Source organism: Cynocephalus volans, chromosome X (assembly GCF_027409185.1).
Source record: "Cynocephalus volans isolate mCynVol1 chromosome X, mCynVol1.pri, whole genome shotgun sequence".
NCBI classification, from domain to species: domain Eukaryota; kingdom Metazoa; phylum Chordata; class Mammalia; order Dermoptera; family Cynocephalidae; genus Cynocephalus; species Cynocephalus volans.
Genome location: NC_084478.1, coordinates 118,203,453 through 118,275,541, shown reverse-complemented (window position 1 = coordinate 118,275,541; position 72,089 = coordinate 118,203,453). Strand labels below are relative to the sequence as shown.

The 72,089-nt window shown below is 40.1% G+C and overlaps 3 protein-coding genes across 4 annotated transcripts; 1 reads left to right on the top strand and 2 right to left on the bottom strand.

Annotated features, from left to right (window-relative positions):
* Window positions 1-38,506: 38,506 nt before the first annotated feature.
* LOC134368309 (ribonuclease inhibitor-like) lies at window positions 38,507-46,957 on the bottom strand (the record flags this gene model as incomplete). The annotated part of the gene is made up of 6 exons (XM_063084860.1): window positions 38,507-40,779; window positions 44,977-45,147; window positions 45,266-45,436; window positions 45,743-45,913; window positions 46,022-46,192; window positions 46,809-46,957. Coding segments are annotated over 6 exons (915 nt in total), but the record flags the coding sequence as incomplete, so codon positions are not given.
* Window positions 46,870-52,703, bottom strand: LOC134366873 (NACHT, LRR and PYD domains-containing protein 12-like). Of its 2 annotated transcripts, XM_063083377.1 has the most exons (4): window positions 51,889-52,703; window positions 50,088-50,258; window positions 49,427-49,973; window positions 46,870-46,988 (listed from the first exon to the last, which is right to left on the bottom strand). In XM_063083377.1, exons 1-3 carry the CDS (start codon window positions 52,191-52,193, stop codon window positions 49,799-49,801), a joined length of 651 nt encoding a protein of 216 aa, XP_062939447.1. In that variant the 5' UTR covers window positions 52,194-52,703; the 3' UTR covers window positions 46,870-46,988; window positions 49,427-49,798. The 2 variants fall into 2 exon arrangements, with proteins under 2 accessions (XP_062939447.1, XP_062939448.1); XM_063083378.1 differs by lacking the exon at window positions 49,427-49,973.
* TEX13B (testis expressed 13B) lies at window positions 52,314-59,329 on the top strand. Its single transcript, XM_063084858.1, has 3 exons — window positions 52,314-52,744; window positions 52,861-53,425; window positions 59,096-59,329. The coding sequence occupies exons 1-3, from the start codon at window positions 52,314-52,316 to the stop codon at window positions 59,327-59,329; spliced, it is 1,230 nt and encodes a 409-aa protein (XP_062940928.1).
* The last annotated feature ends 12,760 nt before the right edge of the window (window positions 59,330-72,089 follow it).

Sequence of the window (72,089 nt, the reverse complement as noted above, 5' to 3'; positions counted from 1 at the left end):
CTCAAGACTTGTTCTACATAACAGCATATCTGATGAATAACAGCTCTGGAGCCCTTTCCAACTGGGTGGAGGTGTGCGGCCTGGTCCCAGCCCCAACCAGCAGGAAAAAACTTTGGCCAATCTCCACTAGTTCATGACCCTCCCAAGGCAAACAGTACCTAGTCTCCTGTGGGACCTGCTTCTGAGAGCCTTGTGGGAAAGATTCTGGGTAAGGAGAGAGCTAAGGGAAGCATACATCTGTAGGGAAAGCTGTTTTGACCTATTCCGTGGAACTGCCACCACTCATCCTAGCAAAGCTGAAATTCCTTACCCCATTATTCAGCTGGGCTATGTGTTCAGTGGGTGGTTGGGTAGGTTGATGACAACAAGGTCTGGCCCTCCGTTGCCTCTCTGACCTAATCTCCCACCTCTCGCCCCCTTGCTCACTCCTCTGCAGCCTCTCTGGCCTTCTCGTTTTTCCTCAAACAGGCTCAACATGCTCTCAACTCAAGGCCTTTGCACTTGCTGTTCCTTCTGCCTGGTAGCTCTTCTCCAGATATCCGTATGGTTTGCTCCCTTCCTTGCCTCAAATCTTTGTTCAAATGTCACCTTCTCAGAGATCCCGTCCCCAACTACCCTATCTGAAAATGTACCTGTCACCCTCTAACCCTTTATCCGACTTTTATTTTCTCTTTAGCAAATTATCACCATCTTACATTACAGTACATATTGTGTTTAGTGTCTTCCTGCACTAAAACATGAGCTCTGTGAGGGCAGGGACTTTGTCTGACATGTTCATTTCTGCATCCCCATCACATAGAACAGTCTCTGGCACATAATGAGTGCTCAAGAAATATTTATTGAATAAATGGGTGGGTGGATAGAGAAGGAGACTTCTATGTCTTTGTTTCTTTGATGCATGTTTACATATAGCAAGTGACATTGTAAACATATATTCATTCCATTTATTCATTTCCAAACAAATATTTCTTGCATGCCCATATGTCCCAGGCTTTCCACTCAGTCTAGTGAAAAGAAAGATGAGTAGACAGGAAATGGCAATACAGTGCAGTTAAGTGCTACCCAGGGTTTCTGGAAGCAGAAAGAAGGAATTGGTGAAGGCTTCTCGAAGGAGATGGCCCTTGAAGAATAGATGTTAGTCAGGAGAAGAAAATTGAAGTGAGACTGTAGAAGCAGGCACTTCAAGCAGGAGGAACAACATGTGCAAGAATATAAAGGTTCTTTTAGGCAACAGCTTTACCTAATTGGGCCATAGAGTAGCAGGGAAGGAGAGATGTAAGTAGAAGCAAGGCTGAGACAAAGCAGGGGCCCTAGTTTGGAGAGCTGTTCCAAGTATCGAGTTAAGCCTTTAAATCAGAATGGCAAATTTGTGAAACCTAGAGAGATCCACCTTACAGATGAGTACAGTTTGACCTATAAAACTATTCCTTTAAATTTAGTGGCCAGTACTTTAAATATTAAAATATTTTGCATAAAAATCCAGAATTCTAGCATTTCTTGAAATACCAGAATATCACATCCTACCACGTCCACATTGCTATAGCTGCCAGCACCTGAGCAGGACTTGTCTCCATTAAACAGGGCTTTTGCGCTCCAGTTGCCAGAGTGTCCACCCAGCCTGTTTCACAGATTATATTATGGCTGATCCCCACCCCCTGGTATGCCCAGGCTTGGGATTTGAGACTTTTTCTTTAAAGCCCGTACTCTTACCCAGTACACGACTAATGGCTGGCAAAAAACAGGCACTCCATACCACTCTACTTGAAGAATGAACATACTCATACCACTGTCTCCTACTGGAAGGTCTTTCCCTCTATGTCTACTCCCACAAATCTTGCCCTATCTCTCCAGGGCCAGCTCAGATACAGCCTTCTCCATGAAGCCTTCCCTGATTACATGCTCCCCATCCCAACAGATGTGACCTGTGGCTATGGGGTGGAGAAAATGAGGACAACTAAACTGGGATGCAGAGGAGTATTGGGTGATGCAGGGAAAGCACTGGGATGGTTAGAGCTGGGCTGTAGGTGGAGAGGGAAATCTGAGGTTTGAACTTTGGAATTTGGGCATCTAAGTGGGGAATGCATAAATGGTGGGAGCTGAGAGACAACTGTAAAAGAATTAAAACAGACCCCAGCTTTTCCTTGCTTGGAACTTTGCCTCCTTTCTTTTTTCTCTTCTTTTATTTTTTCTTTTCTTTTCTTTCTTTCTTTTCTTTTCTTTTTCTTTTCTATTTCTCCATCCCCTGTACTGTAACTGGCATTAGACAGTTAACAGACAGCTCACAGGCTTACAAAGATAGCTTTTGAAAGAACTGTTCTGACAGCAGCCAAAGTGAGATTGCACCGATGATCTCAAGAAAGAGTCGTGATAAAGCAGAACAATCACCAGCCATTCCAACTGCAAACTTTGCGGCAATTACAAAAAGAAAACTACAACCTGAGACAAGACCACAGTCACATTGTATCTGATATTTTAGGCTTAAGGCCATTAATAAAGAATGTGCAGATTGTTGTTGAGGTGTTAGCATTACTGCCCAATCCTAAATATTCCTTAAATGTGGTTTAGGCAACGAGGAGTCTCTTCTCCTCATTGTGTAAAAACCCCAATCCTACTCTGGCTGAAGGAATTACCTAATGTTGAGTGCTTTCTCCCCGATGTACATCAACTGAATAAAGCCTATAACCTCTATTTGAGTAACCTTAACTATTTGGGTCCTTGACAGTTCTGGTGCTGTGACTCGCACTGGGTCTGAACAGGCCCTTGAGCCAACTTCTTGGAGGCCCCTATTGAGTCAAATGGTAAGTCCTGTTCCCACTCATGTTCTCTAACTTTCTGTTGTCACACAGAAGTTGCAGGTTCTGATTCTTTGAAAGGCTTAATCCATTGTCTGACTGAAGTCACTGCCTCTATTTTCCTTTCATCTTTTGGAGTTCTCTGTCCTTTCAGTTCTCTGGGAACAGAGAATTAGATGATGATAAGGTAGGACGAGGCCTTTCTTTCCTTCCTTGATGTTAGACCTTTTTTGTAATGAGCTAGCTGGTGTGACTTCAAGGAAGACAATTTTGAACTGCAATGATCCATTTGGGACTCTTGAGACATGTCAAGACTGATGCATTTGCATGGTGCCTTAGAACAAAAAGGAAATAAGATAGTTAATTTAAAATGGGCAGCTTTCTTTGGTAAGAAGAAGCTGAGAAAAACAATTCAGAGAGATTCCAATCTGTTGAATCCTCTCTTGCAATCTCAGGCTTCTCCCTCCCCAAAGACCTCCTTCTTTCTGTCTAACTCTATTTCTGCCCCTTATAACCTGTCTCCTTCCTGGCCTCCCTCCTCTCTTGCTCTCTGTTCTCTGTTCTGCTCTCTTTCTCTTCCTCTTTCTCTTTCTCAGCTTCTTCTCACCTTTTGAACAATACCTTCACCCTCTCTGGATATGCAAAAGGCAGAGTGATAGGAGAAAGTCTTTTAAAGGCAATCCATGAAGGTTTTCCCTCTTCTATTGACTGAGGAATAATCCAAACCTGTCAACAAGGGTGTGATAAATCTGTCTCTAATTTTAAGGGCCAATTAGAAACAACTTTTAAGGAATACTTTGGATTGGGCATTAATGCTGACATCCCAACAACAATCTGCGCATTCTTTATTAATGACCTTAAGCCTGAAATATCAGATACTATTTAGAAGCATAAAACAGTCTGGCAGACCACACCCATTCATGATTTACAGCACTTTGATTCAGCACTTTTTAGTCCAGCATTTTGTGGAGAGCATAATAAACAAAGAGAAAACCACACACTGCAAACTTATATCATTACAACTTAAACAGCTTGAGGGAAATAAAAGGCCTTCCACATATACAACACAGATATACATAGATGCTTGCAGATATTGCAGAGAAAAAGACACTGGACGTGCAATTGTCCTGCTTTGGTAAGTAAATAAGACACTCAACAAGGGTTGCCAGATTTGGCAAGTAAAAATAAAGGAAATTTGAATTTCAGATAAATGAGTAATATTTTAGCATACCATAAAACTTTTGGTACACACATATACTAATAAATGATTCATTGCTTATCTGACATTCAAATTTAACTGGACTTCAAATACAGAAGTCCAGGTTGCACAATCCGAAACAAACGGACTGCCCTCCTCCAAGGAGGGCACCCTCCAGTATCCCTAATTGCCTTTGGATCAGCAAGGAGAAATAACTATTTATTTGTAAATGGTCATCCAATTTCATTTTTAGTAGACAGTGGGGCCACACTCTTCACCATTAATTCCTTATAGTTTTCTACCATCCTTCCTCAGATTAATAAAAAATCTCAGTGGTGGGGCCTACCAATCGAACACATTTGCTCTCCCTCTCTCTAAAACTTCACCTGTCTCTTTAACTTCTCAACATATCTTTCTCTTCAGTCCTTGCACCCTCCCTAGCCTATTCAGACAGGACTTTTTGGCTCAATGTGGAGCTACTATTAGGCACATGCCCAAAGGACTTTTTCTTGATCTCTCAGCCTCTGATAACCCAGTGTACCATCCCATGGTGGCTTCCCTCAGCTACTGTGCCCTCTTGAGTCCTCTATTCACTCCATTCAATGAAGCCACCCCCTCATACTTCTCTCAGCTTCTCAATCATAACCTCCAAGACATAATTTCCCTGATCCTCTGCCTTGATCCAACAGTAGGTAATTCGCTCTTATGTTCACCTGTTCTAACCTCTTTTCCAGAGGATTCTTTCTCTTGGAAATTTTGGCTATAAAAGGACACAAAGTTTGTAAAGATAAATTACTATTTCCTCAGACCCAGGTTCACTACCTAAGCCATGATATATCCTGGGGAGGCAAATTCCTTCCAGCAGATAGAAGTACAGCCACTCAAAATTGTACTTGCCCTATTACCAAAAGACAATATAGATAATTTCTAGAATTTATAGGATATTGCAAATGATGGATTCCCAACTTTTCTAAATTAGCTCTACAATATGTCTGAAAATGGCATCCCTGAGCCTCTGCCTTGAGAGGTCACTACAAAGTTAGGCTTTGACCAACTTTAAGGCCTTTCATTTTGGGTTACCCCCAAATTATACTAAATTTTTTTTCTGTTAATATATGAAAGATGGTCAAGCTCTTGGAGTTTTATCTCAGAAACATTATGGAAATCAGAGATTCATTCAGTATTATAATCTTTCTCTCCAGCCAGTAGCTAATCGTACACCTCTTGCCTAAGTGTAGTAGCTGCAGCTGCATTTAATCTTAGGGTCACCTTTCCACCTAATGGTACCTAAAGAAGTTCAGACCCGTCTCCTCACCAAAAACATCCAACATTTCTATGCTTCTGGACTCATTTCCTGTGAACTGCTATTTCTGCCCTCAGCTAATATCACCATCTATAAACATCTATAGGAGTACTCTTTAAAATTTGATATAATTTATATACTATAAATTTTATCATTTTAAAGTGTACAATTCAGTGTTTTTCATATATTCACAAAATTGTGCAACCATCACCACCATCTAAGGCCAGAACATTTTCATTGCTCCCCCCAAAAACATGATACTCATTAAGCAGTCACTCTGCATTCTCCTCCTGGCAACCACTAATCTGCTTTCTGTCTCTATGAATTTGCCTAGTCTGGACAATTCATGTAAATGAAATAGTACATTATGTGGCTTTTTGTGTCTAGCTTCTTTCATTTAGCATAATGTTTTCAAGGGTCATCCGTGTTGTAGCATGTATCAGTACTTCATTCCTTTTTCCTGCTAAATAATAGTTCATTGTATGAGTTTACCACTCTTGTTGATCCAGTTACCAGTCAATGAACAATTGGGTTGTATCCACTTTTTGGCCATTGTAAATAATGCTGCTATGAACATTTGTGCACAGGATTTTATTTGAAGATAGGTTCTCAATTCTTTCAAATATATACCTAAGAGTGAGTAGAACCTATGGGTCTTTTGAGGAACTGCCAAACTTTCTGCAATGACTGTATCATTTTACATTCGCATGAGCAATGTATAGGGTTTCCATTTCCACATCTTTACACTTGTTATTGTCCATCTTTTTTGTATTATAGCCATTCCAGTAGGTGTGAAGTGGATTTGATTTGCATTTCCCTAATGACTAATACTGTTATGTTTTATGTGCTTATTGGACATTTGTATACCTTCTTTGGTAGTGACATACTCTTAAGTCAGCTAATTTATTCCCTCTTCCAAAGAGGGGAAGAACCTCATGATTGCTTAACTTTACCCTGAGAACTTTGCCTGCCTCTCTCTGATCTTGAAAATCCTCTACAAAACCCAAACTTAGAATTCTTTGTGCGGATGATGGAGTCAGAGGTGCTGAAGCTCTCTTTCCCATCCTTCCTCATCCTCTGACTCAAGGCTGCTGCTCTGTCTCCAGCTTCTCTCAATGGCTTCCAGGTGTGCATTGTTCAGTGGCTACCACAGCCTTGAATCTGGCCAAGGAGGTGATCAAACAGCTCAGCTTCTCTTACTGCCAAAAAAAAAAAAAAAAAAAAAAAATCTTTGTAAATAGGTCACATCTTGAGATTGAAAAAAAAGTTCATGGAAAAACAGAGTTGAAAGATAATATGAATCCTTCCAAGAAATTTTTGAAGCACCCTTATATTTCCCCAAAACTTATTTAATATAATTGCCTTCCTGAAGTCAAGTGAGAAAAACTAGCTGAACTTACAGGCTTAACAGCTGCTGGTGCTTCCAATAAGCAGTGTGAGCATGTTCAAGCTTTTCTATATGCTTTGCTACTCCCCCAAAGAAGTGGCTGTAATTAAAGTCAAACTTCATATTAGGAAACAAGCCCATAAGGAAAAAGAAAATGCTCTAGCTGACCAATATGTTAAGCAGGCTGCCCTCACCTGAGTTCAATTGGCTCGGTGAATTAAAAATGATCTGGTTACTCCAGATTACTTCTATAAAAGCTTGAGAAAACTAAAGTTAAAACATCAGACTCTGAAAAAGGACACTGGGGAAAATCTGGATATTTCCTCCAAAAGAATGGGCTCCTATGAAGACACCAAGACTACCATTTGGTCTCTCCAGTCTCTCTGAAATGGAGCTTGATGAAAAATTTGCAGACTATGAGCCATCGCAGTAAAAAAAAACTTGAAAACTATTCTCAGACAACATTGTTGGGGAAATTTTAAGACTCCAGTGCACGTTCAATCTATAAGACTCATCCCCGTGGAAAAACTGGTAGGGTGGGACATGGACAGGAACCGCAGCCTCACGGACCCTTTGAACATTACAAAGGAACATTGTACAACTCCCTTTATCACAAGGATTTGAATATGCACTTATTATTGTCTGTCTACACTTTAAATAGATAGAAGTTTTTCCTTGCCAAAAGGTAACTGTGCTTATTGTTCCTAAACAACTATTAGAGTTTGTCTTTTCTCTGGCAGGAATCCCTGTTTACCTTTCTGGTGACAGAGGTACTCAAGTTACCAGGATCATAATTAAGAAAATTTGTAAGATGTTGCCTGATAGCCAGAAATCACACTGTCTTTACCAACCTCAGCCATTCAAGAAATATGGAAAGAACAGCCAGAAATCACACTGTCTTTACCAACCTCAGCCATTCAAGAAATATGGAAAGAACTAATGGTATTTCTAAAAATATTTATTTTCTTCCAACTTTTATCAGTGAATATGTACATTATCGAAAAACGAACAACACAAGAAGCAAAGAACACAATATCATCAACAGTCACAATCAACTTACAGTTTGATGTGTCCACCTAAGTCCTTGTGTGTGTGTACACACAACTGAGCGTTTATTTATATGTGGTTGAGATCATACAGTACGAATCTTTACTAATTAAAATAATAACATGAATGTTTACCAATTCATTGTCCCAAAGCCATAAATATTTTTTCTAATAAAGAATACATGGCACCAACTTAATCAGGAAAGAAATGCAATCCTGCCTTTTATGGAGACAAAAATCTCATAAAAGAAAAAAAATGGCAACAGGTCTCTGGATAAAGATGTTGGCAGACTTACAATTAAAATACTTCATTTCATTCAGGGGCTATGGAGAGATTGGTTAATGGGTACAAAATTACAGTTAGATAGGAGGAATAAGTTCCAATGTTCTATAGCACAGTAGGATAACCAAAGTTAACAATAGTTTATTGTATATTTCAAATTAAGTAGAAGAAAAGATTTTGAATGTTTCCAACACAAAGAAATGATAAGCATTTGAGGTGATGGATATCCCAATTACTTTGATTTGATCATTACACATAGTATACATGTATCAAAATATCACATATACCCCATAAATATGTACAATTATTATGTACTAATTAAGAAGTTTGATTAAAGTTTCTTTAAAAAAACTCTTCATTCCCTTAATGCTCAGAAATGAGACAAAAACAATATAGAACAATAAGTATAATGCTTCTAAGGTAAGTCATTATCAGATATATATTATTAAAATGTTAGACAGAAGGTATGCTTCCATGGAATTATTTACCACTTTTTGTTTTATATAACAATTGTAAACATAAATTCCCCATCATAGAGCCCCAAAATATATGAAGCCAAAATTGACAGAATTGAAGTGAGAAATAGACAGTTCTACATAATATAATAAGACCTCAATAACCACTTTCAATAGTAAATAAAATAGACAGAAGACTGCCAAGGAAACAGAAGACCTGAGCAGCACCAGAAACCAATTAGACCTAAGAGACAGCTAGAGAGCACCGTGCCCAACAACAGCAGAATAAACGTTCTTCTCAAGTGCACATGGAACATGCTCCAAAATAAAGCATATATTAGGCCACAAAGCAAATTTTAATAAATTTTAAAAGACTGAAATAATAAAAGGTGTGTTCATAGGCCACAGTGAAATGAAATTAGAAATCAATAACAGAAGGAAATTGGGGAAATTCACAAGGAAATTAAACACTCCTAATCAGCCAGTGAGTTAAAGAAGAAATAACAAAGTAAATTAGAAAATACTTTAAGATGATGATGAAAATGACAACATAATATACCAAAACTTGTGGGATGCAGCAAAAGCAGTGCTCAGAGGGAAATTTATATCTGTAAATATTTACATTAAATATAGAAGAGAAAATAGCAGTAATTCCATAACCAGATATATACACCATTCTATCTTAGTATATTTTGCTCCAACTTTTTTTATACATACATAGTTAATAACTTGTATGCTTTTAAAAGCTGAACACTAAATTGGGGGCATTTTCCCATGTTTTTAAATCTTTGTAAACTTGATTTTTGTTGGCTACAACATAGAATGTTGTACAGGTGTATCAAAATTTAACCATTTCACATTTTTTTGCTTTTATAAATAGCATTGCAAAGAACACTCCTGGACACAAACCTCTTTTCTGTAAATATCTCAGTATTTCAACAAATTGTGTAAGTCTAATATAAGATCAAAGTATACACAAACATTTTCAAGACTCTTGATTCATGTATCAGGTTGTCCTCTGGAAAGGTCCTCAGCTGACACTTTTACCACCTGCAAAGAGAATGCCTTTTCCCCCACAGTCAGCAGCATTTAGCCAATTATCATCAACAGTTTAATAATGAATAAGGTATGCCATTGTTTTAAGAAACATTTATTCATTACAGCATTGAATGTTCTTTCATATGTATTTTTTCCATTTATATAATTCTGTGAATTTTCTTTTGCTTATCTTTCAAAGGGGATGTTGGTTTCTCAATGGGTTTTATTAACTATTTCTGTGGATAAAATAGTTTCAAATATTTTTTAGCTATGCTTTACTGCAGATATTTTCTTTTCCAATTGCCAATTATCTTTGAATTTTGTTTATGGTGAGTTTTGTTGAGCAGAAATTAATTCATCAAAACCATCCATCTTTTAACTTTTTATTTCTTCATTTGTATTATTACTAGACTGATGTAACCCATCCATAGAGCATTAAAATATCTATTTTTTTCTGATTATCTTTAACAATTTTATTTAAACATTTACCATTTCAATCTGTTTTGTTCTTTTGATGGTAAAAGTCAAGTTTTTAGCTGATAATTCCCCCATTGCCATTTATTGAGGAACTCATTTCTTATCCATTGATCTGTGATGATTCTCTTATTATATAGTCAACTACTAAGTGAGCCTTTTTTGGGGCTATTTGCATTGTTGCTCTAGTCTGTTAATTCTCATAAAAGTACCAGACCATTCTGTAATTGCTCTCATACTGGCTTGTTTCTAGATGTGAGGAGATACCTGGGTAAATAAATAAAATGAAAAAACATTAGAACCATGAGCTAGGAAGCAGAAGCTCAGCAGTCTAAATGACCGACTTGCTTAGTACCAATTATTACATCTCTTCAGGAGATCAATTCCTTCCAGTATATTAAATATTTAAAAGGCTATCCAATTACAGGCAGAGGATCACTATCAGCAGGATTCTTCATGGTAACTTATCAGGTTATCTCAACTATTGAACATTTTTCTTTTTGATAGTTATGAGGAACACTATTGTGATATGTAATAAGAAATATATATTTGGTTTTGGATTCACAGTACTCTGCTCCTAAAACCCTTGGAATCTGCAAAGTGACAAGTGTCTTTTTGTATGCTAATGAGGTCACTGATGGCCTGGGACTCTTGGATAGCCTCAGGATGGAAGTGTGATTAGAGAGTTGGAACTTAAGCCAACCCGCGGGAAGAGAGGGGCTGAGGTTGTGTTGACCACCAATGGCCAGCGATTTAATCAATCATGCCTACGTAATGCAGCCTCCATAAAAATCTGGAAAGACAGGGTTCAGAGAGCTTCTGGGTTACATCTGTGTGCTGGGATGGTGGAGCATCCTAGCTCCATGGGGACAGAAGCTCTTTGACTCAGGACCCCTCTGAATCTCGCCCTGTGTATCTCTTCACCTGTCTGTTCATTTGTATCCTTTAAAATATCCTTTGCAATAAATTGGCGAATAATAAAGTTTTGAGTTCTGTGAAAAACAAACAAAAATATTTACATTAAAAAAGAGAAAGAACTCAAATCAATAACCTAACTTTACACCTTAAGAAACTAGAGAAACAAGAAGAAACTAATCCTAAAGCAAGCAGAAGTAAGAGAATAATAGAGATTAGAGCATAAATACATGAAATAGAGAACAGCAAACAATAGAGAAAATCAATAAAACTAAAAATTGTTTTTTGAAAAGAACAGTAAAATTCACAAACATTTATCTACACTGACAAAGAAAAAAAAAAAAAAGACTCAAATTACTAAAAACAGGAATCAAACTCAGGAAATTATTGCTGACCTTACAGGAATTGTAAAAAAGGATTGTAAGAGAATACTATGAGCAAATGTATGCCAACAAATTAGACAATCTAGAAGAAATGTATAAATTTCCAGAAACACACAAACTATCAAAATGACACAAAAAGAAATAGAAAATCTGAATATATTTATAACATGTAAAGGGAATGAGTCAGTGTTCTGTGTTTTCACAGATTCTATATTTGTCTGTTTGGCATCCATGAATTACAGAGCCAAACTAATGGCCAAAGTTGTTTACATCTCCCCTGCAATCCAGAGATCATACTCTAAACCACGTCCTTATCTAACTGTTGCATATCAAGCCAGCATTTCCCCTGCCCTAAATCAACCCAGGGCTAGGTACCAGACAAATAGGGACAACCCCATGCCCCCAAATACACCAGAATTATTCAAAGTAGCCAACCCTAAGCTGTTCACTCTGCCCTGACTTGCCTTTCCCACAGAAACCCCAATAAAAGCTCTAGCCTAGGGCTTTCCCTCACTTCTTTCTGCCTCCTGACCAGCACTGGTGCTTCCCCATGTAGCCCTGTGTGGTGTGGTATGCCCCCTCCTCTTGGGAAATGTAAGTAACAAAAATCTTTCAATGGAATTAGCCTCTCTGTGTTGTCATTCAGTCAGCTCTACAAATTAAAATCCTGCAGGGGCAAAGATTGAGATGGTCGGTAATAAAGAAACTTCAAACAACAACAACAACAAGAAAATGCCCAGGACCAGATAGTTACACTGGTGAGTTCTACCAAACAATTAGAGAATTGAAACCAATCCTTCTCAAACTCTTCCAAAAAAGTACAAAAGGAAGGAACATGTTCCAACTCATTCTACGAGTCCAACATTACCTTGATACCACAGCCAGACAATGACATCACAGGAAAAGAAAACTACAAACCAAAATCCCTTGTGAAGATAGACACAAAATCCTCACTGAAATACTAACAAACCAAATATAGTGACATATGAAAGGATTATACAACATGACTAAGTGAGATTTATCCCAGGAATGCAAAATTGGTACCATGTATGAAAATAAATTGATGTAATGCACCATATTAATAGATTAAAGGGGAGGTACCCACATGATCATCTCGATAGACACAGAAAAAACGTTTGAAAAAATCTAACACCCCTTCATAATAAAAATACTCAAAAAACTAAAAATAGAAAAGAATTTCCCTCACATGATAAAATGCATCTATGAAAAACCCACAGCTAACATACCTAATGGCGAAAACATGGATTCTTTCCCCTAAGATCAGGAACAGGGCAGGGATGTCTGCTCTTGCCACTTTTATTTAACATTGTATGAGAGGTTCTAGCTAGGATAATTGGGCAGGAGAAGGAAATAAACAGCATCCACATAGAAAAGGAGGTAGGAAAAGTACCACTGATAGCAGATTACTTGATATCATATATAGAAAACCCTAAAGTATCAGCAAATAAACTATTAGAGCTAATAAATAAGTTCAGCAAAGTTGCAGGATACAAGATTAATATAAAAAAAATCAGTTGTATTATTTCTATTCACTAGCAGTGAAAATCAGAAAATAAAACTCAGTAAATAATTCTATTTCCAATAGCATCAAAAAGGATAAATTACTTAAGAATAAATTTAACTAAGAAATGTAAGACCTGTACACTAAAAACTACAAAACTTTTAAAAAATAATTAAAGAAGACCTAAATAAATGGAAAGGCATTCCATGTGCATGGGTTGAAAGACTTAATATTGTTGAGATGGCAATACCAAATTGATGTACAGGTTCAAAGCAATTCTTATTAAAACTTCAATTGCCTTTTTTAGAGAAATTGACAAGCTGATCATAAAATTCATATGGAAGTGCAAGAGACTCAGAATAGCCAAAACAATCTTGAAAAAGAAAAACAAAGCTGAGAGACTAACATTTCCCAATTTTAAAACTTACTACAAATCTAGAATAATCAAAACAGTGGGTACTGCCATAAGGGCAGACATAGATAAATGGAATAAAGTTGAGTCCAGAATTAAGCCCCTACATCTATGGTCAGTTGATTTTTGACAAGGGTGTCAAGACCACTCAATGAAGAAAGAATAGTCTTTTCAACAAGTGGTTCTGGGACAAATGAATATTCACCTACAGAAGAGAAGAAAAAGATGAAGTTGGACCCCTTTTTCACACTATATGCAAAAATTAACCTAGTGGATCAAAGACCTAAGTGTAAGAACTAATATTACAAAACTCTTAGAAGAAAACATAGGTGTAAATCTGTGTACTTTAGATTATACAGTGGTTTCTTTAATATGACACAAAAAGTATAAGCAATGTAAGAAAAATTAAATTTGACTTCATTAAAATTAAAATTTTGTGTGACAAAGGACACTTTCAAGAAAGTTAGAAGACAACTGAAAGAATAGGAGAAAATATTTGCAAATCATATATCTGATAATGGTCTGGTATCCAGAATATATAAGAACTATCACAGCTCAACAATAAAGATAACCCAATTTGAAAATGGGCAAAGGATTTGAGTAGACGTTTCTACAAAGAATATGTATGAATGGCCAATAAATCCAAGAAAAGATCATTTGTTATTTGGAAAGTGCAAATCAAAATTGTAATGAGCTACCTCAATGAGGTACACACACTAGAATGGCTGCAATTAAAGAAATGAAAAATAACATGTATTGGTGAGAATGGGGAGAAGTTGGAACCCTCATATACTGCTGTTGGGAATGCAAAATGGTGCATCTGCTGTGGAAAAAAGTTTGGCAGTTCTTCAGAAGTTAAGCATAGAGTTACCATATGACCCAGCAATCCCGCTCTTAGGTATATATCCAAAAGAATCGAAAACCTATCTTCAAACAAAATCCTGTGCACAAATGTTCATGGCAACATTATTCATAATAGCCAGAAAGTGGATACAACCCAATTGTCCATCAACTGATGAATGGATAAACAGAAGGGGTATATCCATACCATGAAATATTATTTAGTAAGAAAAAGGAGTGAAGTATTAATACATGCTGCATGAAAGAAGCCAGACACAAAAGGCCACATACTGTATGATTTCATTCATATGAAACTTCCAGAATAGGCAAATCACTAGAAACGAAAAGCAGATTAGTGGTTGCCATGGGGATAATGGGGAGTGGCTGCTTAATGGATATGGAGATTTACTTTGGTGCAACAAAAATGTCCTGGAATTAGGTGGTGGCGATGGTTGTATAACATTGTGAATATACCAAAAACCACATAATTGTACCCTTTAAATACTTTTCTTTTAAAAGACTGGGGCGGGGGGGAGGAAGTTGAAAGCAGCCTTTTCAAATTATATACACTAGGCCTTCTATAAAGGGACAGAAAATCTTCCCATAGTGCATCGGGCACTTTCTATTGGCCAAAAGTGGCACATTGTTTTACCCTTTCTGTCTTATGTTATCAAGGTCTAATTGGTTACTGACCCCTGCACTTGTCTTAGTCCAGGACTCCACACACATGACCTATCTGGCAAGGCATTTGTCCATTGTTGCCAGGACTAGGGGGCATCTTATCCAACTCAGATATGGCATTCATCCCAGGTCCCCAGACCTGTGCAGGTCCATGGTTTAAAGCTGAGGTGGCCCAGCTGGCATCCTTATTGACCCACTTTCTCGGGCCCCCAAGGCCTCTCAAAACTCTCCTAAGCATCTGGGCTGCCACCATTCTTCCTTCCCCAACTTGCCTGCTGCCCAAAGGCACCGCTTCCTTGGTGGCCTAACCAGGCTGGGCAAGGAAATGGGCAGCAGTAGGCACTGTCCAGGCCCAGGGAGGCTGCTGCAGCCATCAGATTAAGGGGGTGGGAGTGGGTGGGGTAGCCTCTGTCTCAGGGTCAGGACTGGGGCAGCTGTGGCAGTGAGGGTTCCAGGTCACCAAAGTCCCAAAGCCACTGGCCACCCCCGGGGCCTCCCGCTTACAGGCCAGCTTGGACAGGAGGTGTCTGGGTTTGAAGCTCTAATCCCACCTTGCTGTCTCCTGGAACTGACTTGAGCTAATAAAATTTTAAAATTAAAATTTCCTAAACTCTCTAAATACTGACAACTACCCTCACTTAAAGTAACAACATTGTGATTGGCCTAGGGCCATGTGAGGAAAATGGAGTTAGTTTAGTCAGGCCCTCTCACCTTATATCAGGCTGGGTATGATTCAGCACATCTGTTGTAAACAAGTTATTAAGACTGGCATAACTGCACATGCATGCCCATATACTCCTTGGCTCAGTGCCACTATTGTGTACTTTGGTATATAAGACAATGGCTTCAAACCGCTGGTGAAGGAGCTCACATCTGGAATAAAACACGTCCACTTTGCCAGTGGCTACTTGGTTTTTCTTTTGCTTATCTGACTCACAACCTGCACAGGACGGGGCAGAGGAGTCTGTGATTCAGCCCGACAATTGGCGTAGTTGTCATCAAGATTTTGAACAGGTAAGGGAGCCACTGGCCCCTTGGGAAGGGGAGGAAATGTGGCTACCCTCAAGTATGTGGTACCAGGCAGCCACTTTCCTGTTGGCCGGGGTCTGGCTGTTGCTCACTGTGCTACGAGTCAACATGGACCAGGCACTCCATGAAGCAGTGCAGCTTCGAGATTTGCAGCAGAAAGCAGACTTGTTGGAAGCACGTGTACTTGTTTTGGAGGCTGAAGTACAGCAACAGATCAGCTGCTGACACCAAGGACGATGACAATCCAATGGTGAATTGGGGGAGACTGTGCATATTCTGGCACGACCTGTTATGCATCAGAAACTGAAGCATAAACAGCCCATAGGACAAGGTGGGCAACCAGTAGCCAATTCACAAGTGACCAATTTACTACTTAGGTCCCCCACACTCAAGCTGAGTTGGTGGACTTGGGGAAACAGCATCAGCAGAAACATGGTGAACCCCTAGCTGCTTGTCTTTTGTGGCTATGGGACCTAGGGGTGGATGGTGTGATGTGCTCTGGTGAGGAGATGGAAAAGTTGGCTTCCATCACCACACATCTGTCTCTGGAGCAGCGGCTACAGAACAGCCGCAGTTACGCACCGGGACAGGATAACCACTCCTCGATGGAATGGGTGAATGCAGCCATCCAGACAGTGTGGAAGAACACTGGAGAACTGCCTGAAATTCTGAGTAGATGGCAAACGTATGCCGAGCTGGTTCAAATAATTCAGGAGCTGGGGATGTTACCGTCCATGTTTAACACGAACACCCGTGGCCCAGATGATGAACATTTTACTGGCAGCATGAGAGACGGTGTGCTGCAAAATGCCCCATCAAAATCCTTTGGGTCACTGATGGACATACTGGCCCCACACATTGGTTGTCCTATGCATGAAGTGAGGACCATGATGGCCAGTCTGGGTGAAGTAGAGGGGAGGAGAAAAGGGAGTCTGAAAGGTGGTGAAGACCAAGTCCCCCAAAATGCTCAGAGTGTTGCCCCGAAGGGACTGAGCAAAACCAGCCATATGCAGATGTAGTTTGACTTGCTTATGGCAAAAATTGACAGGGAAAAAACAGACCAGCAGCCAAATGTGGCCCTGTTTGCCCTGTGGCAATAATTGCGCCGTGAACAGCATAATACCACACTCCCCCAAGAGGCACATAACAAGGTACACCCAATGTATTTGAAAGATTTCATGGCTACTTCTGTGGAGGCGGATGGACTGTTCTCTTTTGGATAGAGAATGGGCCAAAGTGCTCGCCTTTTGGGGGCAGACAAGGACTGGAGGCCTCATGTTGAACTGGCAATGCACTGGTCTGAGGCAAATGTACAGTGTGTGTTAGTGTTGGTGGACACCGGTGCAGAATGTAGCCTGATACACAGCAACCCAGATGAGTTTCCAGGGGCCACAGTGAATGTTGATGGTTATGGAAGACAGACTATTACAGTCAAAGCTGTTTCTTTGCCACTGAGCATTAGATGATTGCCCCCTCGTGTATATACTGTGTATGTATCTCCTGTATCAGAATACATGTTGGGTAGAGATGTACTTTATGGTTTGCATCTGCAAATGACAGCTGGGGAGTTCTGCCTGCAGATCTGGACAGTAAAGCCTGTGCTGTGAGGACATGCCAAGCGTGAGCCACAGGTGTTACCCAAGCCAAGGCATGTGGTTAATGTGAAACAGTATCATCTACCAGGAGGACATATGGAGATAGGTGTCACTCTCTTGGAGTTATAAAAAGTTTGCATCGTCCCACACGCCATCCATTTAATGCCCCCATTAGAAAAAGTTGGCATCATTCATTCCACACTTCATCCTTTTAATGTCCTTGTATGGCCAGTGAAAAAACCTGATGGTACTTGGAGAATGACTGTGGACTATCGAGAACTGAACAAAGTAGTGCCTCCTTTGCATGCTGCTGTGCCTTCGGTTCACGATTTAATGGATCAGCTGACAACTCAGCTAGGAACTTATCATTATGTACTGGACCTTGCAAATGCTTTTTTCTCTATCCCAATCTTGGCTGATAGCCAAGGTCGATTTGCCTTCACCTGGGAAGGAAGGCACTGGACATTTCAAGTGTTGCCCCAAGGCTACCTGCATAATCCAACCATCTGTCATGGTTTAGTGGCTGCGGACCTAGCCAGGTGGACTAGGCCCAGCACGGTTACAATGTTTCATTATATAGATGATGTCTTACTAACCTCTGATTCTCTTGCAGATTTAACCAAGGTGGCTCCAATGCTGCTAGGCCATTTGGAATAATGTGAATGGGCCGTATATAAGGGTCTTACCTTTTGGATATTTACTTGGAAAGACCAACGGTGGATGGCAGGCCACCAACCTTTGTGGGAGCAAGCCATGTAGCATGAATTATAGGAATTATGACAGGAAAAGGAAGTAACTCTTTTCCATGTCACAGGATATTCCCCCTTCGCCAGTCCGAGCAATGATGAAGCCGATGCATTGGCTAAGGTAAGATGGCTGGAGACAGCTCCAGCAAGTGATGTAGTCCGGTGGTTACACAGACGAATGCAGCATGCTGGCAGCAAAACCATGTGGATGGCTGCTCGAAGGTGGGCCCTACCTATAAAATTGGAAGATGTAGTAAACTCGTGTTGCTTTTGTCTGGTATGTGCTCAAGAGAGTCCATACCCCCAATGGATGCCACATACCGATGGGCAAATAACCTGTGGAAGGGTGCCCTGACTCGATGGCAAGGGAATTTTGTGGGACCACTGCCAACATCAGAGAATTACAGGTATATATATTTACAGCTGTTGATAACGGCTACTGGTCTTCCGTTTGTATGGCCCTGCAAGGTCCCAGAGCAGGTAAGCACTATTAAGGGGTTGAATAGACTTATGGCCACATATGGTGGGACCCTGGTCATAGAGAGTGATAATGGAACCCACTTTACTGGACATGAAGTACAGAAGTGGGCTTCTCAGTTGTCCATCCAGTGGAAGTTACATGTGCCGTATCATCCCCAGGCAGTGGGAATGACTGAACGGTACAATAGTCTTCTGAAAAAGGGACTAAGAAGGGGCTGGCCCGTGGCTCACTCGGGAGAGTGCGGTGCTGAAAAAGGGACTAAGGCTATCCACCCAACCCCCATCCCTGAAGGGGTGGACATGGTGGTTATGGCTAACAGTCAGAATCTTGAATGAGAGACCTCACAAGGCAGGCCCTCTCCAGTGGAGACTTTGTTAAATAGAGCCATAGCACCTGTTCCTGCAACCATTCTTTCCAGGATGGTAAACTGGCATGTTTTCTGCCAGAGGGATGAGAACTTCTTCTACTGGTGCCAATAACCTTTTTGTCTTTTCGCCCATAGTATTGTGGCTGCAGGCACCAGAGTCGACTGGACACATACATACATACATGTGGCCAATGTGTCGGCTTGCTGAGTATGCACCGAGTTTCCTACCAGTGTGGCTGCAGGATTCCTGTGGAAAATCACCCCAATGACGACTACTAACCAGACATGTATATGGGTGGGGTTTTTGTGGCTAACAGTTGAAAGGATAGAGCTATGGGGACAAGCCTCAAGGTGTGTTAAACGTACAATAAGTACATTATATGGATGCAAAAGTCAGCCTTCCTCACTAAGGGAATATTGTGGAAGATCTCAGATGTGTAGATTGTACAGCAAGAGACCCCAGAGGGGTGGGATGTGAGGAAAGTGAAGTTAGTTTAGTCAGGCCCTCTCACCTCACATCCATCTGGGTATGATTCAGCACATCTGTTGTAAACAAGTTACGTAAGAGTGGCGTAACTGCGTATGTGCACCCATATACTCCTTGGCTTGGTACCACTATTGTGTACTTTGGTATATAAGACAATGGCTTCAAACCACTGGTGGCGGAGCTCGAGTCTGGAATAAAGCATGTACACTCTGCTGGTGGCTACTTGGTTTTTCTTTTGCTTACCTGACTCACAACCTGCACAGGACAGGGCAGAGGGTCTGTGATCCAGCCCGACAGGCCATCTAATCCTCTCCCTATAGCAAACATCAATTGTCACCTTATGAATGTATCACAGGTAGGCCAGTGAGATTCATCATCACACCCTGATTTTATACTCCACTTTGTTGCGAGCAAATAGGACCCAATACTGCAAAAGACTAATGCAATGTAGTATACTCAGACTTATCACCAAGAGGATCAAACTGCCTTTCTGAGCCAGGTACCCCTGATTCTGTGCCCTGGGGTGGAGACTCCTCAAGGATGTAAATAGGATGACTATACATTCACAGCTTGCCCCGGGGCAATCCGGTGACTTAATCCCTGTGGGGCAAGTCTTGATACATGTTCATTCTTGTCATGGTGTAATGATTAGTAGCACCACTTTTACAGCCTGGATTGGGAATAATAAACTATGTGATCACCATAGCTATAAACCTTTTCATACTAATTCTTCTGGGTTAGAGCAACTAACCTCACAAACACCCCATGTAGGGCCCTGGGGAGGAATCGTGGGCACCATGTGACCATGCACACACTTAGCAGAAAGAGAGACAACATGGCCTCCTCAGGCCTCTGTACATGTGCACTAAAGCTTGGGGGGAGGGGCATAGGGACGTGTGCAAACAGGCATTGAGGGCTTTTTTCCTCAGAGATTGGGGGTAGGTGACTGTGAGTTTTGCACCCGAGTTTGCATACTTTAGTTGAACTTGCTACAGGAAAATCTCCAAGACACCAAAGTGGGCCTTTGCTGTATCAGGGCAGGGGATTCAAGCTTCCTGGAAAATGTATCTGGGAAGCAGGAATTGGACGGGAAGTGAAGCAACATGACTGTTCCATTAAACAACTTCACTTGAGTAGTGAGGGTGGGAGTGGGAGCTGCCTCCACGAGCTGAAGAGAACAAGAGGTTGCCGTTGGCAGTGGGGAAGGGAGATGCATGCAAGTAAAAACAGGTATTTGGAGCCCGAGTCCCTCTAACTCTAAAGCACATGCCATTCTTCACCTTGCTGTTAAAACCTGCCACATAGTAGATACCTGTAAACATAATTTGAATAAATTAATTCACAGCATGGCCTCTTTTTGGAAATTTCTCTTCCTTTATCTCTGGGGAAGTCATGCTACATCCCTCAATGCCTAGCCCAAACGCAGTCTCCTCCATGCAGCCTTCCCTGCTTTCATGCCCCCTCTTAACCCCAACAGATGCGACCTCCCCATGGCTGTCAGGTGTGTAGGGGAGGGCTATGGGAAGGTATTAATGCTGGGAGTGCAGAGGAGTGTTGGGTTCTTGAGCATGGGACAGAGCAAGACTGGAGGACGACTGTGAGTTGCAAAGATGGAGATTTTTGCAATTGAGTTTGTTCTTTGGAGTTAAAGTTGATCCAGTGAATTTTAGCTAGTTAAATCCATGACATAATAACCCATACTGAATCCTACTCTGGAGAGGTGCCTGGAAATTTTAGTTTTCAACAAGCAACTCTGGTGATTGTTATAATCAGGCATGTTCTGGAAGCTATTTTAGTTTAACCCTCTCAATTTACAGAGAGAAAACTGAGGCCCAGAAAGTGGAACTGACTCACTCAAGGTCACAAAGCCAGTTAGTGATGGAACCAGGACAGAGATTGATCAATTATATCTCCTACAATAGCCTTTTATTAAATTCCTCACAAACAGTGCCATGTCTCAAACATACTAGGCTATTCAGCAAATACTTGTATGAATGAATTAATGAGATCAGCACTTGTCACCTGCCAGGATTCCAGAGAGTGGGATGCTAAATGGGTACATTTTGATAGAAAAAAATAAGTGAAAAATTGGTGTGGTACATGAGATGGTGGGCAGCTAAGTGAATAAAGCAGAGGGCACAAGGCAGAACATAGCATTGTACAGTCCTTCAAAATCCCTGAGTCTTGGATGTGAGAATAGAAATTATGTTCAGAAGGTATTCTGAATAGTGGTAAGCAGGTGGCTATATGGCTATATGAGTCTGGAGCTCAAGAGATCAAAATTTGGCTTGGAAATATAGACCTGGAAGTCATCAGCATACAGGTTGAAGTTAAAGCCATGGGACTAGGTGAGATCACTCAGGGAAAGTTGTTGAGGGGGTGAAGATGAGGACAGAAGACGGAAGGGACATCTGTTTAAGGGCTAGATACAGGAAGAAAAATCTATAGGAGGCAGCAGGAGAGCAGCAAGAAGGGGGTAGAAGGTACACAAAGGAGACAATTAACAATCACTCTGCCACTAAAACCCTTTGTGATCTTAATCATGTCACTTCCTTCTCTAGACCTCAGAGTCCATGTTCATCAGCATTTGGATGTCCCCAACAAGAATGTCAGAGCTGGGCCTTTAGAGATTATTTACACCAGGGTATCTCAACCTTGACACTATTGACTTTTGGGGAAGGGTAATTCCTTGCTGTGGGAGACTGTCCTGTGCATTGTAGGATGTTTAGAAACACCCCTAGCCTCTACCTACTGGGTGTCATCAGCAACGCCCCCCCACCAAGTCCTGAAAACCAAAAATTACACATTGCCAAATGTCTCCTGAGAAGATAAAATGGCTCCCAGTGGTAACCACTGATATATGCAATCCTCCCAGCTCTGAAATCCAAGTGGCGATGAACCTCAGGCAGATGGTTAGAAGGGTCTGGAACACAGAAGAGAGTTCTGGATGAGGGTACATATTTGACAGTTTATCAGTATATGGTGGTAGTTAAAGCCATGAGCATGGACGCAATCTCGCCAGGGACAGAAGAGAAGAGAACCCGAGACAGAACCCTAGAGAGCATTGACATTTAAGGGGAAGCTGAGAAGAGAATTCAGAGAAATTAGTAGTAATAATAATTATACTAATGCCTCTACTATCATTTACTACCACTTGCCTTGTGCCAATGACTATGCTAAGTGCTTTACAAGTATCATTTCATTTAATACTGAACAAAATGTATGAAGTAGGCATTATCATTCCCATTTTCCTGGGAAGGAAACTGAGGCTCAGAGTGGTGAAGATAACCTGCTCAAGTTTATGGTGCTAGTTATTGGCAGAGCAATGGTTCAAACTCAGATTTGCCTGCCTTTGCAGTTCACACGCTTGCTGCCAAGAAATCTAGAAAAGCGTGTGATCCTGGGACACAAAAGATGGAGTATAAGGAAGAACAGAGCAATCCATAGTATAGTATCAAATTCAGCCCAACAGCTTGGTCAGGTCAGATAAGTATAGCATAACACTCACTAGATTAGCAACAAGGATGTCATGGCTGACCTTGGTGAGGACAGTTTCAGTGGGTGGTGAGAGCTCAGGCCAGATTGCAAACAATTGCGGAGAAAGGGGAGGAAAGAAGCAGTAACAGTGAATAGAGACTATTCAGAAAGTTTCCATTTGAAGGGAAGGAGGCAGAAAAGGTAGTGGCTACAGGGAGAGAATAATCTAGTATTTAGGGAGGTTTTCTTTCTTTCTTTTTTTTTAAATTTTTCCTTATTACTAAAGTTACATGTTTAATGTAGAAAATTTAGAAGATATTGGTGAAAGAAAGTTATCCCATAAACCAGAAATAATCCTGGGTTACATTTTGGCATTTATCTTTCTGGCCCATCATTATCCTATACCACAATGTACACATTTTTACAAAAATGATATCAAACCATACACACTTGTTTTATAACTTGTATTTTTTAAATACATTGTAGACACTTTTCCATATTGATAAATGTGCTGTATAAGCATCATTCTGATAGTTGCTTGGTATTCCTAACAGGCCATATTGAAACATTTCTTTCACTGTCAGCATCCATTCTTTTCTTTCTCCCCTCCCCTCTCCTCCCCTCCCCTTCCTCCCCACACACTATTATACAGTGGGAGTGTAATTAATTTAGTCAAAATAGACTTAATAACATATGAAGAAAATATCAGAGAAACACTTGTTTAGAAAGATAATTTTTTTATAGTTGAATGGTACTTGGGCACACAAGGAAATTAAACATGTTACTGCACCTCTAACTTTTTCAGGGAAGATTTCCTGGAGTTGGAAAAGCAAGAAAGAGACAAGTACTCTCTTTTTAAAGCCCTCCAAACCATGCCCTTGACCACCATTTTCAATCCATTCACTACTGCATGGCCCTACAATCCAATCACCTCTTCAAGGCTCCACCTTTCAATTACCATAATAGGATTTCCCACCCTCTTAACACTGTCACAGTAGGGACCAAGTTTTGAGGAGACACTCAATCCAAGGCAACCAGTGAGCAAGAAAAACTGAATCAACCATAAATAAAACTGGGAACTGGGTGACATTTGTGGTGTTCTCCCAGGTCATTAATTTTCTCTCCAATTTAGGCACTTACTGATGTGCCCAGACCAGGCCCACCAAGTTGTCTAACCAATGCTACAGAATCTTCTCTTCCCTTCTCCTTTTTCTCACCACCAAAACTTACTTGCTTTGTATGAAGCCAGTTTGCTAACCTAATCAGAGACCAGGTGTTAATGGTCTGCTGTAGCTTTTTGTTTCCTCACTACATGTGCTTTAGGGCACCTTAACTCATGAGACAGACTGACTAGTGGTGAAAATTGAAGGCCTGGGAGAGGGGCAAGAGGCAGGTCTTTGGGCGGGTAGAGCTTTCCCATGCTGCATAGGCAACTGCTTACTGAGCCCTTGGGTAGAGTAAGCCTTGAAAGGAAAAAAAAGAAAAATGAAGCAAAATGGGCAGATCCTTCCCAGTAAACTTCTTTGGTGTTCGCAAAATGTTAACAACCGCAATGAACACCTCAAAGTTGCAGCCATCACCTTTATTATTCATACATCATTCTCACTGGCAGTATCTTTTTTTTAATCCTTTCTCTCTTGAGGTTTTCCTAATCCCAGCCTGTATCAGATCTAGAGTCATTGCCATGTGCAGTTGACACCATCTGGTAGACTGGACTCTGCACTTTTCCTCCATCTTTGAGTCTTCATTCCCATTGTAGGGCTGCCTCTCTCCAGCCATCTACCATCAATGGACATTTCTTGAACACTTACCATGTGTAAGGTTCTGTCTTTCCCTCCTGGCTACTACTGAGACTATATGATGTGTGTGGGGTTTTATGCATAAATATGCCCCTAGTTATCTCGGAGACATATTTGGGCTATTTTTCCAAGAAAAAATATAGCTTTCAATGCATTTACCCATCTGATTGCTTTTTTTCAAAAAGTGTGCAAACACTACAGTGAACAACCATTCTAGCTTTCCCAGAACTGAGAGGTTCCTGGGATGTTCAGTGTTAAAATCAGGAGAGTCCTGGGCAAACTGGGATTGTTGGTTACCCTAGAACACTTATTAACTGTCCACTGTTTACCTAGTATAACTTTAGGCACTGATGGATTGCTTTCCAGGCAACCCTTAAATGAATGCCAGGAAAAGTGATGCTTTAAAGCAGAAATGTGCTGGTAAATGTTTAAAAAGCAGTTCTCTCTGAGGGGGAGGTGGATCCCTGATTGTGGCATTTGCCGATGTCTGTGGTGTAAACAGTCTCACCATGGCCAATTTTCAAGCTACCAATGTGATGACAGTGAATGTGGAATAGAAAAGAGATGCAGAGTAGAACACCATTATTTATTATTTCCATCACACAGATAGAATACATATGAATAACCTTAACAGCATAGATGATAGTTAGGAAGTGATGAATTTTGAATATTTATTACCTGGATTTTAATATAACACATTTAATCACAAGATTCTATAATTTAATTTTTTGTGGGTTCATTCACTTATTCAGCAAATATTTGTTGACTGTCAATTTTATTCAAGGTCTGATGAGAAACAAAAATAAGATGTATTATTTACTACAAAACAGAAAAATATAAATAAAAGATGAAGAAATTATCATTTTATCATTTAAATTATTAACACAATCTGAGTCTAGATAAATTGCCACTGCACTTGCATTGTTTACCATCACCAATGGATTATTAGAGAAGGGAATTTATGATGGCATTTAACCAAGCCAGAATTCCCAAGGTGACACTTTAATCTTACTAACGAATTTTTTTATTGAGATAAAAATGTGTAACATAAGGATTGTCATTTTAAGCATTTTTAAACATACAATTGTGTGGAATTAATCACATTCACAATGCTGTGTAACCAATACCTCCATTTATTTCCAAAACGTTTTCGTCATCCTAAACATAAACTCTGTACCCATTAAGCAATAACTTTTCATTATTCCTTCCCTCCAGTTTCTGATAACTTCTAGTCTACTTCTATCTGAATTTTTTTTAATTTATTTTTTCTTAATCGACCCATAGTAATTGTATATATTTATGGACTACAATGTAGTATTTGGGTACATTTAGACAGTGTGTAATGATCACTTCAGAGTTTTAGTATATCCAACACCTCAAATATTTGTCCTCTTTGTGGTGGGAATATTCAAAATTCTTTTGACTAGCTACTTGAAGTTATGTAGTGATTTGCTGTTGACTGCAGTCTCCCTATATTGCTATAGACCCTAGATCTTATTATTTCTATCTCTCTACAATTTTGTATCCATTGGCCACCCTCTCCCCATATCCCCTCCCTCCTCTCCTTTCCAGTCTTAGTAACTCCTATTCTACTCTCTAATTCTCTGAGATCAACTTCTTTTTAGCTTCCACATATGAGTGAGAACATGTGGTGTTTCTCTTTCTGTGCCTGGCTTATTCCATTTGACATGATTTTCTCCAAGCTCATCCATGTTTCTGTAAATGGAAGAATTTCATTCTTTTTATGGCTGAGTAGTATTCCATTGTGTGTATATATCACATTTTCTTTATCCGGTCATCCGTTGATGGACATTTAGGTTGGGTCCAAATCTTAGCTAATGTGAGGAGCTGCAGTAAACGTGAGATTGCAGATAGTCCTCCAACATGATGGTTTCCATTCCACTGGATATATAACCAGTAGTGGGATTGCTGGAACTTATGGTAGTTCTAGCTGTAGTTGTTTGAGAAATACGCATACTGTTTTCCATAGTTGCTGTGCTAATTTACATTCCCACTAAAAGCATTTATTTTCTGTCTTTTTGATAATAGCTAGCCTAACTGGGGTTAGATGATATGTCAATGTGGTTTTGATTTGTATTTCCCTGATGATGAATGATGTTGAGCATTTTTTCATATATCTGTTGGCCATTTGTATGTCTCCTTTTGAGAAATATCTACTCAGCTCCTTTGCCCATTTTTTAATTGGACTATTTGGTTTTTTACTATTGAGTTGTTTGAGTTCCTTGTATATTCTGTATACGAATCCCCTTTTGGATGTATAGTTTGCAAATATTTTCTCCCATTCTGAAGGTTGTCTCTTCCCTCTGTTGATTGTTTCCTTTACTGTGCAGAAGCTTTTTAATTTGATATAATCCCATTTGCTTAATTTTGTCTTTTGTTGCCTGTGTTTTGGAAGTCTTATTCATAAAATCTTGCCTAGTATTATGTCCTAAAACATTTCCCCTGTGTTTTCTTCTAGAAGTTTTGTAGTTTCAGGTCTTACATTTAAGTCTTTAATCCATTTTGAGTTGATTTTGGTGTATGGTGAGAGATAGGGGTCTAGTTTCATTCTTCTACATGTGAATCTCCAGTTTTCCCATCACCATTTATTGAAGAGACTGCCCTTTCCCCAATGTGTGTTCTTGGTTTCTTTGTTGAAAATCAGTTGACTGTAGGTATGGGGATTTGTTTCTGAATTTTCTATTCTGCTCCATTTGGTCTATGTGTCTACTTTATTGCTTTGTAGTATATTTTGAAGTCAGAGATTGTGATACTCCCCACTTTGTTCTTTTTGCTCAGGATTTCTTTGTCTGTTTGGGGTCTTTTGTTGTTCATATAAATTTTTTGAATTGCTTTTTCTATTTCTGTGAAGTATGTTCTCAGTACTTTGATGAGGATTGCATTGAATCTTTAGATTGCTTTGGGTAGTAAGGTCATTTTGATGATATTAATTCTTCCACTCTATGAGCATGGGATGTATTTCCATTTTTGTGTCTTCTTTAATTAGCATTTTATAGTTTTCATTGTAGAGAAATTTCACTTCCTTGGTTAAATTTATTCCTATGTATTTTTTGTTGTTGCTGCTCTTGCAAATGGAATGGCTTTCTTGATTTCTTTTTCTGCAAGTTCATTGTTAGTGTGTAGAAATGCTACTAATTTCTGTGTGTTGATTTTTTATCCTGCAACTTTACTGAATTTGTTTATCAGGCCTAATCAGGAATTTTTTGGTAGAGTCTTTATGTATCTTTCTATAATTAATCATGTAATCTGCCAACAGGGACAATTTGACTTCCTCCTTTCCGATTTGCATGCCCTTTATTTCTTTCTTTTGCCCAATTGCTCTGGCTAAGACTTCCAGCACAATGTTTAATGAAAGTGGTGAGAGTGGGCATCTTGTCTTGTCTTCAGCATGATGTTAGGTCTGGGTATGTCATATATAGCCTTTATTGTATTAAGATTCTTTCCTGCTATACATAATTTGTTGAAAGTTTTTATCATGATGCTTTTTCTATGTCTATTGAGATGATCATATGGTTTTTTCTTTCATTCTGTTGATGTGATGTATTACATTTATTGATTTGCATATGTTGAACCATCCTTGATTTCTTAGAATAAATCCCACTTGATCATGGTGTATAATCTTTTTGATGTCCTGTTTTATTCAGTTTGCTAGCATTTTAATGAGGACTTTTGCATCTAGGTTCATCAGGGATATTGGCCTGGAGTGTTCTTTTGTTGTTGTGTCCTTGCCTGGTTTTGATATCAAGCTAATGCTGGCGTCATAGTATGAGTTTAGAAGAATTCAGTCCACTTTAGCTTTTTGAAGTAGTTTAAGAAGTATTGGTGTTAGTTTTCCTCTAAATGTTTGGTAGAGCTAAGTAGGCATTTCTCTAAGGAAGATATACAAATGGCCAATAGACATATGAAAAAATGCTCAACATCACTCAGCATCCGGGAAATGCAAATCAAAACCACACTGAGATACCATCTCACCCCAGTTAGGATGGCTAAAATCCAAAAGACTCTGAACAATAAATGCTGGCAAGGTTGCGGAGAAAAAGGAACTCTCATACATTGTTGGTGGGACTGCAAAATGGTGCAGCCTCTATGGAAAATGGTATGGAGGTTCCTCAAACAATTGCAGATAGATCTACCATATGACCCAGCTATCCCGCTGCTGGGAATATACCCAGAAGAATGGAAATTATCAAGTCAAAGGTATACCTGTTCCCCAATGTTCATCGCAGCACTCTTTACAATAGCCAAGAGTTGGAACCAGCCCAAATGTCCATCATCGGATGAGTGGATACGGAAAATGTGGTACATCTACACAATGAAATACTACTCAGCTATAAAAACGAATGAAATACTGCCATTTGCAACAACATGGATGGACCTTGAGAGAATGATATTAAGTGAAACGAGTCAGGCACAGAAAGAGAAATACCACATGTTCTCACTTATTGGTGGGAGCTAAAAATTAATATATAAATTCACACACACACACACACACACACACACACACACACACACACACACACAAAATAACCAGGGTGGGGGGAGAAGATATAACAACCACAATTACTTGAAGTTGATACGACAAGCAAACAGAAAGGACATTGTTGCGGGGGAGGGAGGAGAGGGAGGAGGGAGGGAGGTTTTGGTAAGGGGCAACAATAATCAACCACAACGTATATCGACAAAATAAAAGTTAAAAAAAATAAAATAAAATAAAAATTTTAAAAAAATAAAAAATATAAAAAAATAATAATAAATGTTTGGTAGAATTCAGCAATAAAGCCATCTGGTCCTGGGCTTTTCTTTGTTGGGAGTCTTTTTATTACTGATTCAATCTTGTTACTTGTTATTGGTCTATTCAGGTTTTCTATTTCTTCTTGTTCAGTCTTGGTAGGTCATATGTGTCCAGGAATTTATCCACTTCCTCTAGGTTTTCAAATTTATTGGCCTACAGTTGTTTTTATAGTTTCTAATAATCTTTTGTAATTTGGTGGTATCAGTTGTATTGTCTCCATTTGCATTTCTGATTTCATTTATTTGGATCTTTAGTCTTTCATTCTTTATTAGTCTTGTCAATTTTGTCTTCTCATAAAAACAACTTTTCGTTTGATTGAGATTTTACATCGTATTTTTAGTCTCAATTTCATTTATTTCTGCTGTGATTTTTATCATTTTTTTCTTCTATTTATTTTGGGTTTGGTTTGTTTTTGATTTTCTAGTTCCTTGAGGTGTACTGTTGAGTTATTTGAAATCTTTATATATATATATATATATATATATATATATATATATATTCATAAACTTTCCTCTTAATACTGCCTTGGCTATATCCCATAGATTTTTATATGTTGTTTCTGTCTTCATTAGTTTCAAGAAATTTTTTTATTTCCTTCTTAATCTCTTCCTTGATCCATTGATCATTCAGGATTAATTTCCATGTATTTGTGCAGCTTTGAAAGTTCCTCTTCTTATTGATGTCTATTTTTTTCCATTATGGTCAGAAAAAATACTTGATAAGATTTCAGTTTTTTGAATTTCTTAAGACTAGTTTTGAGGCCAAGCATATGGTCGGTCCTAGATAATGTTCCATGTGCTGATGAAAAGAATGTGTATTTTGCAGCTGTTGGATGAAATGTTGTAAATGTCTGTTTGGGACGTGTTATCTGTGGAGCCATTTAAGTCCAATATTTCTTTGATGAATTTTTGTCTTGATGATCTGTCCAATGCTGAGAATAGGGTGTTAAAGTCCCCAACCATTATTGTTTTGGCATCTATTTTTCCCTTTAGATCTGATAATATTTGCTTTATATATCTAAGTGCTCCAGTGTTTGGTGCATATTTATCTATAATTGTTATATCCTTTTCCTGAATTGATCCCTATATAATGCCCTTCCTCATCTCTTAGTACAGATTTTGACTTATAGTGTGCTTTATCAGATATAAGTATAGCTACTCCTACTTGCTTTTATTTTCTAATTGCATGGAATAACTTTTTCCACCCCTTCACTTTCAGTATATGTGTGTCTTTGTAGGTAGGGTGGGTTTCCCATAGGCAGCATACAGATGGGTCATAAATTTTTTATCCATTCAGCCAGTATACATCTATTTATTGAGGCATTTAATCTCTTACATTGAAGGTTATTATTGACATGTGAGATCTTACTCCTGCCATTTTGTTGTTTTCTCATTGTTTTGTGTATTCTTTGTTCCTTTTTTTCTTTCTTAATTTTTATCCTTGATGTTTTTCAGTTTTCTTTATTGATATGGTTTGATTTCTTTCTCTCTCTAATTTGTGCATTTACTTTACCAGTAAGTTATATATTTTGAGGTGTCTTTTCATGATGGTTATTACTGCTCATTCTCTTCTAGATGTAGGATCCCCTAAGCATTTCTTGTAAGGCTGAATTGGTGCTGATGAACTCTCTTGATTTTTGCTTGTCTGAGAAAGAGTTTATTTCTCCTTCATTTCTGAAAGATAGGTTTGCTGCGTGTAATATTCTTAGCTGGCAGTCTTTTTTTCTTTCAGTATTTTATATGTATCATCTCATTCTCTCCTAGCCTGTAGGGTTTCTGCTGAGAAGGCTGCTGTTAGTCTAACTGGGATATTTGTTCTGAGATTCATCCATATTACTGCATGTATCAATAGTTTGTTCCTTTTTATTTGCTGTATTCCATTGAATGGATGTAGCATAATTTGTTTATTCATTTACCTGTTGATTTGACTTGTTTCCAGGTATTGGGTATTACTAATAAAGCTGTTATGAATATACATGTATAAGTCATTCTGTAAACATATGCTTTCATTTCTCTTGGTAAATACCTAACAATGAAATGGATTGGTCATATGATAGGTAAATATTTAACATTGCAAGAAACTGACATTTTTTTTCTAAAGTGGATGTACAACTTTACACTTCCAGCCAACAGTATTTGAGAAGTCGACCATTGTAAATACTTAATATAGTCAATCTTTTTAATTTTAGTCATTCTAGTGTGTATGTACAGGTATCTCATTGTGGTTTTAATTTACATTTCTCTAAGGAATAATGATGTTGAGCATCTTTACATATGCTTATTTTAAAGTATAAATCTTCTTTGGTGAAGTGTCTGTTCAAATTTTTTCCATTTCAACAACTAGGATGAGGGCAGAGCAAGATGGCCAACTAGAAGGATACATTGCTCATCTCTCCCACAAGGACAGAGAATACATCAAATACTCAACTACACTTGGACAAAAATGGTGAAGAGAGAGCTGGAGCACATCAAAGGAGCAGCGGAGACGCAGGTGAGTGCAGAAACTCAGGATAGCCAAATAGAGAACAGAAGAACATTCCTGCCCACCCTCACCCCATCCCCCAACCAAGAGCAGTAAGGACCTAGGCGGAGCTGCTGGCTGCAGAAAAGAGGTGAGCGAGCACAGCCCTGTGGGCCAGTGGCCCAACCCACAGGGGAATTTGCAGTGCCCCTGGGGCCACACCTCTGGTGGTGGGAACTAGTTAGTGTCCACATGATTGCATTGACCCAGGGAGGGACAAATGCAGAACTGTCTCCAACCACCGGGTCCCAGCTGATGCAGTAATCACAGTTTGGGAAATTTGGGATTGGTCCCAACACCCGAGGGCATTTTGGTTCAGCACTGGCAGTGGTTCCAGACCCCTGAGGCCACATAATTATACCAGATTGCCTATGCCATGTGGTGTCCTGCACCCTGGGAACAAGCAGTTCAGTGCAGTGAGGGTGCCACCCTCAGGCAAGAGGGGGTCAGAACACACATTTTACAGTGCCAGAAAGCCACCTAATCTGTGCCAGTAACCCTGTCTTTGGTGAAATGCCCTTGAAATTCTTACCTCCACGAAGAGGTCATGGAGGACTCATATGCCTCTCTCAGGCACAGACCCATGTCTACAGCACTATTGGGTCAGCCCAGGGCTGCCTGCACCAGCAGGGGGGCTTCAGAGGGACTCATCATCTCTCTTGGGGGAGCTGCAGCCCACTCAAAGTCCTAAAGACCTTGAACAGGGCAGCTCCTTAGCCCCAGCTGAGGAGCTCCAGTGCATCCCAGTACCCTTCAGGGTCACAGGGGCTTGCCCACAACTGAAGCAGCCTCACCCACAGTGGCCACTCCAGCTGAACAGATACAGAGGGCCCAAGCATTCCTCTTGGGGGTGAAGGGTCCCACTCACAACTGCTAATGCCTCACCCAAAGTAGATCACTTCAACACTGGTGTTGCAGAGCAACCTGGTGACCCTTCTGAGAGTACATGGCCTCACACATGAATCCAGTGATTTCACTCAGTGCTTCCCACTTCAAAAGTGAAGATAGAGCACTCGTACACCTCTCCTAGGGGTACAGGGCTCTGCCCAGAGCCCCAGTTACACCACTGAGTCACCTACTCTAGCTGAAGGTATACTGAGCACCTCATTGTCTCCCTCAAAGCCTAAGTTCCTAATCATGACCCACAGAAACCCTTCCTAGGGTCATCAATTCAAGCTTACAAGCTTCAAAATACCCCAGTGCACCTATTAGGTCATGGAACAAAAACTAGGGTGCCAGTGAGTCCATCCAGGGTTACCCATCTCCGCCAATGAGCAACAGGGCACCCAGGTGCTTCTCCTAAGAGCTCAGTATCTCACACATGACCTTGATGACCCAACCCAATGTCACTCACTTCAGCAAGGAACTACTGAGTATCCCAGTGTTTAGGCCATGGAGGCACTCACAGACAACTCCCACATTGAATACAGTTGAAGTAACCCCTCAGAGACTACAAGACTGTGTCTACCTGGAACTAAAACTAAAACACACTTCCCAATTTTCAATATAAAACATATCAGCAGGAGGGAGTCTCCCCAAAAGCCAATACAGAGTATTAGAAGAGGAAACTACTCCACCAGATGCCAAAACATCAATGTAAGAGAATTAGAAATATGAAAAAAATGAGAAAATACACCTCCAAAGGAATACAATAATTCTCTAGTAACAGACCCCAAATGGCAGGAAATATTTGAAATGACTGAAAAGGAATTCCAAGCAATAATCTTAAGGAAACTCACTGAAATCCAAGAAAACTCAGATGTATGACACAATGAGAAAAACAATCCAAGATCTGAAGGAGGAATTTTACAAAGAGATAAATACCTTTAAAAAGAATGTACTAGAACTCTTGGAACTAAAGTATTCATTTGATGAAATAAAAAATACAACTGAGAGCTTAAGAAACAGGCTAGAGCAAGCAGAAGAAAGAATTTCTGATCTCAAAGACAGGCTTTTTGAAGTAACCCAAGTGGACAAAAAGAAAAAATAAAAGAAGAAAGAAAAAAAGAAAAAAGAATTTTAAACAATAAAAAAATCCTATAAGAGCTATAAGACAATCTTTAGCATATAAACATCTGAATTATGGGTGTTCCAGAAGGGGAGGAGAAAGGAAAATTCATTAAAAACCTACTCAATTAAATAATGGCAGAAAACTTCTCAGGTATTGGGAGAGATATAGACTTTCAGATCCAAGAGGCGCAAAGATCCACAAACAGATTCAATCCAAAAAGGTTCTCTCCAACACACATTGTAATAAAACTGTCAAAGACAAAGAGAGAACCCTAAAAGCAGCAAAACTGTCATGTCACCTATAAGGGAGTTCCCACCTGACTAACAGCAGATTTCTCAGCAAAAACCTTACATGTTAGGAGAGAACAGGATGATATTATCAAAGTACTAAAAGAAAAATATGCCAGCCAAGAATGTTATACCCAGCAAACCTATCCTTCAGAATGAAGGAGAAATACTGTATTTCCCAGAGAAACAAAAACTGCAGGAGTTCACCACCACATGACCAGCCCTACAAGAAATCCTCAAGGGAGTCCTACATCTGGAATCCAAAAAATGATTATCACCATCATGAATACATGAGAAAGAATAAAACCCAGTGGGAGAGCAGATATGCAAATGAGAAAGAGAAAAAAACTATGTTACCACATAGGGATTGAAATAAGTCTAGAGATAAATATGGGAAAAATTGATAATATTGTGTCTTCCTATCCATAAACATGGTATATTGCTCCATTTATTTGGGTATTTAATTTATGTCAACAAGGATTTACAGTGTTCAGCACATAGGTCTTACAGACCTTTTGCCAGATTTATCCCACAGTATTCCAAATTTTTGATGCTATTCTAAATGGTATTTTTAAATTTTCCATTTTCAATTACTGCTAGTACAAATACTACAATTAATTTTTGTATATGTATCTCATATCCTGAAACTTCATTAAACTCATTTAATAGTTCTAGCAGCTTTTTTTTTAGATTGCTTAGGATTTTCTACACAGAAAACATGTCATGAAAATAAATGCAGTTTTACTTCTTTCTAATTTATATGCCTTTTCTCCCTTTATGGCAAAGGCTGGAACCTCCAGTAGAATATTGGAGACATGGTGAGAGCAGACATCCCTGCCTTGTTTCCAATCTTAAGTGGAAAACCTTCAGTCTTTCACCAATAAGTAGAATGTTCATGTACGGTTGTCTGTCTTTTTTAGCAGATGCTCATTGTAAGGCTGAGAAAGTTCCTCTATTATTTCTAGTTTAATTTTTTATTATTAGCATATTCATTCTTAGAAATTGTGATATTTCTTTATGCCTTTGCCCAACCTGTCACTTCCCAAACCCCCTCCTTCCCTCCCTCCAATCTCTAGTATCCTTAGGTTTGTTCTCTCCTGAAAATTCAAGGTATGGTTGTGGTCTTTTCTTTCAAGTTTAATTTTTTAGTAGCAAAAGATGTTAGAGTCCAACAAATGTTTTCTCTCCATCTAGTGAGATTATAATGTTTTTTTTCCCCTCAGTCTTCCCAAATTGCAAATTACATTAATTTTTTAATGTTCCATCATCCTTGTATTTCTAAAATAAAGCACAATTAATTATTATGATGCATTCTTCTTCTATATTGCTGGATCTAATTTACTAAAATTTTAAATATTTTTGCATCTATTTCCATAAGAGATATTGGGTTATAGTTTTCTTGTAATGTCTTTTTGTGGTTTTGGTAGCAGAGCCTAGTTGACTTCTTAGAATAAGTTGAGAAACGTTACCTTCTCTTCAATTTTCTGAAAGAGTTTGTGCAGAATTGGTATTATTTCATCTTTAAGTGTTTGGTAGAATTCACCAGTGAAGACATTTATGTCTTGAGTTTCTTTGGTGGGAAGGTTTTTAACTAAAATTTAATTTCTAGATATTGGGATACTCCCGTTTTCTATTTTTTCTTGAGTGAGCTCTGGTAGTTTGTGTCTTTCAAGGTATTTATCCATTCGATCTAATTTATAAAATTTTGGCATAAAGTTGTTCATAATATTCCCTTATCTCTTCGATGTCTGCAGAATCTGTACTGGTGGCCCACTCTCATTCCTGATATTGGTAAATTGTGTCTTCTCTTCTTTTTTCCTGATCAATTTTGCTACTGGTTTAAGAATTTTATAGGTCCCAAAGAATCAGCCTTTGGTTTTATTGATTTTATCTATCAAAATACATTCTAATTTCCCTTGAGACATCTCTTTGAGCCATGGGTTATTTAGAAGTGTGTAACTTATACTCCAGATATTTGAGGGGTTTCCACTATCTTTATTTTATTGATTTTTAATTTATGGTTACAGAACGTAGCTTGTATGACTTGAATCCTTTAACTTATCATTTAGACATATTATATGGTCCAGATATGATATGTCTTGGTAAATGTTCAATGTGCACTTGAGAGTAATATGTTTTTGGTTGTTGTTGGGTTGAATGTTGTATAAATGTCAATTATGTCAAATTTTTATTTGTGTTGTTCAAGTCTTCTACATTCTTACTGATTTTCTGTATCCTTGGTCTGTTTATTACTGAGAAAGGTGTCGAAGTCTCTGACAAAAATTATGGATTTTTCTATTTCTCCTTAAGTTCAGTCAGTTTTTATTCCATGTATTTTGAATCTGTTATTAGATGCATATATATTTAGGATTACATTCTCATAATGAATTAACGACTTTATCTTCACAAAATGGCCCTCTTTATCTCTTTGCTTTGTAACCTACTTTGCTTTGCAACCTACTTTCTCTGATATTAATGTAGTCAATTCATTTTTTTAAAATTTAACATTAACATGGTATATATTTTCCTATCTCTTATCTTGCACCTATTTGTGTTTTTATATTTAAAGTGGGTTTCCTACAGTTGGGTCTTAAATATTGATGGAGTTTGGATGTGTTGTCCCCTCAGAAACTCATGTGGAAATTTGATCTCCAATGTGGCAGTGTGGAAACTGATTGAGTCATGGGGGCGGATCCCTCATGAATGGATTAATGCTCTCCCTGGGGGAAGGGGGATTAATGAGTGAGTTCTCACTCGACTAGTTCCCATGAGAGCTCTTTGCTTAAAAAGACCCTGGCACCTTCTCTCTCTCTCTTGCTTCCTCTCTCTTGCTTCCTCTCGCCATGTGATCTGCTTGTACCCACTGGCTGCCTGCCACTTTCTGCCATGAGTAGAAGCAGCCTGAGGCCTGTGCCAGATGCAGCTGTCCCAGAATCATAAGCCAAATAAACCTCTTTCCTTTATAAATTACCCAGTCTCAGGTGTTTCTGTTATAGCAACACAAAACGGACTAAAATAAATATTTTTTTCTAAATGTTGTGGATTGAATGTCCCCCCCCCAAACTCATTAAAGTTTGAATTGTGTCCCCCAAGTTTTATGCATTAGAAACTTGGCCCCCACTGTGATTGTTGGATGGGTAGGAAGTCCTACCATGTAATTGAAAGGTGGAGTCTTGAAGAGGTGATTAGATTGTAGGACCATGCTGTAGTAAATGGATTAATAATGGTGATCAGGGGCATGGTTCTGAGGGCTTTAAAAGGAGAGCATGTGACAGTCTCTCTCTCTGCTCTGCCATTTTGTAATGTGAATACCCTGTGTCACTGAAGTCACCACCAAGAAAGCTCTCAACAGATGTGTTCCCTGCACTTTGGACTTCCCAACCTCTGAAACTGTAAGCAACAAATTTCATTTTCTTACAGATTACCCAGGTCCATGTATTTTGTTATAAGCGACAGAAACAGACTAATATCCCACTCTACCAATCTCAGCCTTAATTGGGTCACTGAGACCATTAATCTTAATATGATTATTCACATGGTTCCTTTTGAACCTAACATCTTGCTGCTTTTTATTTGTTCCAACTCTGCCTGTTATCCAATGTCTGAAAATTGTTGTTTCGTATTTTTTGAGTTAAGATGAGAGGGTAAATCCAGCCACTGTTACTCCATCATTGCTGGAAGTGGAACTCCAAGTTTTGTATCTTTTATACTGATGTGTTGTTCTTTATATTATGGGCATTAGTTTTGCTTTTATATATGTGCCAAATATGTTTTTTCAGTGTATCCCTAGTCTTTTAATTTATGGTGTATTTTTTCATAAAGAAGTTTTTAACATGGATATTTGTCAAATCTTTCATTTTTTTCCTTTGGGTTTTTGTGTCATGCTTATAAATCCCTGCCTTATATTTTCTTCTTAATCATCTTGTTTTAAAAGAAGAAAAATAACTCCTCAATGACTGATTTTTAACATTAAGTTTGTTGATTATAAAAGTAATACGTACACATAGTAAAAACATCAAGTAGAACACAGGGCTATAGATGAAAAGTTCCTTTACTCTTCTCCCCACTGCCCCTGCTTGCCAAATTCTTCTTGCCAGACATAGCCACCTGTTGTAGATTGGATGCCCCCCTAACCTTATTGAGGCTTAATCCCCGCTGTAACTTTTGAGGGTGGGAAATCCAATTAGGGTAATTGAAAGGTGGGTTCTTGAAGAGGTGATTAGATTCTAGGAACATGATAATGGTCAGGGGCATGGTTCTGAGGACTTTAAAAGGAGAGTGAATGAGGAGGTTAGTCTCTCTCTCTGCTTCCACCATCTTGCAATGTGTGGGGTCACTGTTGCCTCCACCAGATGTGTTCCTTGAACTTTGGACTTCCCAGCCCCAGAAACTGTAAGCAATAAATTTTATTTTCTTATAAATTACCCAGTTCCATGTATTTTGTTTGTAAGCAACAGAAACAGACTAATTCACCACCATATGCAATTCCTTATATATATCCTTCCATAGATTTTCTGGAAACATACATACACGTGCATATATATCCTTTTCTACACCTACTGGATAGACCCCCCCCCACACACACACACACACTTCAATTTTTCATTTAAAATTATACCTTTGAGTTCTTAATGTGACTGAGTGTTATCAGATGTTTACCAGACTGACAGACGGACTAGGTCAGTCAGAGATCATGGTAGGGAAAGTGCACAGGAAAAGCATATTCATCTCTATAAAGCCAACACTTAGTACAAAACCTGACACATCATAAATGCTCAATAAATATGTGTTAAATAACTAAAGGGAAAGAAGAAGTTGAGAGAACTAGTGACAAACTGCTATCTTGACCATTCTTCTCAGAACAAACTTGGTCTCCTTACTGAGACCATCTCCCAGAGCAGTGGGGAACAGTACATGATGATGGATGAGGACATGGAGCAGCTGGGCTCTTCTACAACCTCTCACCTGGAATAACTTCCCACTGCGTGTCTCTTTCCCCACGAGATTCACTGCCTCCAGCACACACATTTAGTTCAAAAGCACAGTTCATAGTGACTACACAGCAAGAAAATCTGGGAGCTCAAAGACTACACAGCTGAGTTATACTACAGATACACGCTCATACAAACAACTGCAATTAACTGATGCCTACTGTGGGGTAGTCACCATGTTGGAAAACAGCCCTGCAAGGTTAATGTCAATTTGTCCCCATTTTATAGATGAGAAAACTGAGCTTCCAGGAGTCTAAGTGAGTTGTTGAGGATCACACAGCTAGTTAAGGAGTTTCCAGAGACAACGCTACACTTTAATGAGGTCAGCCCACTTTCTGTTGATCCCATACGACATTTGCTTCTATTTCATTGACTTGATTGTGCTATTTACCTTGCCTGGAACTCCTTTTCTCCACCTGTATTTTCTGGTGTTTTGTGGAAGCTAGGCAGAGCTAGAAACTCGAGGTTGTGTAGGATCTGTGCCAGGCTATGCAAGATGCTTTCAGGGATGAGGACTGAGTCAGTCTTAGGAGCTCATGAACAAATACAAAGACATTCGTGAAGTATTAAAAGCTCAGAAAGGAAGTTGAGACTGGGAACTGGACAGCACCCTCAGGAACCTAGGATTATGGATTCTGTGGCAGCTCAAGAAATTCTAATGCAAACATTTCAGTCTCTGTAGGTTTTGGTGAGCTGCTCACAAGCACAGCCCTGTTGCCCTGCAGTTTTAAAGCCACTGGCCAGTATATCTTCAACTATCTCAATCCTACTCGTTCTTCAAGGCCCATATCAGGTCTCACCTCCTCCATGAGGACTTTCCCTATTAATCCAGCTCCTTTTTCTCTCTTTTGTGAATTACAAGTTTACTTAAAATCAACACCATAAGCTAGAACAACTGTTTGTACACTCTCTTGTCCTTTAACCATTTTAAGTATCTTGTTCCATTAAATGGACTTATTCATGTGTCTTTTTCTGTTTCCCTGCATGATCTGGGTGTTGGGAGACTTGACTGGATTCCAGTCTCAACTCTTATTAATGAGCTGTGGGATCTGGAGCTAGTCACACCTCTCTAAGCCTCATTTACCCACCTTTGAGGGTTCTTGTGAAAGCATAGTAAACACTTTAAAACAATATATGAATGTCAGGTATTATTGCTGAAGACATTCGAACTAAGATGCTCCTGCCTTTTACATCCTACTTAGTGGATGGTTCTATGTAAGAAATAATAATCACTGATGCTTGTTTTACACTAGCATCCTCAAGAAAGGTTAACAGGTTTGGAAAAATAATACTGAACAACTGTTAAAGATGGTGCCAGATAGAGGGGGTCTTATATGCAGTCAATTCAGGGGCTCCCCTTGGAAACTACCAAGTGATTCCAGGCTTGCTCATTTTTAAAACTTCCATCTTTCTAAATGTATCTTCACGTAAGTAATCCGTATGAATGCTGTGAAAAAGGAAAAGAATCTTGTGTTAAGTCAAGCCGACAGATGCCTGCAGCAGCTTTCCTATTCTCAAGGATAAGATTTTCATTCACACTTGCTCTATGGGACCAATCAGTTACTTTATCCACCTTCTCCCCAGCCTTAGCTCCTTTCCTTGAGTCTCAAAGATAAAATGCTTAATTTCTTCTTGGACTCTCATTCCTTCCTCTCCCTGCCTTTTCCAAGGCCCTCCTTCATTAGCCCATTTGTTCCCACTCCTGTAGCTAAAACCTCTCCCTCTTTATGGGCTCTTTTCTCTCAACCTACATATTTGCCTATCTCAGAGAAGGCAGAAAAAGAAAAAGAATAGCTCTCTACTTCCTCCAGTCTCACAACTCCCACCAGCTACGACCCCACTTCTCTTCTCCTTTTCACGAACTTCTTGAAAAAGTAATTTCCACTCTCTTTCTCCACTTCCTTATCTTCCATCTCTTCAAGTCACTGCCATACAGTTTCCAGCCCCACCTCACCACTAAAACAGCCCTTGATGAGGTCACCTATGACCTCTTAACTGCTAAATCCAATGGACACTTTTCAGTACTCATCCTATTGGACCGCTGTGCTGCATCTGATACTATTGAGATTTCAACTTCCTTAAAATTCACTTTTTCCTTAGCTGTCTGGACACCATTCTCTCCTAGTTCTCTCCGTGGGTTTCTCTTTCCATACCCATTTCTTTAAAAAAAAGTTGGCAGTTCCTGGGGTTTATTCCCCAGATATATTGCAGAAAGGTTTTTTTTCTCTTCTCACTCTTCCTAGCAGATTTCATCCACTGTCATGGCTTCCATTATCATTTTTACATAGATGACCACTTCCCAGGGCACACTCCTATATCCAACTGCCTACCTTCCAGAAAACCTCCCCCAGGCACTTCAAACTCAATATGTGTATCACTGATGAAAACCCATTGACTACAAAATAAAGTATAAGCTCTTTCAAGTGTGCAGCGAGGTACAGTTTTTAGTTTTTAATGGATAGAAGCTAATCTTGATCCATCCAGTGAAGTGAAATGAATGGCCCTGTTAGTTGTGTAATTATCAGGTAAGTGGACAGTTAATGCAACAGAAGTGTACCAAGAACTTTAAATTTTTTTGAGCGGTTTGGCAAAAGCTGCCTTACCATGTGATACATAGAATTAACTGCTGAGGAGGAAGAGAAGGGCCACCTTGCTTAGGAAGCCCAGAGTTCTTCCAAAAGTAAAGAGACCAATTACTCTCAACCCCTTCTTTCCAAATTTAGAATTAGAAACATGCATCAAGATGAGCTAGGGAGTTTCAACCAAGGCCCAGTGCCTGGGAAAGGTACCAAGACCCCTAATATAAAATTATCTTGAAGAAAGAAACGGCTTAAACAGTGTCCCTGCTCAACTAAAGGGTCTACATCATTGTGGGCAAGAGCAGACTTCTACACATGTGAGGATTTTTTAATTCTATTTTTCCATGAACTTTTAGAAGTACCCTCATATATATCTGTGGCTGACTAAAGAAAAGCTCCTCTAGACCCAGCCACCCTGACACATATAGTACTTTACAGAACAATGGCTGCACTTTGGGGTGTAGACTAAGATATCTGTAACCTTGGAGCCCAAAGATAATACCACCGCAGGGCTGGCAGAAATGCTGGACCAGCCAGGGCATCACTGTCTGGTCACCAAGCTTCTGTTAGACTGTGTGGGATCAGTTCTCAAGATCAACCCCATGTGGCAAAGAGAAACAACAGTAGCTGTAAACTGATTCTCCATCTAGCTTTGGAAGCGGAACTGGCCCCATCTTTGGGGCCAGTTTTGGAAAGATGGGGTGAGAAGAGGCTTCAAAATGTACTACTACTAGAGCATGTGAGAGAAAGAGATGACTGAATTTGCACTCAGAATTCTGCTAACAGGTCTTACTTATCATACATGATATTCAAGGACCTCACTACGCCCTTAGCCTCATTTCTTGCCACTCTGCTTTGACCTTTATGCTCCAGCAATACCAAACGTCCTGGAGATTCCTTACCCCTATCCCCATCAAGCACTATAAATCATGCTGTTTAATATCTGGGTACCTGTTTGTGCTATCTCCTAAGCCTGGACTACCCTTCTCCATCCTTACCCCCACTTTCCTGGCCATAGTCCTAAGACTGAACTCAGATGGCCCTTCTTCCAAGAAGCTTTCCCTGACCCTCTTGGGCTGGGTTAACTGTATCCTGCCATGGCTCCCTTAATACCTCGTAATTATCTTATTGCATTACTTAGTTTATGCGCCTGTCTCTATCACTAGGCCCACTAGACCCTGAAGAGCACAGATTACGTCTCATATCTTGTCCATTCTTGTCTCCCAAGTGCTTGGCACATTTGTCCGGCACATAAGAGGTACTGAGCAAGTGCTTGTAGAATGAATAAATGTGAACTCTGTCACTCTCAGGCCACAATCTCTTCTTTTCCTGTGACCTTCTGAATGTCTAGACACTTGGTCTTTATTGGACGTATCACTAACTGTCTCCTTGTCTTGTCCCCAGATGCTCTAAATTACTAATAGGTCTCCTGTATATACCTACTATATGCAAAACATTGTGCCAGGAAGTTTATGGGGGAAAATACGGTGAGAAATGAGATTAGACCCTGCATTCAAGCAGCTCTTAGAAAATACCTTCCTCCAGCCATTCCAATTTCCAAAGAAGACTACCCTTTCTAGGAAGATCTCCTGGATTTTACTCCTTTCCAGACCACCACATCAAGTGATTCATATCTTCCTCTCACTTTATTTGGGTAAGTATATACATTTCTGTTGATTTCAGTTTTGTCTCACATACTTTCTTTCAAAATTTATTTGAGGTCAGCAAATTGTGTCTACTCTGTGTGTGTGTCCTTTATTTTGTACTCAGAGCTATTACTGCACACTGCTTTCAACTTGTTGATTGACAAAGGTGGGCCTGAAAACACCGTGGAAGTACACTGGTTAAAGACAAAGCATGAAAGAAATAAGAAATGGTGCAACAACTTACAATAAAAAGCAAATAATGATATGCCATCACCAATAAAATAATTTCTCCTTGTTATTTAGCACCTTCATTATAGCATACAAGTTGTAGAGTGCTAGCTTGTTAAATTACTTTACATTTAAAGAAACATTAAGGTTGATTGTTACGTTTATTTCAATCTGTTGACAATAAAGACTATCTACACACATCTTTGTGAGAAAGACATCATGGAGCTCCCTAACCCTTGAGGTTTATCATGTTGTGAGTAATTTCTTCCGCCTGGGCAATAATCACCACCCTCTTGAGCCTTTGAAACTAAGACTTCACTTTGCTAGTACAGAACCAGCCCCTGTTTTAGCCAGACTTGTAATTGGGCCTTTATGCTGTTTTCATTTATGTTTCAATCCATCAAATAGGCTTTGGAATGTGGAATTTTTACACTCAACTTTTACTTTCCATTATGTGTTCCAGGTCTGCATGCCAGAAATGAATGGCCATTTGGCCACTGGTTAGATGCCAACAGAGCATAGTTGTATCCTAATTAGGAATTACTCTGTGCGTCATGCCAGCCTGCTGAGTTGGCAGACGGATACTGACTAGAGAGGGCCAAGATCTCCACTTCTGTAATTGCATCATTACAGCTTCATCCCCTTGAGTCTTGAAGACTCTCGAAATGTACACATTTAAGTCCTCTAGCAGGTATTAAAAGTGGAAATGCAAAAGGCCTAATGTTTATGGAGTACCTCCTATGTGCTAAGGGCTATAGTAGGTACACTCATGATTACTATCTCAATTCAATTCCCATGTTAACCCCATGTAGTCAGGTACTAGCATTATCCCTATTTTACAGACAACGATACTGAAGTTCAAAGAGGTTAAGTAAGCATGGTTTTGTAGCTAGTAGATGCTAAATGTAGGATTTGAGCCAGACCCAGCAAAATCTGGATACTATGTACTTTTTCCTACACCATGCTGCTTCCCTTAGCAGTGAGATACAAAGCTGCCTGTTCTCTACCTCTTTCTCTGCTCCTGTGTCCAAGAGGACAGGCCTACTGGTAATTTTACTTACTTTGCTATTTTGCTTATACTTGGCCTGCCCTCAGTTTGTCTTCTCTTTCCTTACTGCAATGGGCTATGACCAAACCCAACATGCCTGTCCTGACCCTCTCCCTCCCACTTCCCCTACCACAGTGACTTACTAGAATGTCTGAAGTTTACATATTGGATGAATCAGTGCATCACACAGCATTTGCACTCCAAAATCCTTGAGGCCATTTCCACTTAAGTCTAGCAGGGTTAGGTTCTCATTTCCATTGAAGACAGAGGTGAGTGCTCCACAGCACGCATCCATGAGATGACATTCTGCTAACCTGTGAGGGAATGAAGATTCAAGAAAGAAATCAGTTTTATTCCAAGTTCCCCAGTGGCCCTCCCTTTCACATACGGCCTGGAACAAAAGCCCAGTAGACAGAGTCCCTGTGCACTTACCACAAAGTCTGTAGTTTGCAGCAGGGGTGTTTCAGCCCTTCACACAGCACCTGCATGCCCTCATCCCCTAAGGCATTGTCACTGAGGTCAAGGACTCTCAGGTGTTCATTGGTGTAGAGTGCATTGCACAAATCCTGACAACATGCCTCAGTCAGGTGACAGGTCCACAATCTGCCAAGAAGCAAGACAGAGAAGGATGGTATCATTTTATCTGTACTGGGTCACTTTAGGAATTGTGTTTTCCCATTAGAAAAAACACATTAGAAAATCAGAGTGTCATGTAAAAAGAAAAAAATCCCTTGGCCCAAAGCCAAGCAGAGATTGTGTTGAAAGGATGATTTATTCCCTCTAAAGTATTTGGTTCTTCATTTATTGATTCCTTGGAGATTCAATCACCAGGCAAAAAAATACACATTTAATTTTGGGAGACTCTGAAACATCAGGAAACTGCCTGTGGCTATAGCCCACAATACTTACACCAGATCCTTTAACTGACAGTCAGGCTGTTTTAATCCTTCACATAGCAGTTTCACTCCCAAATCTTCAATTTTGTTATTAATTAGAAGCAGCTTCGTCAGGCTCCGGGTGGAGATCAGGACTTGGGCAAGGGGCTCACAACAAGCTGCAGAAAGGGAACATTTGGAAAGCCTGGAGGGATGGGGACACCAAGGTGGCTGTTAACTATGGCAGCAGGGAGTCCCACCGACCCTCAAATGCCAAGCCCCATGAGAAGGACAAGGGCAAGCAGACACTTACACAAAATACTCAATTATACCCTTCGCATGCTGTAGACCTTCGCAAAGATGCTGTACTCCTGTGTCCCCCAAGACACCGGCAAACACAAATAGTTCTTTCAAAGTCTGACTCACTTGCAAGAAAGAAGAGAGCTCTACACAGCTAGCATCTGTGTGGTAACATGTGCTCAAGCTACCCAGAGAAGACAGAAAAAAAAAATCAGACACTGTTATCATTTTGGCTTCCTGGGAATGTTCCACCAGCCTCCCCACTCAGCTAAGACCTAGTCATCCTTTAAGTTCCAGCTCCTGCCCCACTTCCTTCACATAATGTCCTCTTCAGGTGTCCCAGTCCACAGTGACCTCCTCTTCTTCCCTGGGCTCATCTGGCATTTCTAAATGACTCCACAGTATTTGGCACATATCTCTGTCTCCTTGTCACTTGTAGAACTTCTGATAGCCCATTGTTGGGTCATAGCAGATATTCTTTATAGTTAATATTTAATTAATATCATTCCTGTAAACACACAGAGCTGTGGTATACTACAAACAACACGAGATTTAGAAAAAGATTTTAGAATCACATTCTGACTATACCACATATTAGCAATGTGATTTTGGACAAGTCAGTTTTTCCCCGATCTTGAATTTCCTCATCAGTACAATGGGGATAAGAAAACCCACCCCTTATATGGTTATTGTAAGGAGTGAATAAAGTGAAATAACTTCTGGCAAGCTCCAAGCACACAGCAGGCACTCAACAAGTTCAGTAGTCATAAGATGATGCCAGATACTTCTAAGAAACTTACTCTAGTTTCTCCACTTTACAGTTGGAATGTCTGAGACCATCACAGAGATACTTCACCCCTGTGTCCCCCAGGGGATTTTCACTCAGGTCCAACTCAGTGAGGTGTGAGTTGCAAATGAGAACAGAGGCAAGATACCTGCAAACAGCCTCTTAGTTTTCTGGGAGAAGGCTAGCACACAACCTGGAGGGAGAAATGTACACAGACAGAACTGGCCATTTTAGTGCACTACTCATTCTCTACCCACAGTACTACATGAGCAGAGAAAATAAAGACCCAAAGATAGAAGACCCCGATCTTGAGCATGTCACAGCCTCCTATTCCCCTTGGCAAGGACTTGTGCAACACTTCCAAAACAATGTGTCCCACCATGGGAACTCAGTGTTGACTGCCTGAGAAAATAAAATAGTTGGGAGAAAATATTAAGATGATCTAATCTCATTTTAAACCTCTGTATGAATTTAGCACTTTATCTCCTATCTTCTTTCAAATAACAGGGGAAAATTCTATAATCATCCTTAATAAATTTTACAGTCGCTCTGCTCTCTCTGCTTCCACCATCTTGCTATGTGAGACCCCTGGGTCACTGTCGCCACTACCAGATAGACTTTGGACTTCCCAGCCTCAGAAACTGAGCTGGCACAAGCCACAGCTGTGCCCTTCAGATGGAGTTGCTTGGAGGTGGCAGGGAAGAAGAGGGCCTTGGTGGCCCCCAGGACAGCAAAACCACTAATAGGATTCCTGTGGACGTACACAGGAGCAAGGAGCCAGAACTGAAAAAAGAGGCTGGTGAGTCATCACAAGGGACTGGCGTAGGGCCCGTCCCATGGGAAGTGTTTGGAGCACGGGCAGTGGTGGAGACGGGCCCACCAGGGGAACACTGGGACACAGCAAGGTCAGCTGATCTGCCCCCTAATCAGCGCAGGACCACTCAGAGGAGACTGGTCAGGAATACAGAATTGCATGGAGTGCAGTTTGATGAAAAGACTCAGGGACAGATCAGAGTTTCTATGCAACCCAGGTGCAACAGGTCTCTGGAGAGCCGAAAGTACCTATAAGGTCAACCATTAAACCCTGAGCTGCACCAAAAGCCTTCCCTAGGGAAATAGCTGCAAGGTAGCAATTTAGCTCAACCGCACAGCTCAAGTACTGGTTCCCACAGGAAGTTCCCCCATTTTAGAAGTGAGCAAAGGACAAAAAATTAGTTCCGGCCTAGGCACACCACCAGCGACTTGGGGCCCACCAGGAGACCTGAGGCTGGAGCCAGTATGGGACCCCCCCATCCACAACCAGGCACACAGCCAGTGCCTTGGGGCCCCACCCAGTGGCCTGGGGCATCAAGCTGGGGACCAGACCCACTGCCCACAACCAGGCACACTGCCAGCACCTCAGAGTCCCACCCAGGGGCCTGGGGCATCAAGCTGGGTACCGGACGCCCCTCCCACAACCAGGCACACCACCAGTGTCAAGAAGCATGCCCAAAACATCACCTCCACGTGGGTGGCCCACCACAGCCACCACAGTAACCACGGCTGCCACAAATGTGGCTAGACCTCACAACCACTACGCAGATGGTCTACCAGCCACTGGAGTACACTTACACATGGAGAGTTACCAGCAGAGACCAAAGAAAAGAAGAGAATATCTCTCTCCACAAAGCCCATTCCAACAGAAGAAGCATCTGCTCTATTATAGTATTGGGGGACCTGAAACACACCTCTCAGTATTGAACAGATCATCTAGGCAACAAATCAACAGAGTAACCATCACTCTTTGAGAGGGAGAGAAGAAATCTAGGGTTATCAGTGGTGGGAGGGGGGAGGTAGAGGGGGATAGGGAGAGATTGGACAAGGGGCATAAAGAATAAGTACAATTTGTAACAATATATATACGTTAATATTGATTAGATCAACATATGTCAACATTGAGTCCCAAAAATATGTATAATCAACTACGATTTAATAAAAAAAAATTACAGTCAAAAGGTCTTTCTTTTCTCCTTATCTAGATGTCCATTATTTATTAATGTGCCATCTTTAGAGAGACTCAGCCCATCATCATCATCCATATAATATCCTTCTTTGGCAAAAAGAGTGGTTTTTACTGCCCTCCCTATCTTCTTAATCTTTGTTTCTCCATATTAAATAATCCAATTACTTGAACCATTTCCCATCAACATTTCCTTCCATCACTTTCAAGAATTTCTATATATACACTATAACCTTTGAATCCTCAATTTTTTATTGACTTACCAGGCTCCAAATTCAGTCTTGAAGAAGGATATAAAGAGATGTATTTGTATCTCCCCGATTTAGAAATTTTAAACAGAGGCACTTTGCATAAAATGAGCTTTCAAAGTGGATTTTAGAAAGCTTTAAGGCTAAAGAGCTTTTGATTTAAAAAATCTCACACATATTGTGATGGTTAATTTTATGCATCAACTTGGCTAGGCCATGGTCCCCAGATAGTTGGTCAAACATTATTCTAGATGTTTCTGTGAAGGTACTTTTTAGGTGAGATTAACATTTTAATCAGTAGACTTTGAGTAAAGTAGACTACACTTCATAATGCGGGTGGACCTCATCCAATCAGTTAAAAGCCTTAATAAAAAATAGACTGACCTCCTCAGAAGAGGGAATTCTGCCAGCAGACAACCTTCAGACTTGAACTGCAACATTGGGTCTTCCCTGGCTCTCCAGCCTGCCAGCCTACCCTGCAGATTTTGGACTTGCCAGCCTCCATAATCACATGAGCCCAATGCTTAGCTTAGAACAAAGTAATTGCTCAGTAAGTGTGAGTTATTATTATTGTCACTGATAATATTGCCACTTAAAATGAAATTCTGTTTCTAAGCTTGTTACATAGGAACGATTTTAGGGACTGTCACTTTTATTCTTCCTCTCCATGACTCCTTGAAACAAGTTTTGATCACATGACACCATCTTAAGTTGCATATTTTAAAAATATTCTTGCAAAATCAATACAGCTCCAATTTACTTGAGCTTCTGTAATTTGCAATTTGGATCATTTAAGCCTTCACAGGGAAATTTCAAATCTGAAGCTTTCAGTTTTGTTTCACTAAATTCCAGTTCTGTAAGCCACTGATTGGTGATAAGAACAGCTGCTAGCACCCCACAAGAAGCAGGAGAAATAAGGCACCGGTACAACCTTTAGAGAACAGAAGAATGATCTCATTACCATAATTATGTTCTCCCCCCACAGAAATAAAAATTGATCCAAAAAATGATATAAATGCAAACAAGTTATCCTGACATCAGTTACCTCAATGTCTGTAATATACAATTTGGCTGTTTTAATCCTTCGCATAGAAGCTTCATTCCTGAATCTTCCAGGGCATTTTTTACAAATTCCAAATCTGTCAGATACTGATTGGTTTCAGATACAGAGGACAGGTCCCTACCACAGGAAGCTGTGAGGTGACAGAAAATCAGTCTGTGAGGAGAAAAAGACATTTCAGAAAAGAAAGAAAATGGGTCTCTCTCTAACAATAACTGTTTGCACCTTAATGATGTAATGAATTCATTCAGCAATTTATTGTGCGCTTACCACTGTGCTAGATGCTGAAAATACAGATAATTAAGACACAATCCATGCCCTCAAGGAATACCCAGTTAGGAAAAAAAGATTAGAACATCACAGATTATAATACAGTGTGGAAAGTATCACAAGAGACACGCACAAGGTATTACAGGGAAACAGAAAAGTTATACAATTCAGCCTACTTTGCGGCAGGGATTGGGGGATCAAGAAATATTCACAGGAGGAAGAAATGCTTAAGCACTGTCTTGAAAGAGGAATATAAATTGAATAGGAGTTAGGTAAATAAGCAGAATGGGAGTGGAGAGAGTGGGAGAGACGGGCAACCCACTCATGCACAGAGCAGCATGGAAGATGCTGCATTTGAGAAATTGCAAATTATCTGTTTTGACCTCTTTAAAAAGACTGAAGGGGTATATATCAAACTATTAACAGTGGTTATTTCCCAGGTTGGGGAAAGAATGAGATTACTGGAAGAAATGTACTTTCCAGATACTTCAAAATTATTTATAATGATCAGATGTTACAGGAAAAAAAGTTTTCTTTTTTAATTTTGAAAAACTTAATACATGCTTATTATAAACAATTTTATAATAGAGAAAAACATAAAGAATAAAATTTTTTTAAAAAAATGTTCTGTATTCTTACCACCCAAAATAACCACTGTTAAAATGTTGGTACATAACTTTGCAGATTTTTAATGTATGCATACATATAAGTTATATGCTCTATATAACAAATGAAATCAAAGAAATATGTATTTTTAAAAGTTAAAAATTTTTTCCTAACATCCTATCCAACCCCACATTCCACAGATAACTCCCCCACCCCATTCTCCGAGATTATAGAAACATATACAAAGATACATGCACACACACATAAGTTGCACATTTTACAAAAATGGGATCACAGAAAACATTACCTCTTCAACTTTACGTACGCATTTGTCATTTCGTCCCCATTGCAGGCCCACAGGTAGAAACTAAGATTCAGTTATAGCACTAGGTCATATAATAAGTGGCTAAGTAGGACTCAACCTGAGATCTGTCTGGTTTACGTGTAAGCCTCAGAAAGTCATTGAAGGTTTTAATAGACGTGGTCAAATCCCTCTGAGGAAAGGGTAGGGCAGAAGACTGACCTTAGGTCAGAGGGCAGCAGTGGTCGAGGGAAGAAATGACGGGGGGGTGCTGGACTAGGATGGAGGGTGGAAGTGGGCAGATTCAAGATCCTGTTGGGGGTGGAAATGGCCGAAATTTATGACCATTTAGGGTGTCTGCAGCGTTCAGTTCTACATCAATGGGGGGGTGGAGCTGTTCCCTAGCTCCACCTTCTTCCTCCAGGGGCTACCCAAAGCCACTGAGGGGTTTGGACGCTTTCCTGTTCTAGAACTTTCCATCTCTAGGAGACGGCTCCGTCGGCGTGGGACAAACCACTAGGGAAGGGAGGGTGAACTTTTCTGACTTGAGTACAAGTGCTTCATTTTCCAGATTCCAAGTCTTTTCTGACCACTCCTGTTTCTACCCACCTTCCAGGACTTTCAACCTTGTGGCGTATCCTCTTACATCCGTAGGAGGGGGAGGAGCATTTCTCACGCACTCCCTCCCACCCCCGCAGTCTCCGGTAGTTGGAACAGTCCCACAGTAAAAGCCCCGAGGGTTGGCCCCAAGGCGCCATTTTGCAGAAGCCGAAGCAACGAGAGAGTCCTGTCCCACTTGCTCCTTGGGTCTGGTAGGTGGGCGTCTTAGGTCTGGACCTCCTCTGGCCGCTGGCTGGAGAGGTGAGGACTGGTGGGAGGTGTCCTATGGAAGGACAAGCCCATCGAGGGGTCATCAAGAGGGTCGGAGGAGGGAGGGGAGGGCTAGGAGATGGAGGGGCTTAGGGGGACGGGTGGGGACAACCGGTTGATCCATCCCCACAGGGCCAGCAAAGCCACTAAAGCCCTCAGCCCTCATGGCCTTGAAACCCGAAGACCCCTCTGGTGGGTTCAAACATGGCGAAGTGGTGGCCTTCATCAACGACAAGATGGCCAGGCACACGAAAGGTCCTGAATTCTACCTCGAGAATATGTCCCTGTCCTGGAGGCAGGTGGAAGACAAGCTCAGGGCCATCGTGGAAGATAGTGAGCTGCCCAGTGAGGCCAAGGAGGCCTGCGCCTGGAGCAGCCTGGCCCTGGCCGTGCGCTTCGCCGTCAGGCAGGGGCAGTTACAGGGGCTCAGGGTGCAGTGGCTGCAAGAGTTCTCCAAACTGCACAAGTCGGCAGCGCAGAGACTGTCCTCAGAGCTGAAGGAGCTCCAGGAGAAGCAGAAGATGGATCGCAAGGAGGCGGCCTTCCAGCTGCAGCAGACCCAGACCCAGCTGGAGGAGTTGCAGAAAGAGCTGAAGCTGCTGAGGTGGAAGCTCCTCCGGGCGGTAAGATCACCCTGACCTGTCCCTGCCCCGTCCCCTCGCCCCGCCCCCTCTCTGCCCCAGAACGCGTCTCAGCCCTGCCCACTTCTCTCCAGGAGCTGGACTCTCAGTCCCAGCTGGAGCGGGCTGCAGAGGGGCCAGGCCTGGCCACTGCCAGAGGGGCTGGGCCCAAAGGAGCAGATGAGGAGGAAGAGGAGGCGGCAGCGGCTGCTGGCGCTGCAGGAGGAGGAGAGGTGGAGCAGGATGCTGAGGGAGCTGTCCCCGTGGAGGCCGCACAGGAGCCGGATGGAGATCTGCAGCTCTTGGGAGCCGTGGAGCAGAAAAATTACACCTCTGGAGGGCAGGGGGGGAAAGATCTGAGGTCAGTGGAAACAGCCATGACTTATGTCTCTGAGACCCTGAACCCCCCGTCCACATTCTCGCCGGAGTTCCTTCCTGTCCAGCTCCCTGACTCATTCACATACTCCTATGAATGCCCTTTCTCCCCCTTCCTATACTCACCACCACCTGCAGCCGTGCCACAGGCTGCACCTCAGATGCCTCCCTACTGGGGGGCCTCTGGTGTTACTCTGTGGTCTGATGTGAGGGCTCAGGGAATAGACCCTCCAGAACTCCAAAGGGACTGGAGGCACTCCCGATCCTATCACCGGAGACAAGTATTTCGCACTTCCGGGGGATGGACCTGCCCTTGGTGCAATACCGTGAATTTTTCACGGAGGGAAGTTTGCTGCCATTGTGGGAGGGGAATCTGGCTGCAAAACCCTCAGTGAATTCAGAAATGAGAAATAGAACACAATGGCAAATCAATTTTCAGGGGGGAGGGAGGGAGGGAGTGGGGAGGGGACTCGGTGGAGCAGGAGGAGAGGGATGAGTGGGAGGATGGGGCCAGGGAGGTGGGGTGGGAGATGGGAGTAGATGGGGGGGGGGGGATGTGTTTTGATGACCCCCTTTGTATTTCCAGAGCATTAGCACTCAATACCCCAGAACTGCTGCAGCATCTATTTTTTGTATGTATGTGTTCCCTCCCCCCACCTTAGTGTCCGGTGGATCTGGGCAGCTGTGTATATCACATCCCACCCTCTCCCCCCATCTAGGCCTTAGATGAGTGGAGAAGGAATGGACATTTGACCCATCCTGGGCTAAACAGATTCTCACGTTAGAGAATCTGAATGGAAAGAAAGATTCCATAGTCACAGTGGTGTTGGGCAATGAAGCAGTAGTTCACTTGGAGTTGGGGCCAGGGTCAGAGCCACAGAGGCCGAGGCCACAGCTAAGGCCTGGCTCTGGCGGTGGGGAAGCAGAACCAGGTGCTTTACACAGGCAGGTGTCTTTTAGAGGATGCCAGTGTGAGGTTCAGAGAGCAGACAGGCACAGAGCTAGTAGATCCTGTGACTCCAGACAGGTGGAGAGCATAGCAACAACCCAACCACTTTTCACTACCTGTGACTGTGCTACGTGAAAATCCACATTGCACAGATCCACTTTTCTTTGAGCTAACTCGAGTGGATTCCTGTTCTGGGGAACCAGCTTATTTCCAAGTAGGAAACTGGCACCAGGACAGCAGTTGTGAATAGACCATCAAAGAAGATGCTGAAACTGGTTTGAGGAGTTGTACCGGACAGACACAACTGGAGGAGTCCTAGACATGACCCAGGAACTGTGGACCTAGAGACTGAGAAGCTGTCATGGCCCTGGGACATCTCTGCAGCAGCTGGATGTGACTTTGGGTTGTCTGCTGTTGGGGAGGGTGTGAAAAATCATCATCAGGATTGGGGGCCAGATGCCTTGCCTGCATCTTCAGTAATGTTATTGGGCTTGTTTGAATCTCTCTAGGACAGGGTTTTCCTAATGTCAGTACTCTTGATATTTGGAGTTGGATAATTCTTTGTTGCAGGGGCCTGCCCAGCACACTGTAGGATGTTTAGCAGAATCTCTAGCCACTACCCCCTAAATGCCAGTAGGACTCACCCCCCCCACCTCCAGTTGTGACAATCAAAAATGTCTTCAGATATTACCACATGTCCACTAGAGGGCAATTGTCCCTGGTTGAGAACCATGGAGGCAATGAGGTGAGGTACTTAGGAGCAGTCAGAACAGGGGAAGAATCAAAAAGAGAAGAAGACCACGGAGGCTGAGGGGCCCTGTAAGACAGAAACTGAAAAGTGTCTGTTGGGTCTGGAATCTAGTTTGGATCTTCAAGCAGATCCAGGGCAGTGGCAGGGGCAGAAGCCAACCTGAGGACTGGGGAATGAGTGGAGAGCTAGGAAGTGGAGTTAGTGAGGGGAGGCTCTTCCTGAAGGACGCTGGGTGTGACAGGAAAGGAGCATGGAGGAGCACAAGGTTGAGAGAGGGTTTGTTTGAATATAGAAGAAACTTGAGCCGTGGGAAAGGGGAAAGCTGAAGAAAGCTTAAAAATGCAAGCAATATGTGAAAGAATGAGGGATCCTGCATACTATATTGGAGGCATGGCCACTGCATTGTTAAGCGAAAATAAGTCATATGACAGGTTCGCTTCTGTTTTTTGTAAAACAAAACCCTCAAAAGTTCTATAAGTGTGTGTGTGCTATAGATATTTATAGATTTGTTGGCCTTATGTTAAGATTTATGTTTGCGTATGCATTGGAAAAGGTCCACAAAAATATTTAGCAAACAAGGTATCACCTAGGGAGGGTGGGCTCAGGGTCAGGGGATGGGAGGCAGTGGGGTGTGGGAGTATCGGGGGGTGGGGTGTTGGGTGGAGGGCTTTTATTTCTTTATATAGTTCTGTGTCGTGAAAGTAAAATAAACGTTCACAAAAAGTGAAGTGTATTTGTCGATGTGGATGGATTTGGAAAAACCATCTCTTCCTCTGGGATAGGAGAGGAGAGCAGACACTGATCTTATGTGGCAAAGAAATGGGAAACCAAGGGGTCTCCTGCTTGTGTGTTCACAATGTGGACAGATAAAGCACTTGAGAGTGAGCGAGGATGGAAGATCATGGCAGGGGTGGGGGCTTCTTTGGGCACTCTGGGGAATAACTGTGGGGGATGAAAGTGGGGAATGGAGGGAGAGAAAAGGATCATCAAACTGCATGGAGTAGGATAGGACCCAACGTAAAAAAAAAACTAAGGGGGAGGACAATGGGACTCTGGGAGGGAAGGAAGGGGTGTGCATTCATGGGGGACACCACAAAAAATCAGGTGTTACAATCTGCCACCCATTCATGACAGCAGGAGCAGCATATATAAAAGGAGAAAAGGCAGGAGGGGTGGGCAGAGATCCTTCCTTCCACTTCTAGGCTTGTAGCATAACTTTTCATTTGCTGCTCCACTATGTAAGAAGCTGAGCACTGGTTATACTTTGTAGGTCCAATCAGCTGGGAGTGCAATTTCTAGCAACCCAGTCTTTACCTGCAAATACCTAAGATTGTAAAGCAAAGTTCAACTTACCTCAGGTCTTTGATTTTACAGTATGGATTGCACAGTGCTTGGCAGATCAAGTGTAGCCGAGACATTACATTGGCAAATCGTGCAACTGAAAGCACCTAAAAGAGATGAGAAAAAAATAATTTAAAAGAGAACTTTAAGTAAAAGGCTTATTTTCACTTCTGTAATCATGCTAATACTAATTTACCCCTCCCATAAACCAAAACAAATAAAGAGGTAAGAAACACATTTAAGAGGAAAATATTTTTACAGTAATAGTAAAATAATTAGGAAAATGATGTTTACTATTAACATTAGAACAATTAAATTTATTTATTTTTAGCTCCCACCAATAAGTGAGAACATGTGGTATTTCTCTTTCTGTGCCTGACTTGTTTCACTTAATATAATTCTCTCAAGGTCCATCCATGTTGTTGCAAATGCCAGTATTTCATTCGTTTTTATAGCTGAGTAGTATTCCATTGTGTAGATGTACCACATTTTCCGTATCCAATCATCCGATGATGGACATTTGGGCTGGTTCCAGCTCTTGGCTATTGTAAAGAGTGCTGCAATGAACATTGGGGAACAGGTATACCTTTGACTTGATGATTTCACACACACACACACACACACACAAAAACTGGGGGCGGGGGAAGAAGATATAACAACTACAATTCCTTGAAGTTGATACAACAAGCAAACAGAAAGGACATTGTTGGGTGGGAGGGAGGAGAGGGAGGAGGGAGGGAGGTTTCAGTAACGGGCCACAATAATCAACCACATTGTATATATACAAAATAAAATTTTTTTAAAAAAGAATAATTAAATTACACAATTTTAACTTAATCTTCTTAATTGTAAAATATTTTATAATCCTTGGGCTACCTAGAGCTTGGAAATAGAGTAAGCTGCTAGTTGCACATTGAGTAATTTTGTACAGGCAGCTAAACATCTTAAAGCAATTTAAAAAATGAAACAAAAAATGACCCTTCTTAAAATAGATGGAGCAAAAACATTTCAACCATAAATAACTTCACTCACCTTGTTAAAAATAAATAAATTAAATAATAATTTACCCCTTCCAAAAACCTTAGTAGGTATTATCTCATTTTGCAGATAAGAAAATTAAGGCACAAAAAGTAATTTGCTCAAGGAAAAATCAATAGCAAACTCTCACTCAGCCAACACGCTTGGGAAAGGAATATTTTGGGTTAAGTTTCTGACAAGATTTTAAGCCGTCTGATAAAGGGTTAGGGGTGAGAACTCCATCTAAGGCTGATTTTCTGAAAACCGAGAATGAACCAGAAGCCCCATTTTGTTTCCATCAGTGTTTTAAATCTCTCAAACGTATTAGTCCATTATTTTACCTTATAATATACAAACAGCTGGATTGAAGCTGTCATTAATTCATCAAGACTTGTAGCCAAGGTCCTTCATAATTCTGAGTCCATTTAACCTCTCCTATCCCTTCCCCCTTTAGTTCCAAACACAAACTCTTACTGCACCTCCCCACTTCCCTCAAACATATATACCCCATTCTCATTTCCACCTCTTTGCTATTTCACACTGAGGAAATACAACTATAAAAGATAAGACTTGGGTTATCTCACTCCTCAAGTAGAGCCTTGTACTCACTCTCCTCTCCTTCTCAAGGTCCCCTACCCCTCAGCTGGCCCTGCAATTAAGGGAGAGGCATTGTCCATCTTAACCCAAGTATTGAGAACAGACTTACGGCATTTTCTATATAACATAGGTATGTCTTCTTTGCTGCTTTAGTCGCTAAGTCAGTAGAACTGTATTTTATACTATACAGAGTCCATATTATAAAAGTGGTTTACCTAAGCCTCTTTGAACTTCAGCTCTCAACCCTCAGTGAAGTTGCAAGGTCTGGTGGAAAGCTTTATAGCAAGACACACAGGAGCTCTGCCCTTTACTAACTTGGAGCTATTTAAGGCCACAGTGATGAAGTTTATGTACAGGAGAGTGAAAACCAATCCAATGTTCGATTTACAACCTTTTGTAGAATGGTCATCTACACTAGCAGAGTCCTCAATGACAATCTTGATGACTGTACACGCTCATAACACTTTATAATTATAAAGCACATTCACAGAGTGACAATGTAGACTAATGTACACACACACACTCACACACACACTCTGACAGTGGCTAGTACAGTACCAGGTGCATAGTAAGTGCTCAAAAGTGTTAGCCGTCCCTCAGTGGCTACCTAAGCCAGTGTTCAATACACGACAGATAATCAATAAATCCTTATTGTATCAATTGACATAAAATATTGAAAGCTGAATGATTACTTTTATTTACTGACAATGCTAGAAATGACCACGTGCCTGAACACATGAAATAAACAAGTACGCCCATTGTCTGTGAAGGCCGAAAACTAAAGGAAAGACATGAATATACTCACTGATTAGGTGTCAAGGCTGGTGGCATGAATGTGGAGGCTTGCTTTTCCTCAAATCCAAGTAGGTGCTGACATTTCAGAGACACTGACAGATGACTGTGACTGCTTTTTACACAGAATGACATAGCCAAAATGTCCATTTTTGTATAGGTAGGTTGAAGTAGTATAATAGACTGTAAATCATCAATTATCCTTTTTGCATATTCTTCTTCCTGAATCTCATATAAACAATGAAACAAGTCTACCGGTTCAATCTGTAACCTAGAAGACTTATACTTTATTTCTCTGTCAGTCCACTTTAATAACTCCTCTCGAAGTCCTGGAGAGATTTTTCTTCCAAAAGTAGTTTCCACAGACTTTCCTTTTGCTTTATGTAAAAGGCCAAATAAGAATTGTATCATTAGTGATGAAAAGCCTTTTCCATATTGTTGGAATATTTCTTGTCATGTTTTCCCCACTTGATCAAAAAACATCCAGCTGTTGTCATTCTTCAGGGCATAGAACACAGCGGTCAAGAACTCTTGGAAACTGAAGTGAAAGAAAGTATAGATATTGACACCTCCTTCAGCTTTTTTCAAAAAGTGATTGAGAAAAATGCAGTTGGTATCATACAGTCCTATCCCATGTCTCCTAAGGTCACTGATTGCAAACAGAACCTGACGGTTGTGCCGTCCCTCCACAGCCAAAGAGCAAAGGCCCCACAGGCAACTTTGTCCCTTCCATACTGAGATTCCTGTAAAGGTTTTGAGGCACTTGGAAAAGTAGAACAGATACACATCAGTCATGGTCTGCAGTGACCTCAAAAAAGTCCTGTCACCATCTCCCTGTGACTGCAGAACATTGCATATCATCCAGGAGACAATGGGAAGGGAAGACATAATATCAAGGCCTTCATTTTCTCGTAGACCATAAAAGACTTTCATTGCTGCATTAGCACCTGAAAACTGGTTCAAGAAATATGCTCTCTTTTCAGCATATGTAAACCATACGATCTGCCTGAATAGGCTGTTTTAATAGAGAGTGGAGCTTCTTCTTGGCTGTAGGCCGGGCGGTTATCAGGAGGGAGGATTCGGGGAAGAGTTTTTTCCGCACGAAACTATGTAAGAGGGTCTCAACTGGCTTCCTCTCTTGGGGGTTAGCACTAAGATTCTCTTCTTGGTCACCCTCGGGGTACTGAAGCTCAAGAAATCCATCAAGAATGAACAGAAGTTTCTCTGGATATATGAGAATTATGTCCAGGATTGGTCCATTTGTATCTTGAAAAGTGTTAGTGATGAAGTCAACAGCACTAAGGTTAGCAACATGGTTTATTTCTCTGCAGCTGACATAGATGAGATAGTCAAACCTACCTGGAGTAACCATGCCTGCTGCCCAGTCAAACATAAACTTGTACACCACAGCTGTTTTCCCAACCCCAGCACATCCCTGCAGTACCACGGTTTGAGATGAGCTGGAGCCCTCTTCATCAAGATCAAATACATGTTCCATCTCAATAAAATGATCTTGTTGAGGAATTCCGCATGGGGCCTTTTCTGATATACCATGTTCTTTTACAAGAAGCTGCCATGGTGATAACATTTATTGACTCCTATTTTGAGGTACTTTTCTTTTAGATGTTTTCTAAATACTTCCCCGTAATCTAATGAAGTGACGCCAAGAGTTAGTAATCACAGAATCCTGGACAACAATACAAACAACTCTAGTACAACCATCTCCACTTGGATGCCTCAAAGGTTCCTCGAACTTTGCATGTCTAAATTTGAGCTCTTGATTTCTATACCTGTCTCTACCCTCCAAAACAACCCCCCCACCGCCATCTCATCTCAGTAAAATGGTGCTATCCAGTTGCTAAGAAAAATGTTAAGTCTTTCTTTCTTTTTTTTTTTATTCCTTCAATCCTCTACATCGGATCAATTAGCAAGGCCTATGATTTATACCTCCAAAATAAGCCTCAAGTCCATTTATTTATCAGTATGTCCTCAAATACCACCCAAGTTCAGAACACGGTTAACGATCTCCTGGACTGCTGAAATAGCTTCCTACTAGTCTATTTTCGACCATCTACACACAGCAGCCAAAGTGATCTTCTACAAATATCAATTAGGTCATGCCACTGCCTTGCCCAAAATCCTTCAAGAATTTTTTATCACACTTGGTATTAAATCCAAAATCCTTGCTCATCCTACGAGGAGATCCATGATCTGGGCCCTACTTACCTCCCCTCCCCAGCCTCATTTTATATCATTCTCCTTCTCACTCCCTACACTAAACACACCCTGGTCTACTTTTTGTTTCTCAAAAATGCCATGTTATCCCCAACTTCAGGGCCTTTGCAGTAGCTATTCTCTCTACCTGAGACACTCTTCCTCCTGCTCTTCTCATGGAGAGCACCTTCTCATTCTTCTGATCTCAACTTAAATATTACTTCCTAGAAGAGAGTTTGCCTGCCCACCCAATTTAAAGCAGATCCTCTCTTCTAGATCTCTTCCCACCACCCTTATTTTCCCTTTACTTATCACGACTTATAACTGTCTCTTTTGTTTACTTTTTCATTGTTTGTCTTTCCCACTAAACAATAATCTAATGAAGATGGACACCGTATCTGTCTTTTTCAGCATAGTACCCTGAGTACCTAGCATAATGCCCAGCACATAGTAATCAATAATTATTTATTGAATATGGCTAGAAATGCTTTTGAATTAAAAATAAGTAGTTTATTATTGCCTATTCTGTATCAGATACTATGCTAGGCCCTTTACATACATTTCTGATTTCATTTTCACAATAATATCAAGAAGTAGGTATTATCTAAGTTTGACAGTTGAGGAAACTGAAACTTATAATTAGGATGTGGTGCAATCTGTGTAGTCATACAGGTCCCTGTGCTTGGTTTAATGTTCTGCTCTTATTGTCTTGAAATTCTTAATATTTGAACAAGGCCAGGGGTCCTGCATTTTCATTTTGCAATATACTCCACAAATTACATAGCCAGTCCTGCTTATAGCATTAGGTAACTTGTCCAAAGTAAGTAAGTTGCAGAGCCCTAATTTAGATTCAGGTTTGTCTGAGGTCTATGTGCTTAAACACTATACACTACTAGGTAGCTTTTCACCTTCTGCAACTAGAAAAAATAACCCAAGGAGTCAGTCATCAAGTTCGAAATTCTGTTAAGTGAATGTCTAAGCCAACATTTCCCAAATCAGTGTTCCTCAGAACACTATCCTACAACATATTAATAGGACAACTGTGAAAAAGGTGTTCTATGGTCAAATAAGTTGAGAGGAATGCACCCTCAATCCCCTTAGAGTTTCTCAATGCAGGGTTAGCACGTGAAGGCTCTGAGGTTAGCATATGAAATTTTTTTTTACTCTCCTACAGTAAAAAAAGAAAAAAAAACTGTTTAATTTTGTTTAATACAACATTCTCTGGTCTAAAATGACTACAGAACCCTCTTCAAACAGCAAAGTCATTAATTCCTGGAAAACAGTATTCTGTAGAACTCAATTTGGGGAATGCTGATCTAAATAAGGGTTGGCAAACATTTTCTGTAAAATTTCATAAATAGTTTAGACGTTTGGGTCACTGTTGCAATTACTCGACTCTGCCATCTTAGCAATAGACAGTATGCAAACAAATAGCTGTGTTCCAGTAAAGCTTTATTTACAATAACAGGCAACTGGCTGCTGGATTTGGCCCCGATCTAGATAATCCCAGAAGAAACCGGTCTTTTCTAGCCATAAAAGTCTCTGAATCTGGCTCTTGATCACCACATCTGTGGCCCTTCCAGTGTTCTAATAATTATTCAAGTGTATTCTATTTTATATAGAAGTCCTACTTGTTATGACAATCTGGGGCTTCATAGATATTGCCAGAAAAAAAAATCAATAATTGTTGCCACAATGAATAAGGAGGAAAAATGAGAGAAGAGTGAGGATGAGCAGCTGGGTTCATGGGAGATGCTATTTCCAAAACAGAAAAAGTAACACAGAAAAGACATCCACCTGTAAGCTCCTTCCATGAAAATGAAGCCAGAGAACTTGAAGCACCTGTGGAAGGAAAAGAGTGGGGGCTAGGAGTAGTACAAATACACCTTCATACCAAAACGTTAACTATACACAAATTTAGCCACACTGCTACAGCCCGTTCATGCTGTTCCCCAAACAGAAATACAACAAAGAAAGTAAGTCACCTAGCATCTTTTCTAACTTACCCAGAAAAGTGCTTTAAAGCTAATCTCCAACATAAAGTAAAAAATAATGAAAGCAGGGGACAGACCCGATTTCCCCTAGCTGTGAGAACAGGCCTAGGCTGGCAGAAGGGGGAAGTAGCAAAAGAAAAACTGCTTGACCAAGCAGGATGGGCTGGATTCCTTGGAGTAGCAATAAAGTATGGTTAACAATAAGAAGAGAGTTAGATAAACATATATTTTCCTTAGTCTAAAACTTGATTTGAAGGTCAGGATGTTTGTTCCTTAACTGAATGCCCTATGGCTTAAGAGAACACCTGTAATGCCAGTCTTGAGTTGTCTTTGCAGACCACCTGTAACTACAAGCCTGCTTTGAAGTACACACACCCTGGACTCAAAGGTGCCATAGAAAGTATCAATCAAGATGCCAGGAATAGTTGTGCTGACTTCACCCTAAACCAATCAGCACCTCACACAACTCCCGAGACCCCCACATATGATTCTGCTCTATAAATGTTTGTAATTCTAAGTTATAAGGGAGTCCAGGGTCTTTAAGTTCCTTTCGCTGCCACAGGCTCCTTTGGCCATTCAAATAAATGTTGATCTTTATAACCGCAAACTTTGGTGTCAGGGACTCTTTCGGGGTGGCAGACAACAAAGTCCCTCTTGGTTCAGTAACAATAAGAACTTCCCTTACACATATATTTAGGTTGTGAACATTTTAATTGATGTGATCAATAAGGAAAATTTTAGGCATGAACTTAAGGATGCATACATTATTTGAAGTGACTGTTTTCCAGTATTTTGCTTTCCACTGAACATTAGCCAATTGCTTCTGTTGAGCCTAACTTGTTAATGAGAAAGAATAAGGGATTAATATTAGTCTGACAGATTTATACAATGACCTACATTCAAATACATATACACACACTCAATCCAAACCCTTGACCATATAGGTATACAAATAAAAATACACAAGCACACCCACAACTCCACATTCCTTTAGTTTTTTTGTTTGTTTTTGGTTTTGTTTTTGTTTCACTACTTTCACACTTTTAAAAGTATAAGTGACACAGTTGGGAAGAAGCAGATGTGACTAGATGGGTGGTAACAGGTGGATGGGAGAAAGCAGGGTCTGGAGAGGCAGATATTAGAATATCACAGAAATGGCAGGCAAGTGAGTGGCCTGTTGAGGATAATTGATTTCTATTACCCACAGCTAAACATTTCTCGGAGTTCAGGAATTAGCCACAAGGGGAAGGACTCCAGTGTTCTTCATTCTTTGATCTTTTGTGCTGTCTCCTGTGAAAAGCTGTAGTGACAGTAAAGGGAGAGACCTAGAGTCTTTTACAATTATAAATGTTTTGGAGGTTATGGAAAACAACAGAAACCACAGTTGCCTCTTCTTTCTCTTTCCCCATTCTGGGCAATGCAAAAATTGTGGAGACATTTTCAAGAGATTATTAATGGGTAAATACTGCATCCATGTATGTTTTAAGCCAGGCACAGAAAGAGAAATACCACATGTTCTCACTTATCTGTGGGAGCTAAAAATAAATAAATAAATAAACAAACAAATGGGAGGGGAGAAGACACAACAATCACAACAATTCCTTGATTTTGTTAAGTGAACAGATATGATGTTGATGGGGGAGGGGGAAGAGGGTGGGAGGAAAAGGAGGAATTGGTAAAGGGACACGAAAATCAACTATACTGTATATTGATGTTAAATTTTTTTAAAAGTTCATGGAAAAAAACTGTATTATCTTTTAATTCCGTGTTTCCATGAACTTTTTGAAGTACTCTTGTACACATTCAACAAAATTTTAAAGATTGAGAAGAATCCCAAAGGTTATGGATGAGGAGAAAAAGTAAAAGAAAGGGAATGAACCCTCTCTTACTTCATTCATTTACTCACCTTTCTCTTCAGACGATAAACTCCAGGTACAAGCAGGTTCCATATCTTTTCTTTTCTTCTGACTGTTTATCCTGGCAAATCAAGAAGACTGTAATCCAAAACAGAAACGATAATCATAAAGCCTAATGGAAGCTTAGAGTAAAAAAGTAACTCAAGAAAAACTCATTCAAAGCATTACAAAATTGGGGAAGACAGAAGGCCCAATAACCAATAAATAGCTGGGGTGGGACTGGGGGAGATCACATGAAGACAGACCCAAACTAACAGTCTTCATTTGAAGAGAAAAAAAAGCTAAAAGAGGACAGAATGTCTATGAACTTCTGAAGGGTACAAATATGGGAAAAGTCAAATTGGGCTCTGAATTTTCTTACTAAGAGAAGCATAGGATTTAGAGAGTATACCTCTTATGTTTGGGGTCAAGATAAGTAAGAATTACTATGTCCTTCACAACATATTTTTGGTGCCATCAGTAAAGGGAGAATTCTCAGACTACACGTTGGAATACTGTGGTATAAGAGAAATAGTCTAGAGAATCAGGATACCTAGGCCTAGTTCCATTTCTATCTACCTATGGACCTTGAGTAAGATTCTTCTCCTTTTTGGGTCTATTTTACTATTGTCAAAATGGCTGAGGGAACGTTAGACCAGATTTCTTTACAGGTTTAGCATTGTAAGATCAGTGGTTCTCAGCCCTAGCTGCACATTAGAATCACCAATATTGCAATATTACTTATCATCTACCAATATATTTGATAATTTACTTATGTGTTATGCTTATTGCTCTTTGTCAGTCTGTCCCACCTTTATTTAATTATTGGCCCCAATTCTAAATAAACTTCAGTTACTCCACTGGTCCAAGGAGGATGAAAAATACTGTAAATGAAAGCAGAGCCACCCCAGTTTACCCACAGTTTTACAGCAAGAAAACTAGACTCCCCCCCGCCACCTGAATCAGAGTTGCCCAACAGGGGGTTCTCCTAATCAACTGAGTCCCAGCTGGCCTCCAGATCTGTGAGAATAAGTGCTTAATAGGTGCTTAATTTTTCATGCCACAAAAAGTTTATGGTGGTTGTCACATATCACTGGCAAATAGCTAACTGATACATCTTGTTAGAATGCAAATGCCTAGAAAGTGTTTGGCACAGAGTAGATATTCATTCAATATTTATTGAATAAACTGAATGAATAGAAGTCTTGTTTTTAAAAAATCCAACGACTAATCCATATTCCTGATAAATTAAATCAGAATCTTTGAGGAGGAAGCTTGGCATCAAGTTTTTTTTAAGCTCCCCAGGTGATTCTGAGATGTGGTTATTTTTGATTAAAAAAAAAAAAAAAGAATGCACTGGTGAAGCACATAGGCTTTAGAATCAAGCAGATGTACTCAAGCCCTGACTCCACTTACTGACTGTGTGGCAACCACATTATTAACATATCTAAACCTCAGATTCTTCATCTGTTAAGTAGGGACAACAATAGTGCTAATACAAGGAGGGAAGTATGAATAAGTTCAAGGTTTATTTATGTTCATAGATTTGCCCTCCCTTCTAGGTCACCCAGGGTCCTAGTGAAGCAAACTTTCTGAGATCTGATAAATTCATTCATGGAAATATAAACTGGAACACATTACCTCTTTCAGATTCAAAATCTGATGCTAATGGAATAAAGTTCTTACTATGGAATACCATTTTACAAAATAATGTTTTCCTTATAAGGTTATTATGAGGATTAAATGAGATAATGCGTATAAAGTGTTAAGCAAACTCCACTGTACACAGTAAGGGCTCAATAATCCTAAAGTATAGCTTATGTGCATGTTGCTGTATCATTTTATACAAAGTAGAAACGTCTTTGAACTCAGATAGACCTTACTTAAGTCCCATTTCCACTCTTTCTAGCCATATAGCCTTGAATAAATCACTTAAATTCTCTGAGACTCGAATAACCCTCCTGTAAAATATAGCTAATAATAATACCTACCGCGTTAATTTGTTGTGAGGATTGAATAAAATGACATTCATAAAACACTTAGCACAGGGCCAAGTGCAATATAAATGGTAAATGTTGGAGAAAAAAATAAGATAGCATTTATTATAACTTTCACAGAAAAAGTTACATTCCATTAAAATCTCCATATAACAATTTCATTCTTATGAAATGCAATGTTCCCAGCACAGGGTTATATTCTCACACCCTGGACTCCTTTCCTAATCTCTAAGAATATCATTCTCCCTAAAATAGAACAATTTTCCATCTACAAATTACTCCACTATGCACTCCTGCCCTTGGGTTACAAAGCTAGAGCAGTGCAATCTAAACCCCTCCTGGGCCATCTAAACCATGGTCATTATTTCATTTATGCTTATGATTCCTAATTGCTTATTCCAGTCTATTCTTCTCTTCTGAGATCCAGATTTATACATCTAAAGGCTTATTCAATATCTCCACTTTGATGTTGACACCTCTCTCTTTTTTATCTCCTTTAGTAGCTATTGAATGGTTTGTCCAGCATTCTTTCACTGACCCTTGTTCTGATAAGACATCCTTTCCGTCTTAGTGGAATAGTCAGATTCTCCACCCTCAAATTTTTAAATCTGACTGATGACTATAGGGACCGAGGTTCTGCTGCCTCAAGCTCATTGGTTCCCGACCTCCTTGAGGCCATGTATTTCAGCATTTCAATCTGGATTTGAGCAACTCCAGTATCCTTCTAAATATCTCTATTTTTGCTTAAGTTATGCAAAATGAATTTCTGTTGCCTGCGACTAAAGAATTCTCATATACAAATTATACCAGAGAGTGAGTTACAGTCCACAGACAGATAGAGAATTATGGGGGGTATTTTATAACTGGTTATTAGTGCCCCCTAGAGTAAGGGCAAAGAGATGGCCCAAATTCCAGGATGGGAAAATAGTATCCATTGTACTAGGATCTCCACTAAAACATGAAATCTTTATGCTAACTACTAAAATGCACCCTCTCCAAGAAGACAAGCCAGACTAAGATGTCTCTTCTGCGCAGTTGAATTACAAAATGCTAAAAATGGTGCTCTTTCCTCTGGGATGGGGCAGCACTAAGCCAGGGCACACGAGTTAAAGAGCAGTGTATGGACTAATTTCAGTCCCTACTCACACATTTGGCCCATGTGCCTTTTTAGTCAACAAACTGCACAACTTTACATGGTGACTCTACATGATATGCATGCTGCTGAAAATAAGGAAGAGAGATTTTTTTCTAGCTTTATTGAGGTATAACTGACAAAAAAAATGTATTTATTTAAGGTGTACATACAACACGATGATTTGATATACATGCATATATGTTGTAAAATTACTACCACAATCCAGCTAATTAACACATCCATAACCTCACATAGTTGCCGTTTTTTAGCAAATTTCAAGTTTACAATACAGTATTATTAACTATAGTCACTGTACTGTACATTAGATCCCCAGAACTTATACAATCTCTAACTAAAAGTTCACGCCCTTTAACCAGTATTTCACCATTTCCCACACACACCCCAAACCTCCGCACCCTCCCCCCCAAACACACGCAACCTCTGGCAATCACCATTCTACTCTGTGCTGTTATGAGTTTGACTTTTTTAGATTCCACATATAAGTGAGATCATGTGGTATTTGTCTTTCTGTGCCTGATTTATTTCATTTAGCATAATGTCCTCCAGGTTCATCCATGTTGTTGCAAATGACAAGATTTCCTTCTTTTTTATGGCTGAATAATATCCCATTACATACTGCATTTTTTTTACCCATTCCTCTGTCGGCCGACTCTTAGGTTATTTCCATATCTTTGCTATTGTGAATAATGCTGCAATGAACATGAAAACTACAGCTATCTCTTTGAGATACCAATTTCAGTTCCTCTGGAGATATACCCAGAAGTATGGTTGCTAGATCATGAGGTAGTTTTATATTTTCTTTTCCTTTTTTTTTTTTTTGAGAAATCTCCGTACTGTTTTTCATAATAGCTGTACCAATTTACATTCCCACCAACAGTGTGCAAAGGTTCTCTTTTTGCCACACCTTCACCAACACTGGTTATCTTTTGTCTTTTTGATAAAAACCATCCTGACAGGTGTGAGGTGATATCTCATTGTGGTTTTCATTTGCATTTCCCTGATGATTAATGATATTGAGAATCTTTTCGTATACCTGTTTGGTAATTTGTATATTTTCTTTGGAAAAACATCTATTCAGATCCTTTGCCCATTTTCCAATCAGGTCACTTGTTTTTTTGCACTACAAATTTAAAGATCAACTCTCAGCTCTAGGCCTAAAATGAGACTCTGTACTTTTTAAAATTTAGACATAATTCACATATCATAAAATTCACCCTTTCAAGATATACAATTCAAAGCTTTGTAGTACATATTCAAAGTTTTATAACCATTACCACTAACTCCAGAATATTTTCATCATCCCAATAACAAATACTGTACCCATTAAGCAGACACTATCCATTCCCCTCTCCCCCCAGTCCCCAGTAATCACAATTCAGCTCTCTGTTTCTAAGGATTTGCCTATTCTGGACATTTCATATGAATAGAATCATAGAATATGTGGCCTTTTGTATCTGAATTTTTTTACTTGCCATGTTTTCAAGGTTCATTCTTGTTGTAGCATCTGTCAGTACTTTGTTCCTATTTATGGCTGAATAATAACCTACTTCACATCCACTAGAATAGCCATAATTTTAAAAACTGAAAATGACAAGGTGTGGAAAAATTGCAACCCTCGTGCATTGCTGGTGGAAATATAAAATGGTATAGACCTTGTGAAAAACAGTTTGGCAGTTCCTCAATATGTTAAACATAAAATTACTATATGACCCAGCAATTCCACTCCTAGGTATATACTCAAAATAAGTGAAAACAGGTATTCAAACAAAAATTTGTACAATAGTATTCACAGAAGAACTATACACAATAGCCAAAAAAGTGGAAACAACCCAAATGTAGATCAACTGATGAACTGATAAACAAAACATGATATATGTATGCAATAGAATACTATCAGCCATGCAAAGGAATGACGCACTGATACATGGTACACGTAGATGACCCTTGAAAACATTATGCTAAATGAAAGAAGCCAGAAACAAAGGCCACATATTGTGATTCCATTTATATAAAATATCCAGAATAGGCAAATTCATAGAAACAGAAAGTAGATTAGTGGTTACCAGAGGCTGGGTGGAAAGGAGAATTAATAGTGACTGCTAATGGGTATGGGGTTTCTGTTTGGGGTATCGAAAACATTTTGGAATTAGATAGTGGTGATAATTGCACAGCATTGTGAATATACTAAACATCAATAAAATGTACACTTTAAAAGGGTGAATTTTAGGGTATGTGAATAGAATAAATCAATATCAATAAAATAAAATCAATCAAATGCAATTATAAAAGAAAATGGGAAAGTGGAAACAACCCAAATGTCCATCAGTGGATGAATGAATATATAAAATGTGGTATACAATACAAAGGAATATTATTCAGTCTTAAAAAGGAAGGATATTCTGATACATGCTACAACATAGATGAACCTTGAAGACACTATGCTAAGTAAAACAAGCCAGACACAAAATGACAAGTATTGTGTGATTCCACTTATATGAGTTATCTAGAATAGTCAGATTCATAGAGACAGAAAGTACAATAGCAGTTACCAGGGCTGGAGGGAAAGAGTAGCAAGGAGTAATTGTTTAAATGTTATAGAGTTTCAGTTTTGGAAGACGAAAAAATTCTGGAGATGGATAGTGCTGACCATTGCACAACAATGTGAATTTATTTAATACCATTGAACTCTACACTTAAAAATGGTTAAAATGTTGAATTTGATGGTATGTATGTATATATTACCACAGTAAAAAAAAAAAAAGGAAAATGGGCAAAGCATTTGACCAGATCTTTCACAAAGGAAGCTATACAAATGGCCAATAGCACATGAAAAGATTCTCAACATCATTAGTCACCAGGAAAATGCAAATAAAAACTGCAATGAAGTACCACTTCACACCCAGCAGAATGGAAACACTCATGAGGATGCTGATAGAGTAAAATGGTACAAAGGCATGCACCTTTTCACATGTCTCATTAAACAAAACATACACCTACCCTATGACCCAGCAGTTATAGTCTTAGATATTTACACAAGAAATGAAAATATATGTCCACAAAAAGAATTATTCAAGAATGTTCGTAGAAGCTTTATTCACAATAACCCAAAACCAAAAAAACAACCTAGGTAGCCATCAACACAAGAATATATAAGCAAACAATGGAGTGTCACTCATCAATAAAAAGAAATAAAGTACTGTACTGATACACGCTGCAATGTGGATGAATCACTATGCAGAGAGACAAGCTTTACACACCAAGTACATATTGTGCAATTCCATTTAAATAAAGTTCTAGAATGTGCAAAACTAATCTATCACCGTAAATCAGAACAGTGACTAATTCTAGTGGGGAAGTAGAGGTGGTTATTCATTGGAAAGGAGCATGGGGAACTCTGATATGATAGAAATTTTGTATATATTGATAGAGGTTTAGGTTACACCAGTTGTCAAAACTCGTCAAATGGAACACATAAGATTTTTGTATTTCACCATAAGAAAATTTCATCTTTAAACAATTATAAACAAATATTGAACCCTGGCTAATAATATGCATGCTAAAGTGCATAAGTATGAACTGAAGTGCAAATTTCTCTGAATGCTTCAAGAAATAAGATGGATTGAAGGCCCCAGGGGGAAGGGAAATGCACACAGCCAAGCAGCTGCTGAGGTGAGCTGAGACCAGACCTTTGTGGAACTGGGGTCCTATCTAAGGCCCTGGGGGGAAAGAAAGCACACGCAGCCCAGCAGGCACTTAGGTGAGCTGAGACCTGCACAGCACCAGAGGCTCAGTCTACAGCCACGGAAAGCAAGAAAGGAGCCAAAGTGGTGTAATATAGATACCACCACGCCTTCTGTCACCACAAGGACAGTTCACCAACACAGTAGCAGACAGGGCCACTCTACAGGCAACCTGCCACTCACTTGACTACACTGATATAAAAAGAGTCACCAGTAGAGACTGCATATAGAGGGGGAAGTCTTTATCCTCATAGCTAACCCCAGAGTAACAGAAGAAGCAAGTCCTCAACCAGATGACCAAACAGCAATGAAAAAATACTAGAATTAAAAACAAACAGAAAGATACAACACCACCAAAGGAATATAGTAATGCTCAAATTCCAGACCCAATAGAACAGGGAATCCTTGAAATGCCTGAAAAAGAATTCCAAGCAATGATCTTAAGAAAGCTTGAAGAAATAGAAGATGACTCGATTAGAGAAAACAAGGAAACAAGAAAATA

What these genes read in the sequence shown, in the direction of transcription:
- LOC134366873 (XM_063083377.1), bottom strand. Translation starts at nt 52,193, where the DNA reads ATGACCCCTCGATGGGCTTGTCCTTCCATAGGACACCTCCCACCAGTC. An exon ending in AAGGTTGAAAGTCCTGGAAG is followed by an intron (nt 50,259 to 51,888) that starts GTGGGTAGAAAC and finishes TTCTCCTCACAG; the next exon opens with ACTGATTTTCTGTCACCTCA. An exon ending in TGTATATTACAGACATTGAG is followed by an intron (nt 49,974 to 50,087) that starts GTAACTGATGTC and finishes TGTTCTCTAAAG; the next exon opens with GTTGTACCGGTGCCTTATTT.
- TEX13B (XM_063084858.1), top strand. Translation starts at nt 52,314, where the DNA reads ATGGCCTTGAAACCCGAAGACCCCTCTGGTGGGTTCAAACATGGCGAA. An exon ending in GAGTTGCAGAAAGAGCTGAA is followed by an intron (nt 52,745 to 52,860) that starts GCTGCTGAGGTG and finishes GCCCACTTCTCT; the next exon opens with CCAGGAGCTGGACTCTCAGT. An exon ending in GATCCTATCACCGGAGACAA is followed by an intron (nt 53,426 to 59,095) that starts GTATTTCGCACT and finishes GTCATTCTTCAG; the next exon opens with GGCATAGAACACAGCGGTCA.